We start from the raw sequence: 72,089 nt of genomic DNA on the forward strand, positions 1-72,089 counted from the left end.
GCTTATAAAAATAACGCTTATTTCGTACATGTCATTTTTTCATTACGTTTTGGTTGGCACTGGGTAGAAATTTTGATGCCTCCTTTTGATTACAAAACTTAGTAAGGCGCCGTGCTACGGCCTTACCTAGTTTTCCAAGGTCGGTCAACCTGTGAAGTTGGTTAGAAAGCGCAAAAGTTGATGACCTAGTTAGCATTTCTACATGTTAGAATTTCGATCAAACTATAGTCTTAAACTTAGTGAGAATTAGAAAGAAAGTTTGACTTACCAGATTAGAAAGACAAGCAATTTGATTTTGATCAAAGAAATTATATAAATGAATCGTCAAGAAATGATGCTGAGAATCAATATTCGGTTCAAATTGGTGAATCTAGATAACTATTATTAGAGTTAGATTAATTGATGTAAAATCTTCCCACCACGTATTAAATGATGATGATATCTCCGGAAGTGTGAATGAATTCTTAGAAAAGTGCAAATGCATTCCATTTATGGTTCCCTTTGCGACTGATTTGCAGAAGCAAACCATATTGGGTATCCCTTGCGACCCCCACTATAAATCACGGTGCTAAGATGTTTTGTATCTTGACTTTTTCACACTGATAATGGGTATATATACAGCTGATTTTTGAGTCCTTTTTCATCCCCAAATTCAAATCACCATCTTGATCTTATAATCAGATCTCTCCTGTAAATCTCTAAATTCTACTGTAAAATATCATTTTGTTATTCTCTCATTTTTGAGAAATTAATTCTTTTACTTAGTTAAAAACGCTTTTTATTCCGCTTGCGAAAGTCCATAACCCAACAGGTTATGGGCCCAGCAATTTTTTAAGTCATAAAATTAATTTCCAAAACAAAACTAATTTGTTGTTGACAGTCATAATCCTTTTCTGCTTAGTACCTTTTCTTTTCACAATTGTTTTGCCTGCTCAAACTTCAATGGATCAACAGACAGTGAAGCTGCTGACCTACACAGGAAAGGCACAGGACTTTCCAATCTGGAGCACAAGATTTGTGGCGATGATGCAGACGAAGGGACTCTACAAATCACTACTGGGGACAGAGGAGCAACCCAATGAGCCTGCGCCACTGGCCAATGGGGCAACCAATGATGAGAAGAAGAACCACAAGGTGCTGAAGGATGCATATGAGAAAGAAGTTGCAGACATCAAGGAGAAACGGAACAATGTGTGGTGCCATCTGGCACTGACTCTAGATGCAACAACCCTCATGCTGATGAGACATGACTGTGTGGGAGATGATGGCATTGGAGATGGAGCAAAGGCTTGGAAGCTTTTGCAAGAGAGATTTCAGAGTGTGGAGACGCCGACAGTGGTGACTTTAGTGGCACAGCTTGCTCGACTGCAGCTCGAGGATTCTGAGGATTTGGACAGCTTCTTCATCAGAGGACAGGAGTTGCTCACAAGGCTACAAGAAGCAGGGGAAGCAGTCTCAGAGACCCTCTTCAACGCCTTGGTCCTCAATGGTCTGCCAATGAGGTATGAAAGTTTTGTAATACAGGAAAGCTTCAACCCGGCAACGAACTTCACAGAGTTGAGAAAAAGGCTGCAGAACTTTCATGAGAGCACGGTGCAGAGACACAAGGGACAAAGTGGTTCAGTGGCACTGGCAGTGAAGCGTGACTTCAAGAAGGGACCCAAGAAAGGAAACTGCTTTGTGTGTGGGATCCCTGGACACTTTGCCAAGGACTGCAGGAAGAAGGAGACAGCACAATGCAGCAAGTGTGGTGAGAAGGGTCACCTAGACAGGGCATGCAAGAGACAAAGAGATGGAGGCAAACATGAGTCAGTGGCAATGGGTCCAACATTGGCTACACCAGACGAGGAATGCTGGGCAGCTCTGACCCAGTGGAAGACAGCAGGCATGCTAGTGGACAGTGGTTGTACAGATCACATAGTGACGAACATCGAAGCGTTCCTGGATTTTGTGCCCACTCAATCAGTGGTCAGAAATCCCAACGGAGAGGCTTCCAGAGTGGTGGGCAGAGGCTGTGTGAGGATCAGCATACCCTCAAACAAAGGGGAATTCCAATGCCAACTCAAAAACGTTTTGTGTGTGCCGGACTATTCTTCAAACCTCCTATCAGTCTCAAGATGCACGGAGTGTGGACATAGCTTCACTTTCGAGAAAAAAAAAGCTGCATGAAACTCCAGAAGGGAACTCGGGTAAAACTAACACAAGAAAATAATTTGTTTTACTTACCCTGCAGCGTTCTAGAATTCAAGATGAGTTCCAACAGCGTGAAACTTGACAGTGCAAGGAAGTGGCACAGACGATTGGGTCATTTGAATCAAGCGGATGTGGTCAGGAATGCACCAGAGACAGTGGGGGAACTCGATGATGTATGCAATGTGTGTGCATTGGCCAAGATCACAAAGACTCCAGTACCAAGAGTGGCAGAGACCCAAGCAGAAGAGAAGCTGGAGAGGGTGTTCACAGACGTGATGGGACCTTTCAGAGTAGAGTTACTGTCAGGGTTCCGGTTCTGCATTGTGTTTGCAGACCAGTACACGAAGTTTGTGTTTGTGGACTTGCTTAAGGCAAAGAGTGAAGCACTGGCCAGCCTGAAGAAATTTGTTCTCAGTGTGGGGACGCCCAAGAAGCTGAGGCAAGACAATGCGAAGGAGTTTCTCTCAGAGCAGTTCGAGACGTACTGCTTAGATGCAGGCATTCTACAGGAGAAGACCATACCAGAGACGCCACAACAGAATGGGTTAGCTGAGAGGTGCAACAGGACACTGCTGGAGATGGCAAGATGTTTGCTCATTGACTCAGGACTTCCAAAGATGATGTGGGGAGCAGCAATTCTTCACGCAGCAAGGATCAGAAACTTGGTTGTGAGACGAGGAGAAGAAAAATGCCCAGCAGAGCTGATGAGAGGTATAAAACCTAAGCTTCCAATTAGTAATTTATCTATTTTTGGTTGCACATTCTTCATGAGGAAGAGGGACAGAGAAGTCAGCAAACTTGAACCCAAGGCACTGGAAGGAAAGTTTGTGGGTTACACTGAAGGAGAAAACGGATACCTGGTGTACATACCCAACACACGCAAGGTGATGGCAGTTCGAGATGTGATCATCAAGGAGTCTGAAGTGGGCTCAACCCCTGACAACAAAGAAACGGCGGACCTACTAGATGATGGGTCGGAACTGGGAATCTGGCACCCAGATGATGGTCATCAAGACGATGACAACAGAGAACGACAGGACACATCTACTGCAATAAAGGAGGAGTGGCATGACGCAGGGAGCGTGAATACTCAAGAAACAACACTGAGACAAGAGGCCTCGGATGTTGGAGAAACAGCACTAGATGAAGAATCTACTGCAACAAGAGGGAGTCACAGAGACTCAGATTCACTGGAAGACAGTGACACAGAAGACTTCTCACAGTTAGAGACAGTTGGCTTCAATGAAGATGCACTGGAACACGCGGAAAGAGCGGAGCCCAGACGAGGGACACGAACAAGGAATGTTCCGCAATTTTTTGGAGAAGTCAGGACCCATCTTGTTGTGACTGAGGGCGACTATGTGGAACCCAAAACAGTCTACGAAGCCAAGCAAGGTGACGATTGGGACCAGTGGCACCGGGCAATGAAGGACGAGGTCAAGGCACTCCAAGACAACGAGACTTGGAACCTAGTGAGACCACCCACAGACAGGGACGTCATACCGGGCAAATGGGTTTACAAAGTGAAATTGGGACCAGGTGGTCAAGTGGACAAATACAAAGCGCGCTATGTGGCGAAAGGCTTCAAACAAGTGGAAGGACTGGACTACTTTGAGACTTTTGCGCCTACCTGTAAGCCAGAGACATTCAGGATTCTACTTCAGCTATCAGCGAAGCAAGGCCATGTGATGCACCAATTTGATGTCAAGACTGCTTTCCTGCACTCACCAATCGAGGAAGAAGTGTATCTGGAACAGCCACAGGAGTTTGTAAAACGCGGATCAGATGGGGAGAAGTTAGTATGTCGACTAAATAAATCAATTTATGGTTTGAAACAGGCTGCTAACAACTGGTACAAAGAGCTGGCAAACATCCTACTGAGACAGGGGTTCACCAGAAGCAGGAACGATCACTGCTTGTTCGCAAGATCAGAAGCAGAGGATCACACCTTCATCTTGGTCTGGGTTGACGACATCATAGTAGCATCAAGAAGTATGACAGTGGTCTCTGATGTCAAGAAGGCACTAGAAGCAACCTTTCACATGGAAGACAGAGGGAGACTACACTGGTTTCTGGGTCTAAGAATCAGACGAGAAGAGGGCAAAGTCACAGTCGACCAAGAACGCTACATAGAAACAATGCTTGAGCGGTTTCAAATGGATCAATGCAAACCCTCAAGAACTCCAGTTGATTTGAATTTGAAACTTCAGACAGCACAGAACGGAGACGAAGAAGTGGACCAGAGGATCTACAGAAGCTTGGTTGGATCACTTCTGTATCTGGCCAAACAGACGAGGCCAGACATCATGTTCACAGTCAACATTCTGTCCAGACACATGAATGCACCTACCAATCAACACTGGATGTGCGGAAAACGACTTCTGCGATATCTTCAAGGTTCAAAAGGTTTAAAACTTACTTACACAAAAGAGGCTAGTTATGATTTAGTGGGGGAAAGTGATGCAGACTGGTCTGGAGACGTGAACGACAGAAAATCAACAACGGGCTATTACTTCAAGCTCAACGGACGTGGCGCAGCACTCAGCTGGGGTGTCAAGAAGCAGGCCACAGTTGCTCTTTCTTCATCAGAAGCAGAATATCAGGGCATGGCAGCAGCAGTTCAGGAAGCACTCTACCTGAAACAACTTCTAGAGGATTTTGGCATCCAACAGAAACGTCCAATAGCAATTGGAGAAGACAACCAAAGTTGTATCAGACTCTGCCAAAACCCAGTCATGCACAAAAGGAGCAAGCACATCGAAACAAAGTTTCACTTCATCCGGGACAAAACGGAGGATGGGACTATTTCAATTCATTACGTTCCTACAGACAAAATGGCAGCGGACATCTTCACAAAGTCCTTACCCGTTTCGAAAGTGGAAACATTCAGAGCAGTTTTGATGGGAACAGACTCTACGCAATCAGCTCAAGTCTGAGTGGGGGTGTTAGAATTTCGATCAAACTATAGTCTTAAACTTAGTGAGAATTAGAAAGAAAGTTTGACTTACCAGATTAGAAAGACAAGCAATTTGATTTTGATCAAAGAAATTATATAAATGAATCGTCAAGAAATGTTGCTGAGAATCAATATTCGGTTCAAATTGGTGAATCTAGATAACTATTATTAGAGTTAGATTAATTGATGTAAAATCTTCCCACCACGTATTAAATGATGATGATATCTCCGGAAGTGTGAATGAATTCTTAGAAAAGTGCAAATGCATTCCATTTACGGTTCCCTTTGCGACTGATTTGCAGAAGCAAAAAATATTGGGTATCCCTTGCGACCCCCACTATAAATCACGGTGCTAAGATTAGTTTTGTATCTTGACTTTTTCACACTGATAATGGGTATATATACAGCTGATTTTTGAGTCCTTTTTCATCCCCAAATTCAAATCACCATCTTGATCTTATAATCAGGTCTCTCCTGTAAATCTCTAAATTCTACTGTAAAATATCATTTTGTTATTCTCTCATTTTTGAGAAATTAATTCTTTTACTTAGTTAAAAACGCTTTTTATTCCGCTTGCGAAAGTCCATAACCCAACACTACACAAATTGAGATTTTTATTCAGATCTCAGCAATCTTGAATGCGGTTGGCTGTTCTGATATTTTCCTGTTTCACCTCATTTTGATGGATATATACGTTACGGAAGAAAACTTAAGTGGAAAGACAGTTTAATTGAAACTTATTCCAACCAAATTATTTTTGGAACAGGTAAAATAATTTTCATCAGTTTAGGGAATGAAATCAAAGCAAAACTCAATCAAATGTTAAAGCAGTGTCTAATTCAGCAATTTAAACTGGCTCCACTTAAAAAAATCAATTGACGCAATAATTTCAAACATAAATTTCTATTATCATGAAATTTCATATGGAAGTCAATTTTAATTTTGTCATTTTCATTTTATTAAAGTTTCTATCAGCCAAATTATTATGTTAATTGGATAAGATTTTGCAAACCAGAATGTGAACGCACTCGTACATCTTATAAAGTTGTAGCTTTCAGTACTTTGACTTTTTCTGTTCAGCTAGTTTAAACTGCTGTTTAATTTTTGCTATTGTGGAAAAATTTTATCTACCTCACATTGGAAAAATTGGATATTTTTGAATGATTCCCCCCTAAAGATTTGTTGCTTTTGATATTACAGCAATTTATAACCAAAAGTATAGCATGATTTGTTCTACTGGGGGGCTTCAAATGGCGTATAAACTTCGTACCCATACACTTGAACCTCACAAAATGACAGAGTTCCAATTTCGTTTTCAAGGACTATATTAGATGGGAATCTATCACACTGAACAGAGATCCACTGGCCTGGATCCGTCACTTTAGCAACCTGGCAACCTTCCACGTAGATTTCTTCTCCAATCACTGTAACAAAAACATTGATACTATTCAACTAAAAAATAGTAATATCCCCCCACACTTCAGAACGTTGATTTTGTGAGCACGAATGCCCCTTTTGGTGTCTGTGGCCACTTTTTTGCATCTGAAACGTTGCTGTGCCCAGGTAGAGGTCCCAGACGGAAGTGACCTCTGATCAGGTCTAATTCGAACGCACACGGTGTGTTTCTAGACTAAAATTACAGGTTCTGGAAATCGTTCCTGGAGAATGACCTGATTTGAGTCTGATCAGAGGTCATGGATCTTTTCAACAATTGCCCCCCCCCCCTTTGCAAAAGGGGGGCCTATTCTTGAATAGAATTTAAGCGAGCGATTTATTAACCAATCAGAGACGACTAAACTCCGTGTATGCTCATACTGTGTTAAACTGGATAGAATAAAGTGCGCCATGCTAGGGCAATTAGCCGAATTGGAATACAAAGCGATAAGAATTTCCGACTGGCGGGTCGGTGGGCGCGCTTCGCGCGCGTCGTGGCTTCGCCGCGATAACCGACCCGCGATTTCCGGATTACATCCCACAGCGCGTGAGAGGCATGGCCGTGAACAGCGGTCCTCAATTGTACTTAAACTGATATTCGGCTATCTAAACTGTAGGCCAACTGATATTGTGGTAAAGTATAGCACAAAAGGGGTGGCGATTCTCTACTAGGTACCAAAAGGGGGGCAATTGTTGAAAAGATCCTACTTTACTATAACTAATACTATAAAGTTATTTTTAAGAAACGTCTAAATCTGCAGTTACATTTCCTACTTTTTAAGGAGACCGGCAATTTGTTAGACATTGGACGCTTCTTCCTGACGGTTCCGATGTAAGGCAACCAAATTAGTGTCTCCAAATTAGTGTATGGTCAGAACAGATATGTTTTCTTGACTCTCAGCAGAGCTATCATCTATTTACTCATTACAAACAAATAAGAAAAAAACGCATGCTCAAATTGACGTCTGATCAGAATTTCGTGCACTCAATATGATCTCTGAACAGACCGTCTCAGAGTTAAGTTAGTCGTAATGAGACTGTCCAGACTAAAGTGCCCTCTGATCATATCAACTGAGACCGAAATGACCTCGGATCTTTTCAACAATTGCCCCCCCTTTGGTGCCTAGTAGAGAATCGCCACCCCTTTTGTGCTATACATTACCACAATATTAGTTGGCCTACAGTTTAGATAGCCGAATATCAGTTTAAGTGCAATTGAGGACCGCTGTTCACGGCCATGCCTCTCACGCGCTGTGGGATGTAATCCGGAAATCGCGGGTCGGTTATCGCGGCGAAGCCGCGACGCGCGTGAAGCGCGCCCACCGACCCGCCAGTCGGAAATTCTTATCGCTTTGTATTCCAATTCGGCTAATTGCCCTAGCATGGCGCACTTTATTCTATCCAGTTTAACACAGTATGAGCATACACGTAGTTTAGTCGTCTCTGATTGGTTAATAAATCGCTCGCTTAAATTCTATTCAAGAATAGGCCCCCCTTTTGCAAAGGGGGGGGGCAATTGTTGAAAAGATCCGTAAAGTACTAGCATGAGTCCACCAACAGAGCCAGCTACCATTAGCAATGGCTTGCAAAGGTTTAAATTTATTAATCACATCGTGTGAATCACATCCCTTACTTTTTGTCTATCACGCCTTTCTTTCTTATCATTGCATTGAATCTTCTTCACTTCGTTGCATTGTATAATTGAATCTTGAGGCAGTTGCAAGTATAAATGGGCGTATTTGTCTCTTATTGCAACTTAAACCTGGATTTAAAGCTTAAGCCAACAATTAGGTCTGTTGTTCGCTCAGAAGTACATCGCATTCAACTGTTAGTCCTGATAATAAAAAAAATAGTCCCATATGCTTCATTCTCGGTCGATTCTTTGCAAGGAAAATTGTAACCGGAAATTGTTGTCACAGTGGCTATTTCAACTTTTGTTGATGAATTTCTTCTACTGCATTAAAGATGAAACTGAACGAAGTAAAATTTTTATGCTCTATTCATCGACCTTACCTGTTACCCGTGCCATAACTCCAGAGTAGAACATGACTGAAGCATAATAGATCAAGGAGATGCAGTGTAGACTGGATCAGGAACGGGTTAGGGCAAGAAAACCTCTCAGGTATGGATCTGAGTCTGATCACCACTTTTTAGGGTTGACAGAGTATCGGCAGAGTATAACTCCAACTCTACTCTGGAACTTTTTTCGACAAAATTTTTCCAGGAAAACAGGTCTGCAAGAGCTGGACTCCTCTGGGACCGCTCTTGACTGAGAGGCGCTAGAAAATGCGTAATTTGGTAATTTGCGGTGCCCCTGATCAATCAAAGCGAGCAATCACTAGTTTAACAAAATTTGTCAACTTAGCTAGCAGGGGTCAGCTTCCCGAATTCGTTGCTCCTATACTATGTAGTGCAACAATAACTGCATTGAAAAAATTGAAAGGTGGGGTCCGTCCTATCGCTGTTGGGTAAGTCATTCGACGTCTTTTTGCTAGATGCATAGCTCGTGAAGCGAATTCAGATGCTGCTGATCTTTTTAACACAAAACAATTGGGTGTAGCAGTCAAGGGTGGTGCTGAGGGTATAGTACATGCAACAAGAGTTTCCTTTGAAAAACTGCAAAGGTCAAAAGATTCCGGAATATTGCAGATTGATTTCAAAAATGCCTTCAATTCGGTAAAAAGAAGCAAGGTTTTGGAAGCAGTCGCAAAATTCTTACCTAGTGTTGCCCCTTTTGCGACTTTTTGCTACTCACAACACAGTCATTTGCATTTTAACAACACATACTTATGTAGCCAATCGGGAGTCCAACAAGGGGATCCTTTGGGGCCGCTTTTGTTTTCACTAGCTCTGTGGCCAATCATTAAAGAAATTGAAACAAAATTACCAAATCTAGTACAGCATAACTGGTATTTGGATGATGGCATCCTTGCTGGTACCCACCAACAACTTTGCACAGCATTGAATTTGTTGACAAATTTGGGTGAAGGATGCGGCTTAGAGCTCAGAATAGAAAAATGTGAGCTTTGGTCACCCGTTGATCTGAACGCTATAGATAACAGAGTAAAAAGAAATAGCAAAGAAGGACTTGAGATCTTGGGCGCTGCCATCGGCAATCCCAGTTTTGTTGCTGCATCTTTGAGAAAAAGAGTCAACAAAATAGAAAAACTGCTCGATAACTTGGCGTACCTAGACGACCCACATTGTGCGCTTGGAATTCTTCGAAGCTGTCTTGGTGCCCCAAAGATGGTATATTCCCTGCGATGTAACACTCCATCTGACGAATCCTCTGTTATTTTGCAGGATTTTGACAAGCTTCAGAGAACAACATTTGAGAATATGTTAGGCACCCTTATAAGTGACAACGCTTGGAAGCAGGCTTGTCTACCAATAAGCAAAACTGGTGTTGGAATTAGACAAGCAATTGACCAATTGAAAGCGGCGTTTGTTGGGTCAGTATCGCAGGCAGACGCTTTAGTGGAACAAATAACCGGTGAGAAAATTACAGACAATCAAATTTTCAAAGAAACAGTGGAAGAACTGAAGAATCTAGAAATTAGCCAATATACGCAACACAAGATTCAGGAGGCACTTGACGATGCTGCTTTTTCTGACCTTCTTGGTAATCAGACTTCAAACCGGGAGAAAGCTCGTTTGCTTTCACTAACGTTGCCTCAATCTGGTGCCTGGCTTTCCGCACCTCCAATCCCTAGTCTGGGCCTTCACCTTCAGCCAAATGAATTCAGAGCCGCATTGAAGTATCGTATTGGTGTTCCGTTATACATTGAGGAACGAAAGTGCCCTTACTGTCAAAACGGCAGACTGGACAAGCTGGGTGATCACGCTTTAAGCTGTCATGGTCGGGGGGATTTGATATCGCGGCACGATAGAGTGAGGGATAGAATATTTGCTGCTTGCTCGACCGCAAACTTATCACCCGTCTGCGAACAGAAAAATTTGATTCCAGATAATAACTCAAGGCCAGGAGACATATACTTGCCCAGCTGGTCAGCGGGACAACCATCTGCGTTAGACGTAACCATAACTTCCCCACTGCAGCCCAGTCTAATTTCAGATGCGGCGAGGAGGTGTGGTTTTGCTCTGACAAATGCTGAAGATAGCAAATATGAACAATATGCCCAAAAATGTGCCGAAATAGGTATCCAGTTTGTACCACTCGCGTTTGAATCTTTCGGGGGCTTCTCAGATTTGGTCCGAAAAACTTTCAAACGTATAGCCTTGCTTGCCGATAACCGAAACTTTCAACCAGCTGGTTTATCAGTTGCCTACAATCGATTATCGCAAGGAGTCTCAGTGACTTTAATGAGAGGTTCAGCCACAATGCTGATCGCCAGAGATCCCCTGTTATGAGACTCTTTCCTGCGACAACACCTTCAGCCCCACAATAGTTATTTCACAGTATTGACTCACCCAATTTTAGTTGCCCAGTTATTGCTGTGCGCGAACTTGTTTGTCACCCAATGAGTGGGGACAATGCTCACTTCTTCTGTTCAACCCGATTGTGTGGGTTGATTTTGAAGAAATTTTGAAGACCCGATTGTGAGGGTTTCTGGGAACAAATAAAAGGCAAATACTCAATTGCGTGGGCGCCATGGAGATTTGTGGGCACAAGGTTGATTGCAAGAAAACTTTCTGAGAATTGACTGAACTTAGAAATGATTTAAACCATGATTTCCCCAACCAAGCACACCTTAAATTTATGATTATTTTGAAAAAAAAAAAATTGGTAATAACGTGGGTTGCAATATTTTAAATAATTTTTGGTTCTAATTTTTGGTAACAATTAGGTTGTTATATTTTTAGAATAAGAAGGAAGAGCTATACTATACTAGGAAGAGCTATCCTAAAAAGAGAACTTAAAACAATAGTAAAAAAATTCCCTTGAACAATAAAATCTATTTGAAGAAAAAATCAGTCGATTTTACTCCCCGCGTAGAGACGACAAGGATGCTTGTTAAGGTGCGTTCGCACATGATGTTGCGACCCGAGCTCATCTACACTTTTGACTTAATTGTCAACCAAATGAGGAGATAATGAAATAAATGTTTGAGTTTAAAAGAACGTTTAAAAAACCTAACTAATTATTGAATTACATAATGCCATGCCTCATTACAGCACTGACGAGATCTGTCATTGAAAAAACTACGAGAAAAAAAACAAACAACAAAAGAAGCAAAAACAAAAATTTCACGGCAAAAACTAAGTATCTAAATTTGAACGCAGCTGGAAACATCGCGAAAATTCAATCGTATAAAAACTAAACTGCACAAATGTACATTGTCCATACTATATAGCATATGGCAGTTTTCCTTAATGAGACAAGGTAACAAAGTTGACAAAAGGAAATAATAAAGCGAAATTGAAAAATCAATCAACTTTTTTTAAACCAAATAATTTCTAAAATCTTAAAAATCATCAGCTTTTAACAAAATAATGCTTAATAAATTTCTTAAACCTTCATTATTACGCCAGTAGGACCTATCATTGATTAGATTAAGCCATAGGAACGTAATACAGAAGCAGAAAACTAAAAAAATTAAACAATTTGCGAAAACACAAATTATTGAAGTCATTAAAATCATTAGCTGTTATCTGAATACTATGTATTCTTCCTGACATTTTCAATCATGATGATGCAACTCAAAATTTACTTAAAGCTAAATTAAATGCATTTGGGCCACATTTGAAAATCCGTGGGATCCGCTATTACAAGAACGTGCTAACAGAAGAGAAAAAGAATCACAAGTACACCAGTAAAACTTTTATTTAAACGCTTATTGTCCACAAACAAATCGGTTACAACATGATATTACTGGACATTTAATTTTTTGGATTACAAGTATTTCAATGAGACCTCTCAATGAAGAGAATAAGCTACAAGTTGACGAAAAAAACGACAAAAACTGAAAATTTTAAAAAATCATTGAATATGTATAATGTCATAAACTTTGAGACTATTCGCAAAAAATGACTGCCTCGGGTAACATCAATTCTTGAATAATCAATTACAAGCTTTTGAGATCCGTCAGCATTTTACGCCTAAAGATTAAAAAAGGCAAAAACCGCTAATTCAAAAAAAATGAGCTACAAAAGTGTCGAAGCCATTAAAAAATAACTTTTCGTTTGTGATTTTTCTATCATCCATTAAGTTTTTAAAAGTATGAGATTTTTTTTTCAATTTGATGTCAAAATATCAAAAAATATGATTAAATACCCTAAAAACACGAAATTTGTGAGAAAACCTGTAATATCAACGCCATTGAACTGAATTGCTTTCAGCGAAAGGCAGTAAAAGCCCTCGATGGGGGCATAAGTGTTCCCTCAATAAAACGACAAAGATGTTTGTCATTGACACGTCATCGATACCGTAAGACATTACAAGAGGTCATTGACTAAGAAAACAACAAAAATTACAGGCAAAAACCAAAAATTCAGTTTAAAAGTGCGAGAAGAAGGTGTCAAAGCCATTTAAACCATAAGCTTTTCTTTAAAAACTATATCTATGATCCACTGAACGTTTATTCTAAGCCAATTGGAACTAACACTAATAGGATAACGCGATGAGATTTCAGAAAAACCAAAATAAATCCAAAAACTGTCCAAATGTTCAAAAAGTTTATGAAAAATTGCGAATCGATTTTATTAAACTAAGAGTTAGAAAATAAAGCCGCAAATTAGATTATTTTGGTTGAAGTAGGAAAAAAGGAGTTCTGGTAATTACTGAGACGTTCGTACAGTTCACGAAGATAAGTTTACGATTGGTTAATGTTCAAAATTTTTCGAAAAATTAATTTTGAAGTTTTAACGGACACTACAAGTCAACAAATACGCTCAGTCGTGACTCGATAGAAGAAAAAAGATGTTTTTCATGCATGGGGAATCAATGAAATATCACAATAAGTCTTATGACTATGAGAAAAAAAACAAATTCAGAAACCAATAATTCATTAGAAACGTGCGAGAAGAAAGTGTCGCCGCCATTTATACCATATACTTTTATCTCAAAATTTTATCTAAGCTCCACTTAACGTCATCACAAAACCAATGAGAACGACCAATATTAGGGTAATGTGATAAGATATCAACAGGAACCAAATATACAAAAGTTTCCAAAAAATTTATTTTTTTTTGAAATCTTGTGGCATCGAAGCCATAAAATCAGGAGTTACAAAAAAACAGTAGCCAAAATATATTAGAGTGCTCTAGAGAAAAAAAATTTTCTGAGAAAACAGCTAGTATCAACGCCATTAAACTCAATTGCCTTAAGCGAAAGGCAATAAAAGCGCTCAATGGGAGCATAAGAGTTCTGCTTCAATGAGACGATATTCGGCATTGGATATTTGGCATTGACATTTCATCGATACGATAAGACATTACAATAAGTTGTTGAATAAGAAAACAAGAACAAATTCAGGCGAACACCAAAAAATCAGTAGAGAAGTGCAAGAAGAAAGTGTCGAAACCATTTAAACCATCAGTTTTTCTTTGAAAACTTTATTTGTGATCGATTGAACGTCCTTTCTAAGTGAATTGGAAGTAACACTAATAGGATAATGTGATGAGATTTCAAAGGAACTAAAAACAAATCCAAAAACTTTCTAAAACTCCAAAAAATTATGAAAACTCGCGCATCGAACTTATCAAACCAATAGTTAGAAGATAAAGCCGCAAATTAGAATATTTTTGTGAAATTGAAAAAAAGAAGTTCCGGCAATTACTGAGACGTTAGTTCAAATCAAAAATTTTTTTGAAAAATTGTTCTTGAAGTCTTAACAGCCTCTAAATTCAGTAGTTTTCAACAGAAGTCATTAGAACCGCTCAGTCATGACTTGATAGAAGGACAAGGATGTTTGTCATGCATGGGTAATCAAGAAGATATCACAATAGGTCTTATGACTATGAGAACAAAAACATATACAGAAACCAAAACTTCATTAGAAGAGTGGGAGAAAAAAGAGTGGCAGCCATTTATACCATATCCTTTTACCTGAAAATTTTGTCTATGCTCCACTTAACGGTTCTTTAAAACCAATGGCAGCCATCAATATTCGGATAATGTGATAAGACTTAAACAGGAACCAAAAATACAAAAATATTCAAAATTTTAAATTTTTTTTGAAATCTTGTGGCACCGAAGCCATAGAACCAGGAGTTAGAAAAAAAATTTAAACAAAATAAATTAGATTGCTGCAGAAAAAAGAAAGGATGTCTGGTCATTACTGAAAATTTCATACAAATCATGAAAAGAAGTTTAAAATTGGTCAATGTTCAAAAAATTTTTTTTATAAAATTTTTAAAGTCATAACAGACATTAAGTTCAATAGATTTCAATAGAAAACAATAAATACGCTCAGGCATGACTCCATAGAAAATAAAAAAACGTTTGTCCTGCTTGGGTAATCAGATATCACAATAAGTCCTCCGACTACGAAAACAACAACAAATAAAGGCAAAAACAAGAAAATTAGTAGAAAAGTGCGAGAAGAAAGTGTCGAAGCCGTTTAAACCTTAAACTTTTCTCTGAAAAATTTATCTATGATCCATTGAACGTCTTTCGTAAACCAATGGGAGCTATCCATAGGAATAATTTGATAAAATTTCAAAAGCATTCAAAAATACGAAAAAATCCAAAAATTTCAAAATTGTTTTTGAAATTTTGTGGCATCGAAGTCATAAAACCAATCGTTAGAAAATAAGACCGCTAAACAGATCACTTTTGGTAGCATTAGAAAGGATGGAGATCCTGTCAGTACTGAGGCTGAATTACAGTTTACAAAATTAAATTTATGATCGGTTAAATTTCGAGCTATCCAAACAAAGCACTGAATAGCTTCACTAAAGCTCATTACGAAAACCATTGCATTTTTAGTCAACAATTCTGTGCCATAGGGCTCCAAAAAGTCAGTAAAATCTCATAAAATAAATCAAAATTTCATTGAAAGTACAAAATCTCAGAGTCAAAGCCATAAAAACATGAGCAATTCCTTGAAAACGTGCACTTTGTTTTTAGTCGTCATTTTACTGTAAATCAGGTTTATCATTAACCATACATCGATATGAAATGTGACCAGTCTCTAGGTGACCTAAAAAGTTTGAAGTTTTCTAAAAATAAAGCTCTCAAATAGAATTCGAGTTTTTTTAGTAAACTTCCCTATGAGACCAGATCTAGTCTTTTTTATCACCTTTCGTGTATTAAAAATACAAAACTGATTCCTTTTGTGGCGTGAAACTTAATTTTGAATGAAAAATTTATAAAGAAAAGATCATAATTTGAAGAAAAAATACACTAAAAGTGAACAAAATCATACCAAATATCACGTGTACACACAAAACATCAATCTTCGATAACTCTTCGAAAAATACGAAATTCAAAAAAATCTTTTTAATTTCAATTTCTGCGCTGGACGAGTTTTTTAATGATACCACTCACATTTCTCTACGATGAATATATCGATCGGCCAAAATTGACTGAACAAAAAACCCATTTGAGTATATAGATCCTTCCCCCACAATTGGGGTCGGAACAATGAATTGAATAAAAAAGTAAACAATTGCTGTGCAACTGCAAAAAGTAAATTTTTGGAATTTTTCTTTCTTTTATCTAAAATTTGAATTCAACAAAATGAACGCTCATTTGTATCAAACGATAATTTGACCAATCTGCATTTTAATTCTTCTGAAGTTTCAAGCCTCTGCGTGAATGAAAAAAATGTATCATAACGGAGACGACTGAACAACACTTAATTCACGCGGTTATTTACAACAGTTATTTCAGTTAAACTATCTTGTCTGATTGATTACGTACAACTATGCCGACGTAATACTATGCCGACGTTTAAGAATGCCGAAAGTGAAACTAATTTCAAGTGCCGAAATCAAAAAGATCTGAAGTAAATTTAAAGAACTCTCAGGGTACGCTGATCACATGTTCGGTTGTGATAGATTCATATCAAGTCCCACGGGCCGCTGAGGCATGGCAATTGCCCGCAATTACTTTTGTTTACTTAATGTTTGTCTTTCTGCAGTTTTCTTTTTCTAATAAACAATAAGTTTTATAAGAATGCCGAAATTGGTTCTCGGTTGTGATTGGCCGATAATTTTTTGCGTCATCTCCGTAAAATGACGTGATTGGTTAAGAAATTTATCAAGATAAAAATTGAATAAATTTTCGGCACTCTTATAATCGGCATAGTATTACGTCGGCGTAGTTGAAAGTCACCTGTCTGATTGTATGCTTGACAGAACTGACATCAAAGCAATTCGGCACTTATGCTGACCAAAGTACTTCCAAAGAGGACCTCTAAAGAGTTTTTGTTCAGAGCGGTTCTAGAATACTGCCACCCTGGAGTCAACTTTGTCAACAATTAGTGCAATAAAGACGAATAGCCTACGCTTGAGCATCTACGGTCAAGCCTTGATTCATTTTTTTTCTCTGAAATTACTTCGCTCAAGGAGTGATTTATCTGGAGGTTCGGCAGCTGTATTTTTAAGAAAAACAAATTTTGTATCGAAAATACCAGGAGCGAAACTTGCCCAAGTGTCATCAAAAGAGAGTATTTTTCACGGCAGAAAACAGGACAACAGATGCCAGAGTTGCATTTATAGTTAGCGTATTGATAGTTACACAGTGAACCATTCAAACTCGAAAGTAGAATTTCACTAACAATATTACTTGAACCGTATGAAAACGGAGCATACAATAAGCTTACAATAGATCTTCTCTGGTCCAGCAGTGATAGGGCTTTTTACACTGAAACTCACTTTAGTGTCATTAAACGAAGGTGATTTTTTTCACTATGGAAAACAGGACAACGGCTGTTGACACTGCACTTACTGAGCATATTAAACAGAATTGGCCAACAATATCATTACATGAATACGGAACGAAGTCCTCTCTATCCATTTATGATTTCCTGTTTACACTAAACTGCTGTATGCTATTGTTCGAACGTAATCACACACAAAAAATAACAATGCCAATGTCACTAATTTAGTTTTGCCAATTATGCACAAACTAAATTTCAACATTAATATTGAACTATGTTCATCTGTAACAAACAGCAAGGAAAAATTGTGTAAAAAGTGTAATTTTTCCGAGCTTCCTGATGAACGGTGTCTCTTGGCTTCTCTCTTGTGGAAAAAGAGGACTATTGACCCCAAAATAGGTGCGTTGCGGTGCTGCTGCTCTTTATGGAAACCACATGCTGCAGCTAATTACGATGGATCGGTTGAACATATCCGCAACACTTCCTTTTTCTTTTTGAAGCCGACCATGAACAATTGGAGAGATTTTCTGTGTTTGATTTGGGGGCACAATCAATCACAGAAAATGCTGTCTCAAATATAATGTCTTATTGTTCAACAGTCGAAAAATGCTAAACTGAATTTGCTCTGTATAGAAGATGATTTGGACTTTCAAGCATTGAATCACTACTAGCTGACAGAAAAGATTGTTTACCTTGTTGCCTTGTTGACTATCCGCAGAATGAATAACTCAGCGCCGATAGCTCTTTCGAAAAAACAAGATTCCATTAACTATATTTGAGTGAGGATTTTAATAAATTTAATTGTCAGGTTTCAATGGTCAGCCAATTGAAAATCGCGCTCCTAAAAAATTGGCGACTTCGAAAATGTATCATGTTTGGTAATACAAACACAGTGACCAACGTGGACTTTATAATCTGATCAATTGTCTGTGTGAGTATGAGCGCTTAATTAACCATAGCTTCAGGTTGACCATAGCCTGACCAATGTTGGCTGCAATGATAGTAGTATCGTATATACACAGGAAGATCGGGGGGGGGGAGATCCTTTGGAGATCCGTTCAGCAGAGGGGGATCCCTGATCCCTTAGGGGAGATCTTTTACGCTAAGAAAGTGGTAATTGCGCTATATGTATTTGTCTGGTGGCTTATTGTTGGTATTGCGCTATTGGAAAGCCATTCCAGTTTCAACTTTTCTTGCGTATTTGTGGCAAAACCTAGCAAAGTAGATTTGAATTAAAGCTGAATTTATACGTTACAACATATAGAATAGAATTGTTATAGAAACTGTTATAGATAAGAGAATTAAACACGTACAAAAGCGTCAAATTGCATACAAAATAGCGCATTGTTTTGTTAATTAAGAGTCTGATTCTATCGCTTCATAATCAATAAATGGGTTATACACTGGACGTTCTTCTTCTATCTCATTTTCATCGGCAATTTCATCAGAATCAATATCAGACTCTGTGATTGCGGCGGTTCTTACGAAGCCGGGGTCAGGGATTTCAGCGTTGTCAGTATTCGTTTCAACTGTGGTTTCAATTTCCCTCTGGTTTTCAATTTCGTACAACTCTCCAGACGACCAGGAACTCAACGATTCATTATCGAAATTGTCGTCTTCGTCGAAGAAACGATCGTGGACAATATTTATGTGACCAAACGGCAGCGTATCGATCCCATTTTCAAGAATGTATCGTTTATCGTCGAAAGCGTTGAGCGACACTTTATTAATGGTTACTGTATGGAGTTGGTGGCTGCTAGAAGCTATTCTATGGTTTTGCGTGCGGATCAAACGACCAGAGGAGAGCGTTTCTTTGAATCTGTCATGCGTCAGTTGTCGTTGTGCTAATTTTGTGACGCCTTTAGCTGATTTCTTTTCCCCGCCATCTAAATTAAAATATTGAACATTAGGAACAGTCCCAACTAACAAGCTGTATATTGATACGTGTGAGTGCGATGAAAACTAACTTACCAATTGCAATTACTGAGTAGAGTTTCGGCTTGAGAGCACAAAATTCTTGAATAGGCACGCTGGCAAACTCGTCCTTAAACTTCAGGACGACATATTCGTTCACTTTGGAGAAGAGCGGGTGCTGTGGTGGATAATTAGAGAAGTCGAAATGATGCAAAATATGAATTTTTTGGCGTATATCTTCATAAACGTCTATTGTATTGATTCGATATAGCAGTGAATCAGTATCCGAGTAGAGAACTTTGCAATCAAAATTTGGCCTCATCACTGTATAATGGAATTGGAACATGTGTAATTTCGCCAGATCAAGTACACATGCCCCTACAATAGTGGGTTTGTTCCAATAAATCCGTTTTTTTGCAGTTTTCATCGCAGCCATGCTCTCTCCAAAGATTTTGAACGATTTAAAATGAAAGTTTTGCGTTCTTTGTAGCACACTTTGAGCATTTCGAACAATAACGACTTGATCACGGTTCCTTTTCGACTCGCACGTTTTTCCGAACGCTGAATTATTCATGCCCTTATAGAACTTTTTGCCAAAAGCAGTACTGGCAGCAATCCGGAGACTGGTATTTAGCTCCATGTAGGGTCGCATCCAGTTCGCTTGCTCAAACTTTAATGCCCGATGAAGTTTTGTAATTTTGAGCCCCATTGAATTGTAGAATTGGGCAAGCCGATAATGTAGCGTGTAGCGGTTTTTAGGCAACAGCGTTTGGACGAGTTTTGGCCCAGATGACTTTTCAGGTAAGTGCATCTGTACTTTCAAATTTTTCTGGTAACCGCTCAGCCAAGAATGTTTGATTTTCAATTTGGATGGCGCCAGAGGGTAATCTTTATGAGCTTCATGAAATTCGGGTGGATAATCAATATCAACTTCAATTATGTATCCATGCTGTGCCGTTGACGAAATTTTGAGTACTTCCTCGAGCGTGATGTGTGCATCTAGCGCAAAATCCTTCAAGGGCAAATGATCGTTCTGCATTACGCCGCCGTAGAGGTTATTTGCGTCTAGCATCAACGCATATGTAGACGGCTTAGAAGCATCATAGGTCGGCAGATGGCAGTTGTTTGCTTGAAAGAGTCGTTGCTCATAGATTGAAGACACTCCTCCGCGCATCATGTTCTCTACAAGTTCAAGTTGTTCTCTCTCGGTTAGCAAATGCAGGTCGGGTTTGCACACCTTGAGGAACGCATCTCCTGATAAATTTGATGCTCCATAGTACTGTGCGCAATCTAAACCGTACGTGTCATAGCAGATATCTCTGAAAGCCTCAAAGACGCACGCCAAGAGCAAAGTGTCACTGGTTAGATAAAGGTCGTGATAGTCGCCGATGTTTTGACAACCAAATTTTGAAAACACTGTTTGAGCATGATTGTAGTCGGTTTCGCTGATAGTGACTTCACCGCCATGCAATGTATTTTTCCATTCCGATAATGGAGGCAACACTTTTTCTTCAAACACTTGTTCTGATGTGATGTAGGAATAACAGTAAAAACCTTTTTGGCAGAGAAGTTGAAAATCGCTATTGGAGTAAGATTCATACTTAGAGCGTAGAATGTCAAAGCGATTGTCAGGCAGATCAGCTACCAAGGACTCGAGTGATTGGGGCATGAAGTTAAACGAGTCAATTAACCCTATGTATTCGAAGATGGGTACTTGTTGTCCGGCCTCCGACTCAAAATTTTTTATGAACACTCCAACAGAGAGTGATATATAGTTTTCGTCCGTAGAAGGTATAACTTCAAACTTCGTTTCTGGCTCACACTCTGCTAGTGCAAGACATATATGATGAATATCAAACTTTTTGATATTATGACCAATCATTGGCGTAAAGTTAGATGTTCTGCGACGAGTGTTACAGAGTTGATGCGCCCACCCTAGAAAATGACCATCGTAGTGACAATGGTCAAGAACAAGCTCAGCCTCATCGTTTATTTCGTTTTCACAGATCCAACATCTTGTGTTATTTTCACGCGCTGGAACAGGTCCTCGGTAGGGTCCGTAGAAAGCTCGTTTTCGGTTGTAGATGTCCCGCGCCAGTACGTGCAAAGATTTTACAAATTCGTTCATACAGTTGTCACCTCTTTTGAGTTCAAAGTAGACAGGAGTTGCTTTACCGTGTTCTATGGCTGCTATTGCATAACCACAAGGTTCATGTTTTTCAATTGCAACTGTGTAGGAAGTAGAGGGTGAGGGTTTTGCTGTAGCGATTGGAACAAGATAAGATTCTGTGTCAAAGTATAGAACGATAGGAAGAAACCAGCGTGCTTTCCAGTTTCTGAACTGTAGGGAAGTGTTGCTTTCTTTTGGCATAACAATTTCTGCTGCTGCATGTTCACTGCATGTTTTAACATGGTTTTGATAAGTATCTCTGTTTGTACACAAATGAAAACAATTTCGACAAATACGCTGCGCTGCACGGTGCGCTATACCTTTGAAGTATGCGACAAATCGTTCCAGATTCAAGATGAGAACGTAGTGATGGGCATTCTCATCGTGGAGGAGAAGAAGGTCCATTGTGAAGGATTTGTTTGACTTTTTGGAAACGTAGATCATCACCAAAAGTGTTCCCTCGATTCTGTAAACAAAGCAGATTCATGAAGACCAATACAGTTTTAACATTTTGATTCGTTGAGCGGGATTATTTGAATTTTATTGATATTATTAAAGAAACACTTACCCGAAAACATTGACGCGAACGTCGTTGGCGTCCTCAAAGTATGGGATCCTGTTTATGGGCATGGGCATCTGATAGTCTCCAACCGGCTGTCGTTCCGCATTCTTGTACGTATCTGGATTCGTCTTTTCAGTTCCCGATCGACCTTCTGTCAGTAAATTGATTCGATTTTTGATGTGATACGCGGCAACAAAACAATACACGAAGCAGTTGTGATCAAAATGGTTTCGTATGTTGAGCAATGAACGGCATCCGTTCAGGAAACCAGGTAGAGCTATATATGACGAGGCATGCACGGGGGCAAAGGCGGCTATCTTGATTTCCAGTCTGTTTACATTGCGTAGAATCCATCCACTGCCTTGTGACGAAAACATGAAGAGAATATTCAACATCTTACTCAACATCTTGAAAAAATCTTCGTTTGAGAGTCCATCCAAGTACACTGTAGTCATTTCAGAGCTAGCAAAGATTTCGATAGCTTGTTCTTCGTTGTCGTTTTCGTTTCTTTCTTTGTACAGATCCAGAGACACAACAAACTGAATTTTTTTGGCTGCAGTCGAAACTTCGCTGTTTATAAGGTCCGTTATGATGTCTCTATTGTTCAGCATGAACTCCATGAGATCTTGGTCGTCCTCCGTTCCATCAATAGTGAAAACTTGAAGTGCTCCTTGAAAGGCGGATTCTGTTGGTCTTCTGCTTGTTTCACTAGTTCTCGAGGGCAGTCCATGTTGATCTCTTATGTGTGTGGCAAAGCGATCAGCAGAATCAAAGCCAATGTAGCAGTAGAGACAACATTGTACTAACGGATTATGTCGGTTTCCGAAATGTCGTTCGAGAGTTCGTAGATCTCTTGTAGTGAAATCACAGTGTTCACAGCGGTACACTGGCACTCCAACTTCATCTGGATGCAAGTTCCTTCGGTGACGATTGCGGTTGGTGCGAAATGTGAATTTGGCGTTACAAAATTTGCACGAGAAACTCATTGTTGAATCAATTTGAAGATAAAATGGTTTTGAGTTCGAGCTAAACCAAACCTTCAACTCTCTAAAAATAACCAACGTTCTGATTGGTTGAATTTTGAAACATGTTCAAAACGAAATTTCTAGGGACAAGTTTCTTTCCAATCAGTTAACTAAAGGATTACACAAGAGTGAATAATATCATTGCCCAATGTTCACAGCCCCATTAATTAAATTAGGAGATGGATGAAGTTTTAGAAACAACATTTTTTTTTATCCCGTAAGAGGGCGTCTAGCATTTTATGCAAATTTAGTCCTGCTTTATGCAAATTCCATCATTCGCCAGTGAGGGCGTAGATCATGTTTTATGCAAATCCATTTGCATATATGATTGGTATTCTGGCCAAAGAGGGCTACAATCATGTCTTATGCAAAGTTGAATTAAAATGCAAATACCAATGTTTTGCCGTAATAGTGGGAGACTTATGCGTATTTTCTATGCAATATATGCGTAATGACTATGCAATGACGTGTTTTAGCGAGCCTTATATGGTTAAATGGCTTTATTGGTGTTCTAGCGCAACTGAATATCTCTTTTTAGGCATAAAAAAATTTATTATCGCAGTTTTTTTTAACCGAAAACCTTGAAAAAAAAAATTTTTTTGAAAATAGATTTGAATTTTAGTACAACAAGTCCCATCAATGATTACTGGAGGTTGTAGCAGAATCAGTTGAGGGTTGAAAGATTTTAAAAAACTAAGAAAAAATGTTTTTAAAAGTTGGAAAAAAAATTGATTTTTTTTGTTTTTTTTCGCAATTTTTAATGGATCTCATACTTGGCGAGCAGCTTGCTTCATCATGCTTATGATCAAAGTTTCACAGCGTGAGATTTTATGAAGACCGGTTTTTACAGAAGTTTGAAAAAACCTCGGGAACACGATTTTTCAAAACATCTGGCAGCCACATGTTTTTAATTGAAAACAGGTGTTTGCGAAAACCGTGTTCCCGGGGTTTTTTGGCCATGATCATCATAACCTTTTATTTCTGTTGCAAAGTCGTAAGAAAAACTCATTTTGAGTATTTTTCAGCAAAACAACCACATCATCAATATTTTTCAATTTTTCGGAAAAATTGACCTTTTTTTCAGAAAAAAAGTGTTTTTTCTCTAAAACTTTTTATGAGGAATTTCTAAAGTAACACCTTCAAATTGTAGTAAAAAACATAGAGATAACATTGAAACAATGAAAAATTGCATATTTTCGAGTTATTTGAAAGAAAAAAATTTTTTCAAAATTTATAGTTTTCACAAAATTTTTGCTTTTTTACAAATAACTGAAAAAATATGAAAAAATTTATGGGGACCAAAAATTTAGAGTGTGTTGTTTTACATCGTATGAGATACTTCTCAGTAGTTTCCTCATCAGTCTTCCACTTGTAGGGTGATAAGTTAAAGACAAAAATATATGACTAAACATAGATTTTGTTCTCTGTGACCCATAAAATTGTGCTCCTCCAAAATTTTTGTTAAGAGTTCTATTGTAGAACACTTTGCGCTCAGCAAAATGTCTCCTTACAAAATTATCCAACTTTTTCGTTTTCATTGTTTTTTTTTCGTTTTTCTTCAAAAACTTTCCAATTTTTCGAGCAATTTGTTTGAAAAATGGTTTGAAAATGGGCAAAGACTCCACCTCTCAATAGAGTTGTTCAAGTCCTATTTTGTAGACGATATTGTGCTCTATAAAACCATGTTTATACATGTTTCTTCATATGGCGAATTTAGTCACTTTTACAGGTTTTCGAAAAAAAAATTTCAGTTTGTCTTTAGTCCTTCGAATTTTTTTTCTATTTTCAAAAACCAAACTACTAATACTAAATTTTTATTTTATACACGAAAAATATTTAATCTCCTTTACAAAATCGAAGCAAATAAATCAAAGAAATTGACTCAACATTTTTATAAAACACAATTTTTGATTACTCCAATAAGCAATTCTTCACACAATCAAACTGAGAGTTTAGGTTTCCTTTCAGAAATTCTAATCAAAGAGTTTTTCACAAGGTCCAGTGGACCTTCTTTTTCTTGGCGCGAGAGTGACTTTTGGCGTCTCGGAGTTGTCGGGTGTTGTTGTTGTTGTTGCAACCAAGCTTGCACCGGTCTCTAAAATTGTTGTTGGTGTCGTCGAGCCAGATGGTGTTCTGAAGTCGGTCGCAGACAAATTCTGCATCAATTGACTTGCAGTTGGTAGTGAGCCAAAATTCCATGCAAGTTTCTCCTCTGTAACGGGTGAAAACAGAGACGGTGAGCTCTCCGGAGACACAGTGGCACTAGGATCAGAAGTTGGCGTTGAAACACATCCTGGTGTTGGTGGTGGTGACTCGGGAGAATGTGGAAGGCCCCACAAATCGGCTAGGACATTGCAGGCCCGAACTACTCCTAGCTGGTTTTCGAAAAAGGGCACGCAGTCACAATCGTATTTGTATAGAATAGTTCGAGTTTCTTTTGGCAGCGTCACAATGTCATACGGGTAAAGAGGATGTGTTAACGACAAAGGTGGAACGAACCCGCCTGAAGTGATAAAGGTTCCACCGCAATCTTCACTCTCCTTTTTGTCCGGCAAGGTTGCAACGAAGTTAAGGAAGATTTTAGGTATCATAAAGTGTTCAAGGGTTGTCCAATTCTCCTCTTTCTCGTTTGTCCTTTTTTGTTGGATAAAAACCACAAAGTTTTCGTAAAAGGTTTGGTACACAATTGTTCGCTCCCAGACATTGTTTTGGTCGCTTAGGATATGGAAAGACATTTTCTGCGTTTGAAGAATTTTGAAGAGATAATAATGTTTTAAAGAATTTTGGAGTGCTTTGAAGAGAAGATAAGCAAATTGAATGTTTTTGATAATTGAACAAGAAAAAGTTGTGAAGGTATTTTAAGCGCAAGGATACTTGTTCACAAAATTTGACTTCTACTCAGACAGTGGACTTTCAACAAAGTTAAAGAGTTGCTGTTTCGGAACCGAAATGAAATAAAATGTAGCGGGGAATTTACCCCTATGTAGTTTATGCGAGTTAACAATGTGAGTCCAGTGGCAGTTCTCTTATCTGCCCCCGGCACAACCAAAGGCCAACTATTTTGGCCCGGAATTTTGATTGAAAACATATGTGCTTTACTACTTTGTTTATAACAGAATTAGGCACACGCCTTAAAACTGCACATGTATTTACAAAATTTTAGTTGAACGCCAGGTGTTTTTCATTAATTTGGACCAAGTTGGATAAGTAGACCACACACGTATAACCCACGCATGCCGCGCGCCTGAGTTTGGGAGCACGTTGCTTGTAATTGAAACCACTCTGGTTCCTTGTTACGAGGGAATTACCACACCTAACACGTATTATTCCCCTCTTATCAGTTAGTTTCTTTGAAACTCATGGTGTTAGGGACTTTTACCAGTGTGTATTTGTGTATGTGTGTGGGTTATCAAGGCAATGCCAAGAAATACCTCTTGTTGATCTAAATATAACTCCGCGATAAATAAATTATATGGGAAATACATGGGCCTCTGAAGACATGTGATATATGTAAATCACTTGAAACACCCTTAACAGTACCGTTTTGGAATGAATAGTTAACATTTGAATAATTTAACCTTTCGCTAACAGTTGACTACGTTCTACAACAAAAACTTCCAAGCTAATTCGGTACAAATGCCTTTCACTGCAAGCAAAGACAAAGAGTACGGTGATTGCTATTTCGATATATCCAAAACAGAAAAGAGGTTGATAAGAGCTACTCTCAAAACCTATGAAAACACCGGGACGTATGTCTTTTTGAAACTTTTTAAGAGAAAAGACAATGAATACGAATTTGAACAGAGAATATCCCTTACAACAGAGGAATTTGACAAACTTATGAAAAAAAGTGGCAGGATACGAAACTCGGTGCCAGAGTCAGAAGGGAAAAAAGATACCTCGGTTACTAAAAAACCGGTGGCTAAAAAACCTAAACTAGCAGAAAAAGATTCTGGATACGAATCAGCGTCCTCATCCTCGGCTGCTTCCGCAGATTAATCAAAATGGTTGAAGCAATGTTTGAACGATCGCCGGGTTTCTTCAAACAATTTCAGAAGGTGTTCAAATTTTCAGTTTGCGATGAAAAACCGGAGTTGAATGGTGTAAAAAATTATGCTGTGTGTGTTCATTTTGAAAACCCCTTTTGCACTTTGAAAACTAATCATTACCATGTTTTGGTGGATACATCAGACGTGACAAAGTCTTCAGACAAATCAAAAATTAAAAAAAGCTATACAGTGCTTTGTCTCTACACAACATTTAAGATTTTGTTTGCCAATTCAAATACCCTAGAGCTGAAAGGAGAAATTTTTCAAAAGCTTGTTTTGGCCGTTGAATACAACAAAAATTTGAGCATAGATTCCCACTCAATTCAGAAACTGTTGCCAAACTTCTCTAACGTAGCTGCTAATCAAAAGGTCAACAACAACAGCAACGTGACGTTGAATGAAGACAATCGACGACGACTACAGCAAGGAAGCAGCGTACAGTTTCAGCTCCATCAAAAGTCATTGCAAAATTGTATTACAAAGTCCAATAACCAACAAACTCAAACTGATAGCTTTGCAAGTGAATCTCTAAAGAGATTTCAAAATATCTTGTCTGGGCCACACTCAGGTGCTTTCTGCCAAATAATGGACATTTTTTTGAGCGGATATGGTAATTTGCTTGTTGATACTGATGTTTTGTTTGTACGCATAGTGTATGAAGAGAAAATAAAATTTTGAAAAAAAAACTTTATTCAACTAAGCAGAGTTTTAGTAGAGTTAGTTAGAGCATCATATGAAGCGCAAATCGAATCAAATCAACATCACTCATTTTTACAATTTCTTTGTTGTTATAAATGTAATGAGCAACATAAATACAAAATAAGCCACACAATAAAGAGTTTTGTGTTTGTATAGGTTGATTTCTAAGCAATTCATACACGTTTTGAATATCAAGAGCAGCAGAGGCCAGTCTGTTGTACAAACATTTGTATGATGTTAATTTCTGTCCAAGCGGATCAGCGAAAATGTAATTGCCATTCTTCCTACACAAAAGTGTCCAATGTGTTCCAATAGAATCAGAGCTGGATACATTCACAATAATGAATCTGTTCTGTGACAATTTCAAGGGAAAATTATCAGCTGCAAAGACACCACAAAATTTGTACTTTAGAAGTTTACATGCTTGAATCAGGCTGTTGATTTCGTCTTCATCCATTAGTTTGTCAGAATATGATTTTTAGAAACTTTCCGAGCCGAATCGATGAAAATAGTGCTAGCTTTCTCACCAATAATGAAAATTTCTATATTACTTGGCAAGGCAACTGAAAACTTGAGTTCTATTGAAATTGAACAATTGGTGAGTTCAGGGTGAATAAAATCATGCGACGCCTGCTGAGTGCTTGTGAGATCAAACACCATAATAAAATGGCTCGGGTACTCAGACAATTTAATTCCATGACCATTGTCAATATAGGCTAAGTCTGACATTGTGTTGAAATATAAGCGTTTGTCATCAGTTGTATTTATTGGACTGTCAGCAACAGGAAGTCCATTTCGGTAAATACAAAGCTGCTCCAGATTGAATTTACGAAAGTGGAAAGGATTGAGTTGTTTGCTTCCTAAAAACGCTTCATTTGTGTTAAGGCATATAGCTAGACGTCGAATTGGCTCCCTGCTGAAAACATCTTCTTGTTTCCAGCTTTGCAAGCCAGTAGAAGCAAGAAACGTTTTAGTTATGGTCTCCAAATACGGATAGGACGCTGGACTTGATAGTAAAGTTTTTTCAATTGCAGAAACCACGTCATCGTTCAACGTCATTTTTCTTACATACAAATTAGCTTCTATAATTTTTACTTTGTAGGATTTTGCAGCATCGTCGGAAATTGTGACAAAATCATCTATTGATCGTCGAAAAGAAATTCGCAGCGTCACACCACTCAAAAGATGTCGATCGCAAGTAAAGAAATCTACAGCTACTTTTCCATAAAAAGTACATTCGGCAGATTGTCTAACCAAAGTTTTTCGTCTGTTAACTTCAGCTGCCAGAATTGCTCCGGGGTTCTCTTCGTAGGAATAACCTTGACATGCCAACCAAGTTGCTTTAGCGTCTTTGTTATGAGAAAATTCAGTTTCAATGAAACTTTTGTGAGCAAAATTTCCATTTGCATTCGAAATTTTTAATCCGTTGGCAGATACTGTACAGTCAGAAAAGAGCGAATGTAAAACATTATTGCAGAAGTAAGGGGCGTCTGTTTTGGTGACGTCTGCTGCAGCTCCAGCGTCATATTTCAAATCGGCTTCAGAACCTTGAACTATCTTGCATTTGATTTCCAGGAAAATTTTTTGTAGGTCAATAAAATTATTTCTGTCTCCAGCCACCTCAAATTCGAGCATGGGTCCGTTAGGGCTGTACACTGGCCCTACTTTTTGACAAAAACTACCATCAAAAGTTACAAGAAGCGCTGGTTTTTCAAACAAATCCAGGGAACTATGCGTTGCCTCTGTTGGTAACATATTACCGATCATCTTTAACTCTAGCGAAGAAATCCGACCGACTTCTTTTTGGCTGTTTATTTTTTGAAATGACTGTCTTTCTCACATTAGTACTTTTTCTAGCTTCTGAGCCAGATCGTTTAGACCGTCTCCGATTCATTCGGTTTTGTCGTCTCATTCGCAATGCTAATGAGCCTCCTGTTTGCTTTTTAACTGTGCTCGAAATAGTGTTTTTCAACGCCTGCTTTGCGGATTTTTTTTGCTGACAACATCCACTAACTCTGGCACACTTTGTAATAGAAGTTCTTTTCCGACACGTTTTGCTGCGGGTAGAATGAATTTTCGTGCAAGCGGTAAGGCGATTCAACCTATGCCACTTGCTAAAGCTCCAAAGCCACTTCCTCTTTGTCTATAGTGTCCAGAAAAATAAGGCAACGAAGATGCTTGATTGGTATAGTACGATTCCATTGTTTTAATCACCAAATTTTTTGAACTGTAACGTCAATATTACTTTACCGGTTCCTGAAAAGGGGACTAATTGACCTGTTTCGGTACGTAACTCTATGGAAATTGATTGAATCGTATTTGAAAGTAGTTTTTTATAGTCCAAATTTGAAAAAACTATTCTATGTGTTGGTTCAAGTTCACACACGCTACCGTTTTTCAGACGTTGTTTTGAATCAATGACACGTAATAAAGGCGCCTTAGCATCACCAACATATTGATACTCGATAATGTTTGTGTATATGAATATTAAGTGCTTTCCCGCGCACAGATCAGCAGGGAATTCTCCATAAAAAGCTTTTGTCTCATCGCTCTTCATTAATTTATTTGATGTAGCTGTATTCATTTTGTACCCAATATGTACACCATGTTTATCTGGAATTCCTGTAAAACCCACAATACTGGGTATTTCTTCACTAGGAAAAGTGATTCCCTCATTTTTACCAAAAAGTATTTCGTATTTTCCAGTACTCTTGATTTCGCGAAACGAAAAATTAGGTAGTCCAACTGTTCGCTTGATAGTAAATAAAAGTTGAGCAACAGTTTCAAAGTTTCCAGTCATGATAGAGATTTTTTCTCCACTGTAAGGTCGAGAAATGACATTGGCATCAGATGAGATTCTTTGTGACTCCTCGTAACCCTTAAGACTATATGCTATCAAATCCCCATTCACCACATGCTGAATTTTGGTGGGAAAAATAATTTCGCTTAGAGCTACCCTCCAGTCGCCAGATAGTTGAATTTCATCGTTGAAAAAATTTCTGAACGAAGCTAGTGTGTTTTGATCAAAGATCTCCATCGAAGCGCTAGAAATAACATGTACCGTAAACTCGTCTTCGAATCGTTTACTTCCCATTTTTTAGAGGAGACTCTCGTACTAGTTGAAGTTCGGGTTGATAGAATTTATCCTGGATAACTTCTTTATCCGCATCAATAAGAGAATACGTGGGAGGATGCAATGTCGGGATAGATGCGATTTCAAATATCTCGTCAGTAAATGACTGTTTGTAGCCCTTCCCGAAAGTCTGCTCTTTTTTCACTATGCGCACAAAATCACCAATATAGAATTTGGGTTTTTGAGAATTTGTTGTATTTGCAGTCAAGGACACAAGCCTTGGAACGTCTTTCTTCGTGACTTTGTTCGGAGCGAGCTTTATCGTTCGATTTACTCTAGAATTGATTGTTTTAACAAACGCATCCAATTTGTCCAGATATGAATAAGTCCACTTTTCTTCTAAATATCTGTAGATTATATTTTTCAAAGAGCGTATATTTCTTTCCGCAAAAGCAGACTTTTTCTCACTGAATGTACTGTATAAATGAATTCCGCGTTCAGTGCATAGGGCTTTGAAGGCACCTAGGAACTCTGTACCATCATCAACCCAAACTTTCTCAGGTTGTTTATGCTTGATCATCTTTTTGAAGACCTGTGCTGTCTCTGTGGCATATTTTGTTTTCAGTGGCTCAACCCTGAGATATCTTGACAAACAGTCAACAGCCACAAGCAGATATTTTACACCACCGTTGTATTTTGCAAGTTTATCAACATATGCTAGATCTACGGACCAGATCTCATTTATGTCGTTAACAACAACTTTAAGCCTTGGAAACCTGAGGCGACGTGATCGGTATTTGTTAAAAGATGGTTTCGTTTCCAGATACATTTTAATTTTCTTCGTTGATAATTTACTCAAATTTTGCAATCTCTTTGCGCTTCCAAATGACGCAGGACCGTTTAAATAGAGCTTGTCAAGTTTTCGCACATCGTCAATAGATATCCCAGTCTTTTCTACGCGCCTCTTCCGCTGTCTTCTCTTTACTTTCATCAACTCTTGGCTTTGCATGTTTCTTCGTTGGTTCAGATCGTCTTCCTTCCTGCTCTTTTTTGTTTTTTGCTTTAGTTGTTTGGATACAGTTTCCTTTTCATCTTCACTGTAAAACTGATCTACAACTTTTTTTGCGTGAGTATTATAAACCAAGTCAGCTGATATATCAAGTTCACTCAAGATTTTGGTATACTTTGACAAGTCAATTTTTTTTTGGGTTGTTGTAAATTGTACAAAAAGCTTGTTACATCTACTCCTTGAGGCTCATCGTTAATGTGCAGAATGTTGGTCTCTTCACTAATAGAAACATTATTTGAATTGAACATTTTATTTAGAATAATTGCAGCTCTTTTTGTTTTGTTTTCATCCACTAGTTTCAGTTCTAGCATTATTGAGTCGAATGCTGAATCCCTCCTTTTTTCACTATTGGCTCTATTTCACTGTCATCGCTAAAAAACGATTCGCTTCTTACATCGTCTGCATCACTTGTCACATCACCGCTACTGTTTGTTCTCTTGATCGACCAATCAGTGTTAGTGTCCGCATCTTGTACTTTTTTCTCATTATTTCGTTCAAAATTGGGATTAGTCCTCTGTAGGAGTGCTAACTGAGTTGCTTTTTGCTGATACATTGGATTATCAAATATTTCTTCCTTGGTTGGGTTTTTTGAAATGAACATTCTTTTAGGGATCAAAACAAACTCTTCTGCATGCATTATTCTGCCTTCAAGTAAATATAGCACGACAATCCCAACGCTCGAATGAGTTCTGGTTTTTTGGCTAAAACGTTTCGCTTTTTCTCCAAACTTGTTTTCTTTGATAATATTTGTTGAAATGATTTCTCCTGATTTTTAAGTAACTGCCTGTTCACTGGAACGTTGCCATTGATCACATTGAGCAAACACTCACAGAGAAAGTTTATAAAGCTATTTGGTGCTTGTTTGAGGAACTTTCTGAAATTGCTCTCGGGCAGCTCGAGCATTTGCTTTAGCATACATAACTCTTTCTCTCTCATCTGTCAAAGTAGTGATAACCACTTTGGAGGACGGTAGATAAAAAATTGTTGGACCTGGTTGTACAATATTTGAACAATAACGCAAGGAGTCTGATGTTTTTGGATCTAAGTCAATGAGTAAGTGTCCAAAGGGTTGTTTTGTTGCAAGTTCATAGCTTTCCTTCAAAAAATTTGTATTGTTCAACTGTTTTCCGACATAGGTGATCTGCTGTATGTCTCTAGGTGATTTGAACAAAATGATATGGGTTGTGTTCAGATCAATCGTTCGCGACCATTTACTCTGTTAAAATAAGTTATGCTTAACATAAATCACACTAATATTTCTATGGCGTCCCGCAGTTGCAAGTTTTGAAAATTCTTTGTCATTGAAAATTTCTTCACACGAATCGTCAAACACAAGCAGACAATTTTCCAGCTGAGAAATGAATTCGAATCCAGAAAACTTAGTGAAAAAAATGTTCAGTTTACGCTCTATTGTGCTGAACTTTGGCTGCTCGTTTTGATAGAAAAAGTAAATAGAACTAAAGGTTGGATAGAAGGTGTTTCTCAATAACATTTGGAATATAAGTTCTGTTTTTCCAGAACACGACGGACCACAAACAGCCATAAAAAGCCTATCGCTAGTGGATATTATTTTGTTCATAGCTTTGGATTTGGAAGAGCGTAGCCAACTGTGCACGAAAGCAATGAAAACCAAAATGTTGATTCCTCACAATCAAGTTGGGAAAACACAAGCTTGGTTAAAGACACTACAATAAGAAAAAGTATTATCAAAATTTGAGTAAAATAGACGACTTCGGAACGTGGTAGCCGAGAATTAAAAAACTTCCACGAACGCCTCTCATGATTTTCCTCATCAAAAACTAAAGCATTCAAACCCCCTACATTAGCGGAGTCTATCTGGTCTTCCTTAACACTCATTTGAAAATAAGTTATTTGCAAAAATGAATTTACACTCTGTTTTTTAGTTTAAATTGCATTTTTGTTAGTCTCTCTTTCAATCCAGAAGAATTCATAAGTAGTATATCTAGAGTCTTTGTCGTCTTTTTTGTAAGTCACTTTATAGTTTGCCTGCATTCCGTAACCACTTCCATAGTAGACAATAGACTCTACGTTGCCTTCACTGACCAACATTTTAATTTCATCAGGGAGATTGTCATCGTCCAGAGGTACTTGAACTGGTGCTGGCCACTTGGGCGTAGGTAAAGGGGTTAGTTTCAGTTTTCTCATTTTCTGTTGTAACGACATGATACATTTGAAAATATTCAAGTAATGAAAGATATTTCTTCAGCGTCTCAATTTCTTTAGTGTTGCAGAGAATCTGTTGTTTTTGCAGAATATTCTGTCCCCGTGATTCTATTTTCTCTTCTTTTAAAAAAGTCAATGTCAAATGATTATCATTCGTTATGTAACTGCATACTGTCAAACTTGGAGATAAATTCACTTGAAGAACTGACGGAGCTGCCTTCTCCACTCGACGGCTCATTGGATGGCAGAGAGATCCAATAGAAATACAGCTGTGCTTTCCTTTTAGCACAATGTTTCCTCTTTTGCTTTTCCGGTAGGTAGAAAGAGTGGAGAGCACAAGTAATATTATCAATTGGCGATTTAATATCTTCAACTTTCGGACATAGAAGAGTTTCCAAATCTATTACCTCTTTCTGCAAGAGAGTTTGGAGTGATTCTGTTTTCTCTTTCCCTTTGGCATAAAATTTCCCTAACGGAAACCGAAGTTTAATGGCGAAAAAAATTTGTGATAGAAACCAATAAGGATAAGTACCGCTGTTCCAAGACAAACCATGTAAAAATTTAGTAACCCACTTATGAGATCTCCTGTCACTAGCGGAAAGTGAGTTGTAGGAAACTGGCGGAAGAAAAAGAATTGTGTCCGAATAATTATTTGAACAAAGCGATAACTCTTTTATTATAAAACCAGTTTTCTTGTAACGAAAACCTTCAACATCCAATATCACTATTTCTTGTTTCAGCATTCCAACAAAGTGAACAAATTGTTTTTGAACGTCTTCACAAACAAACAAAAAGCCAATCCCGTGATGTGACCCAAATACTCGTTCGTAATTGGACAAGGTAACACATAGGAGTATCCAGGGCCTTTACGACTGTACTCTGCTATAAAACCCGATGCATCGTGGAGTATTGCATGAAGTCGAAGTATTTTGAACGATTTGAAGTAGTTGTCCAGCGACGAATTATCAATTCCAATTAGACCTCCATACGGTCTCAGCTTCAATGTTGCCTCCAAATCAATATCAGGATCAAGGTATTGGCAAGCAGCCAGAAAATACAGAAATCTTTCACCGTATTTTGGATAATTGTTCTTTATCTCCAGGTAAATTTCATGAATATTTTTTAGATCAATGGTTGCTATCGTTTTGGCCATCCTTTTCAACAAATATTATTCTGGCAAAATGAATTTTAATCGTACCTCATAGGATTGACCACTCCCAACCAAAGTATATTCACACAAATACATGTAGCGAAAATACCGCTAATATGAAGGATCTTCCCTCACACTCGCGAAGTATATATACCAACAATAAGCCACCAAACAAATACATGTAGCGCAATTACCACTTTCTTAACATAAAAGATCTCCCCTAAGGTGTTAGTGATCCCCCTCTGCCGAAAGGATCTCGAAGGATCTCCCCTAAGGGATCAGTGATCCCCCTCTGCCGAACGGATCTCCAAAGGATCTCCCCCCCCCCCGATCTTCCTGTATATATACGATACTACTAATGATGGTACCACGTGAAAGTTTCAGACGCAAAAAAGTGGCCATAGTCACCAAAAAAGAGCAATGCTGCTGATAAAAAGAACAATCTGGGGAATAATAAGAAAAAGGGCAGCTGAGAAAAGGCTGCAGTAGCCTAATGCTGTTCCGCAGCGATTACGCTGGAATCAAAATTATTAATTATTATCACTGAATGTTACCTACCTACAAATTCAAGAGCCTGTCTCGATTAAATGTACCAAAAAGATTGGAAAGCAGGAATTGGTAAACAATATCAGTACATGAACACAGGACAAAGTCAAACCAATTCCTTCGTTGTGTTTGTGTTTTTGTTCAGTTAACTACTGCAGAATTTGATTGGAACGTGATGGTCTCGAGAAAACTCAAACTCAAATCGTGCATAAAAATTACTAAAACACCTTTGAAATCTCTGATATTGTTGTCGAACTTGGTTTATATAAAGGCAAGAAAATGACATAGTGGTCGTTCAAATTAAGCTTAACACTGACTTATCTGAACGGAAATGTTTAACATTCTCCTCTGATATTTCAAAATTTGATATAAAACGATATTTCTGATTTTCGTCATCTGAGGAACTTAAACTGAAATAAAGAAAAACATTGTTGCACATTTCGTGTTACTGTTATTGAGAACAACTGTGAACTAGAATTAAATTTTTAAAGTGAATCTCTTGAAACTCAGAATTGAAAAGTTTTTGGTGTTCCAGCATTTTCGGCACCCAATTCATTCAGTCATATTTTTAGTCATTAATTGAGGTCTGAGCGTCCAAACTTTTTGCATTTTAGATTCTCAGTTTATGTATCTTACAATAGTCATGCGAACCCGAATTAATTGTTTCAACTTGGAGTTTCTCTGATAATTAAAACAAAACAAGTTCATTGATAAGCAGATGTTGTCAAATAGTTTTTTGAACTGATCGACTATCCGGCAAATGTGTCATGTAATCACTATAATGTAAGAAATGGTGGTTCAAAATTTTACAATAACTAACTGCAAAACATCAATTTTGGAGTCATTTGAAACAGCTGAAACAAACGGGCAAATTTTAGCTTCCTTGTCATAAATTGGAGAGCACTCCCTACTTTCCTACCTCTGACCTGTACCAGTCAACGTATTCTGAGGTCATATATTAAAAAAATTTGCAGGAGTCAACGTATTAAAAGGTCATATAGTCAAAACTATATAGTCAAAACTAACCAGAGATACAGACCATTTTGTTCGAATTCGAATTGGAAAAATACAACCCACGATAAGCAAATTTTAGTTCTTGATTGTCTCAAAATTAGCTGATTTCCTCTTACAGTCATTTCTAGTTCAATAATTCTCCCAGGATGAGTTCCACCGCGATCTAAGACGGGTTTTGGTCAGACTCACTTGGGTCGCGAGAAGGGGTGGGAGATCAGACAGAACGTATAAATTTGTTAAACAGGGTGATAGAAGTAATGAAACTGCAATACACTCATACCCTTCGGCAACCATAAGTGATGTTAATAACATTATGGACTCTTATTCGGCTGGAACAAAACCTGAAAGCCTTGTTTTGCATTTGGGACACAATGCAATTGACCAAGGTACTGATGGAAAAGGGCAGCTGAGCAAATGGGTGACTTGTTCAGTAAGTTTTTGATTAAATTCAAGCCCCATAAGATCGCTATATGCCAAATTCCACAAGTTAAAAATGGATTATACGGACGGGACTCGAACAACAAAGAAATTGATGCTTATAACCAAGAAATCAACAGCGTTGCTGACCAAATTAGAGGCGAATTCCAGTGGTCCAATGTATACGTCCTCAATTATGGTCTTGAAGCAAACGATATCAGACAAGATGGTTAGCACCCAAACATGTAGGGAATTCAAAAAATAGTTACAACTTTGAGGAAACATATAAAAAATATTGGCTACAACTGTTCATCAAACGATATATCGTTGAGACAAATGCGTCCTAAACAGCAAAATGCAAATTATTTGGCATTCAATAGGGGATGGAATAAATTCAGAAGTCCCAATGAGTTCTGATACATTTGGGTGACTTATTTCTTTTTTCTTTAATCGAAACGTTGACTGCTTCTTTTGAGGAAAACATCAGTTTTGTTTTTGATTTTTATAATAGCTTTGTTTGTAAAGTGGGGAAAGTTGCCTTTTTCAAATATCACTCAAATCATACTGAAACACCAAAATTTAATTTTTGTCAGATTTATTTTAATAATTTGTTTTCACTAGGGTTCGGTTTCATCAATATTACGTATTTATTATCCGTCATATCAATTATTCTGCCAAAAAGTGGAGATATTGAAACAAATCCTGGCCCAGCTCAAATAGAAAAATTGAAAACAATAGACCGGTACTACAAAGAAAAGAACAGAACAGACGATGATCTCAAGTTCTGGTACATGAATTGTAGAAGCCTAAAAAATAAATACGAAAAGTTATCAAATTTTTGACAACTCTCGACGAGTTGTCTTTCCTAGCTGTTTTCGAAACATAGATTAAAGAGAACATTAATATTCTACTTTCTTTTCTATGCAGTAGTCATCAATTTATTCACAAGCTGAGATCATCATGAACTGAATTGGAAAGAGGGGGAAGTGTAGGCATAAGGATTCGCAATCAGTTTTCAATCAAATTACGAAAAGACTTGAACACCATTAACCGGTTTTTTTTAATTACTATGGATAGAAGAAACTGAACCTCTGAAACAAGAACTGCTCATAAATGTCGCGTATTGATCAAACGTAAACCTTTAAAAATTCTTCCTTGAGGAAATGACATCATAAATTTCAAACGTTTATTCCAGCAGTGATAATCTAATCCTGTTTGGAGATTACAACAAAAATAAACTTAAAGAAACTGGCAAACAATTACTAAGCAACTTCATTGCAGATAACGGTCATCAGTACGTGAACACAAAAAAAACATGGACAAGTGGAGAAAAATTGTCTTTAATCGACCACGTCTTTATTTCTAAAAATCAATTATTTGAAACAGATATAATAAAGTCAATACTTGAAAATGATCATTTCACTATTGTATATCAATCATCATTGATATTAGAATGGAAGCAGCAAAAGACTGAATATTTAAAGCGAGATAAAAGGACATACAAAAGAATTAAGTATAACGGTGATATTGCATTGCAAGACTGGTCACTAATGTACAAAAACATTGGAGCAAAAAAAATTTCTCATAAATTTATTGAAATTTTCCAAAACGTATTAAATATTCGCGCACCTTTGAAAAAATAGAAATGAAAACAAAAAAGGAGCACAAAAAATGGCTATCAAAAGAACTGCGTAGTCTCATTAATGAAAAGCATCGTGTATTCAATGAATGGAAAAAAGATCCTAATCAAGAGCTCTTTAACAGTTACAAAGTACTTAGAAACAATGTTAATAGAAAATTACGTAAAGCATCTAACTATTATACAAAACAAATTTTCGAGAATCTCCCAACTTCAAAAGAACAATAGAAATTTATCGAGAACAAAATTAACTCAAATAAACAGACAGAAAAAACTCCAAAGCTGATAGAGGGCCATAACGTAATACAGAATGAAAAAAACATTGCTAACTGTTTAAATAATTGTTTTGCCCATCTTGGACTTTACAAGGGCGAAATGACTGCTCCTAAGTTGCCTTCTTTTAATTTCAAGGGAAATGAATTCAATTTCAAGCCGGTAAGCAGAAGAGAACTATACAAAGTTATTGGCAAACTACCAACACAGAAATCAGCTGGACCAGGGTATATAACATCCTGGGTACTGAAAGATTGTAAGTTGTCCATTGGAACACATTTACAGTTTGCTATTAATGAGTGTATATACGCAAACACATTCCCTGAAATTTTAAAAGAAGCCTATATCACTCCCATCTATTATAAAGGCGACAGGCATAACCCTGAAAACTATCGACCAATTTTGGTCAATCCAACATTAGCAAAAATTTTTGAAAGACTTTTCTCGGAGCAAATGTCGGAACATTTAGATATGAATAAAATAATTAACCAAAATCAATTAGGTTTCCAAAAAAGTCGTGTGTTAATACAATAATTGCACTGACAGAGAAAATAAATCATTATGTTGAAGAAACATATATAGTCTCAACAATCTTTTTGGATTTAGCGAAAGCTTTTAACTCAATATCTTTGGACATTTTCATTCAAAAAATTGAAAAAAATGGTTTTGGAGAAAACGCAAGAGTCTTATTGAATTCGTTTCTAAATAACTGGAAACAGTGTCTTAGAAATGGAATAGTTGAATCTGACTGGACAATTATTAATTATGGCGTTCCACAAGATACTGTACTAGGACCACTAGTATTCATAATTTATGTAAATGACTTCGGTGAGGAAATAGGGAAATTTTCGAATGTTTTACAATTTAAAGATGACACAGCAATTTTATGTCATGAAAAAAATGAACAGTGTTTAAAAGCAAAGGCTAAAAAGATATTGATGGAAAGTGAACAATATATGGAATTACGAATTAAAGGAAGATATGCAAAATAGACACGAACGAGTTCCAATGGACAAAAAATTGAAGGCTTTAAAAGTTTATTTTTTGAAATAATTCACGAGAACTAGAAACTGAACCTTAGTTTTTTATGTTATTATGTTTACTTATTCAAGGGAAAGATGTAGTATGTTTGATTTGTAATATTACAACATGTAACTTTAACCTCGGGGTTATTCGAATTTACGTGTTTGAGATTTAAAAAAAAATTCAACTCAATGCTCTGGAAAACATTTAGCTAGCGTCTTCTGGCCAATAGCAATTTTGGTCTGTTCGGTCAGGCTAGTACCCTTATTTTAGTCTATTCGATCTGGTAAATATCCATATTTTGGTCTGTTCAATCTGGTTAACTACCCTATCCAGGGCCCAGATTTCCAGCCAAAAGAAGAACCAACGCTCTGCAAATGCATGCGGCCTTGACTCTTTTTCAAATTAACTGCCGATCATTAGTAACCAACACCTATATCTCGATGACTAGTCTTTTCATTAAATTAACTTCTAAGGTTGACAAGGTTTCCGTTCAAAAAAGTGAATGTGATGAATTATAGTTTTTATTTAAAGATCTTTTAGATCTTTAACTGCGCCTGGCCATAGGTCTGTACAAACGTCTGGGCAAAGTCTGTTCTTTCTGGCCAATGTTGGTTAAATTCTCTTCGTTCTGGCAAATTATTATTTTTGGGTATTGTTGGTCCGGAGTACCCATGTCTGCAGCATAATCTGGTCTAGCCAATACATGTCTGGGGTCTCAGACCTCATCCTGAGTATCTAAATTAGGAGCCTCTCTCTCTCTCTCCTACGGACATTAATTTTTTTTACCTGATGGTTCGTCTGGAATGAGAATGTCCACACGCTCGACATATGAAAAAATGTTGTGCAATTTGACACCCACTCTCGCTCCAGGTCCAGACGAGAAGTAGCAATTCTTCTTCACGGGGACACCATCTAACGCAAACTGGATCTCTTTATTCTCTTTATCGTAATCATTGTAAGTTGCGAGTTTCTTGGGGCGTCTGATATGAGGATCTGAAAAAGCACATTTAACGAATTGGTTGCTTTTCGTTATTGAGTATGTGCTAACGACGGGGAATACTCCTTGTCGCTTGGGAGAATAGAATGATCTGTTATCGAAGTTTTCACTTTCTCTAAAGGGTATTTATACATTTTTGGACGTTTATACATTTATCATTTATACATTTTTGTACATGATTGGTGCCAGTGATTTTGAGGTTGTTCACACAGGCTTCTCAATTAAAAATTTTGTGTGTGTGTGTGTGTGTGTGTGTGTGTATGTGTGTGTGTATGCGTATGTATGTGTTGGAGGAGGGGGGGGGGGGCAGGGGGGTCCACAAAATGAGACAATTCATCAAGATCTCAGCTCTTCTTAAACAAAATCAAATGAACCATTAGGTCAAACTATACTAACCAAGGAACATCAAATCAGATACATTTTTCTCAATGTTGTTCATTTCTTTTTTCAAATCGCCAATCTCAACTCGTCTCTCTTCCTCCGAGACAATCAGTTGGTTAATTTCCGAATTGATTTCATCCAAAATATTCTGTTGTTCAATTTCATATGTGTCCAATGAGATTTGAACCGACGCAAGCATAGCCAGTCTCTCCTTAGCTCTGTGAATTTCATAGCTCAAAGTCACATACATTCCTTGATACTCCTCAATAAATTGCGCATTCTCCGACATCAGATTATCTAAACATACCGAACTCCACGTTTGCATCATGAAATAGCAACTTGGTGAGCAAAGGGTTCACATTAGGTGTTTTGAGCCATTTTCAGGGAAATTTTTATCAGCCGGAATAATGACAAAAAATCTCAACCCGTAAAGGTGATAACACTCTTTCGATAACGTTTATTCTATAAGCTAACCACGATAAAGACAACTTCTTTCTACGATACATCAAGGCAAAAGCACATCTAAATGGCCCGGCAAATCTAGCTATATTTGCTAGCAGGTATTTTGTCTGAGCTCAGATTGGTCACCGATACGTTTTCGAAACATAAAAATATTAAGCCTAAAAAGAGCGCAATCGATTTAGTATATTAGTAGGCTTAACGAAAATTATGTTACACGAACTTTTTCTGAGCTTTCTATGCATATTAGATGTTAAATGGTTAAGAAATTACGTAATAAACTCTCTCGCTGGATAGCGCATAGATTCGTCGCTTAGTTTTCTCGCTGCTCTTTTATTTACTCAGTAACATCCTCCGGCCCGGGAGAAAATGTTGGGAGGATTGGTACAAGCTTAACGAGTGGGCGGACGAGCGACCCGGATGACCTGCGTAAGACGGCGGAGCGGGCGACGCTGTCGGAGCCGTACCGAAGTTCCTCAATCCGAGCGGTTGGATAGTAACCCCTATGGTTGCTTTCTTCAAAGATCCAAACTAAATCACCGACCTTGAGGTGCTGCTCGGCAGGCGTCTGCCACTTAGATCTACGGTTCAACGCAGGTACATACTCCTTGAGCCAACGTGCCCAAATTGCATTGGCGTATGACTGTGCACGGGCGTATCGCTTACGATGATCGAACTCGTCGACGCCAACGATAGACGGAATTCTGGTTGCTTGGTTACCGAGTAGAAAATGATTAGGTGTTATTGCGCCTAGGTCAGACGGGTCGGCGCTTACGGGCGTTAAGGGACGTGAGTTTAGTGCGTATTCGACCAGACAAAAAGTAGTGTTCAAAACCTCATCTGTGAGGCGACGCGTACCGAGGATAGTGTACAGTACTCTTTTAAAACTACGAACTAATTTCTCCCAGATGCCACCTTGGTGTGGCGCACTGGGTGGATTGAACCTCCACTTAATGCCCTTATTGGCAAGTTCGGCAGCGATGTTAAGCGTATTCCATTTTGCCACACATTCACGGAGCTCTTTCTCCGCTCCAATGAAGTTCGTACCATTATCCGACCAAATCATAGCAGGAGTACCCCGACGGGAGACGAACCGCTCCACTACCATTACACAGGAACTAGTGTCCATGGACGGGACAACTTCAACATGGACAGCACGAGTAGTGAGACAAGTGAAAAGAAATCCCCACCTCTTCTCGGTAGTCCGACGAACTGTGACGTAGAATGGGCCGAAGTAATCAACCCCGGTGTTGGTAAAGGGAGGAGACTGGTATGCGAGTCTCTCCTTTGGGAGGTCTGCCATGATAGGTTGAATAGTTGCTGCACGGAACTTTCTACACAAGACGCAGTTTGATTTGATGGAACGCAGTGTGGAACGTAGTTTTAGGATGGCATAACGTTCATGTACCTTTGACCTCAAGTAATCGATGCCCTGATGATGGTTCTTCAAATGAGTATGCCGCAGAAACAGTTTAACAAAATTATGACGCGCATCCAGCACGATAGGATGCTTAGTGTCAACGTCAATTTCCACTAGCCGTCGGAGTCGACCAGAGGAACGGATGAGACCATGAGGTCCAATAAACGGAGTAAACTGAGCAATGCGGCTGCTCTTCTTAACTGATTTGTTGTCGAGAAGGTCCTTTCTTTCAGTATTAAAGGACTCTCCTTGAACCAAGTACTGGAGATGACGCTCGGCTTCGTCAAGCTCAACGGGGTCGGCTATGCTGCCGTCTACGGTACGGTAACTTTCATGAGATGGTAAAAGATGGAGCACATATGCGGTGACACGAAGTAATTTTTGATAAGAACTGAACTTATCAAACGGGATCGGATTAAAGCTTTGTTCCTTTGGGGAATTGGTTACAGATGCGGCTAAAGATGAGATGGAGTCATCATCTTGTTCCTTGGTTACAACGCCGAGCTTGATGTTATCAACGACGTCGGTATTTGGTACAAAAGGGAATTGCTTAGTTCTCAAGAAGTCAGGGCCCCTCACCCAGCTACTTGATTGCAAAACTTCAGCGGACATACCACGCGTGCCAGCATCTGCCGGGTGGCGAAGTGGTTCCATTGGTCAACACTGGTGTTCTCCAGGATTTCACTAACCCGATTTGCAATGAAGATGGGGTGTTTGTTTGTTGAGTTTATCCACTGCAAGACGATTGTACTATCTGTCCACATAAAGACTTTGTCCACGGTAACCGTTAATGCTCGACAGATTTCCTTTTTTAAACGGGCAGCGAGGAGAGCGGCTTGTAATTCCAACTTAGGAACTGTCATTACCTTCATAGGTGCAACACGGGCCTTGCCCAAGACAAACGCCAGCTCTGTTATAATCTCCCCGGAGGTGCAAGTTACTTGAGCCCTAAGAAATCCTACTGCACTGAATACGTCTTGCGAGCTATCACCAAACATGTGGAGTTCAAGATGTTGGAATGGTCCTGAAAAGTAACTTCTCGGTATAGTGATCTCAGCTAACCGCGGCAGTTCAACACACCAGGCGAGGAATCTGTCAACTGTGTCTTTTGGTAACTCGTCATCCCAACTTTGTCCATTGACATGCCAAATGTTTTTCAAGATTAACCGAGCACCAACAGTGAACGGTGCGACAAGACCAATTGGGTCGTAGCCCTTTGACACAAGACTTAAGACCAAGCGCTGTGTTAAGCTTTTCGTGATGGTGCTGTTAGTACCCCTGCTCACAACCAGAGTATCGTTGTTGTGATCCCACTTAAGCCCAAGCACGTGCATTGATTCCTCCGTTGGTGAAACGATGACCTTCGGTTCAGTGGATTGAGCAGACCCATCAATTTGGTCAGCCAGATCTGGTACATTGCTTACAAACTCAGTAAACTTGAACCCACCTAGATGGAGAAGATGCACCAATTCCTTCGACCTAATGAGGGCTCTCTCGGGGGATTCCACTGAGTCCAAGTAATCGTCCATGTAGAAGTTCTCAAGGACGGCTTTCGCAGCTTCTGGGTACTCCTTAGCATTATCGCGTGCTGTGCGCTGAAGTGCGTAGTTGGCGCAGGTGGGCGAATCTTTTGCCCTAAAGATGTGGCGCATAATGGTGTACCACAACATTTGATGTGGGGTCGTCCCGCCACAAAAAGCGCAATGATGGTTGATCACATGGCAACACTCCAACTTGAAGGAACATTCCCTCGATGTCGGCGGATACGGCAAATGGGTGTTGTCTGAACCGTAGGAGTACATAGATTAGGTTTTGCAGTAAGTCAGGTCCGGTGAGTAATGACTTATTAAGAGATGCGCCATGGAATTTAGCTGCTCCGTTTAATACCCTACGGACCTTGCCCGGCTTGTTCGGGTTAACAACCGGATGGTGTGGTAGGTACCACTCTCGTTCCGAGCGACTTTCCACCTTATGAGCATCTTTGACCCTTACTACGTAGCCTTTGTCTAAGTCCTCTTCGATGGTACTCGAGTACTTTTCCCTTAATGTCTCATCTTTCGTGAGCCGCTTTTCCAAAGACTTTAATTGAACAACCGCTGAGAAATAATTGTTGGGCAGTTCGATGTTATCTTCAGCCCATAGCATTCCTACATCGTACCTTTTTCCATTATGCACGGTGGTGTTTTCAAGAATTTCATGCGCACGGGCTTCCGAGGCGGATCGTGGGTCTACTTGCTTAAGTGCGCCGTACGACTCCATGTCGTACCAAGATTTTACCTGACTAGCGAGTTCAAAATCCTGCTCCATATTAGCTTTGAAACAAGTCGAGACTAAACCTGAAGACGACGGTAGAGGGCCGCTTAGAACCCAACCTATGGGCAAGCGAACAGCGAAGGGCGAGGACTTCTTGTCGGCAGCGAAGTACTCTAACGGGCGGATGGCATGATACACATCCAGTCCAAGTATCATCTCGATGTTTCCATAGCAATATGTAACTGGGTCTAGGACTGCTAGGTGCGGGTATGTTTCCTGAAGTGCTTTAATGTTGATGACATCGGCGCCTAGATTTAAATCTTCCTTTACGTAAAGGCTTATTTTAAATGGTTCAAAAGCTTGGTTGTCGCGTGGTGTTACAATTAGTTCCACTAACTTAGTGTCTACAACCTGCTCGGTATTTATACCCTTGACTGTTAATTTCAATGCTGTACCGTGCAAACCAAGTCTATTTGCAAAATCATTGGACACCCAAGAGTTACTGCAAGCGGTATCGCACAAAACTAGAGCCGTGGTATCTTTACCGGAGGAGCTCTTCAACTGTAATTCAGTCACCTGAAGGAGGCCTTTCACATTACTCACAGATGACAAAGTAGTGGTCTTACTCGATGATTGGACACCAGGAAGTTTACTTTGATTTGCGCCAGCATTAGAATTACTGTTGTTGTTGATTGGAGGGGATTTTGATGGATAAACCCTCTCAGCTCCATGGAGAAGAGTATTATGGGAGCTGTTGCAACCGTCCTTCCTGCATTTCCTGGGGTTTGGGCATTGCCTGAACATATGCTTTTCTCTCAAACATGAGAAACACAGTTTTGCTTCAGCCACTACCTTTGCTCGCTGAGTGGGAGACTTTTCTTTAAATATCCTACACTCCCAGATGCGGTGGATACCTTTACACACAATGCAGCGAGGGGTTGCAGGCGTTGCCGATGTTGAGGCTGGTCTCTGAGTGCCCTTAGTTTGTGTAATAGCAGCAAAAGTTCTTGAGGCAACTTTGGTCTTTACTACTGAGTTGGTGTTATCCTCAGTTCTTGCTTTCGACGAAGTTTGTTTCATTAAATCATGTGCCCCGGCCTTCTCCTTCAACCAATCGTTGAGGTCAAGGAGTGTTGGCTTAACCCAATGTTTCTTCACTGTGAAGAGTGACAAAGACTCTTTCAGATTGGGCGGCAATTTTTGCACAGCCGTGTTAAGAAGTGAGGCGCTCCCAAGGTCTGCGTCATATGAAACTGATTTAAAAACCCCAACAAGACTTGAAATTATTGCAGAATAGTTTATGATGTTATCACTATTGTGCATCTTTAGTGTTGGAAAAGAGCTGAGTTTTTCTAAGTGTGCACTGACTACTGCCTGTGGTTGGCCAAATTTACGTTCGAGTGTCTTAAGTGCTTCCTTGTACATTACACCGCAGTATGCGAACTCAGCGATGGCGGTTTTAACTTTTCCAGTTACAAGAGTTTTTGAGTATGTTAACTTGACGTCATCAGTCAAGGACTGTGTGTCTATGGCGCTTTTAAATTGTCCGAACCATTCGTGCCACTGCAGTGGATCACCATTGTACTGTGACAATTTCCACTCGGGCAATGGAACGTTCTTCTTACAAGTAATTGCCTCCGCCAACTGCTTTATCAAATCCGCAGAGTCCAAAGAAGGAGCCGAAGGTGTGGGATGCGGCGGGCCACCCCAACACAACGGGTTCGGAACGGTAGCTCCATAAGTTGGCGGAATGATCGGAGTGACAAAGGTGGGGGCGGTACCTGTGGAAAAACTAAATGGATTCGCTTGCATGAAGTCTGATGTTACGTAATTTTGAGCGCCTGCTGCTGCTTGTACTTGAGAGGAGCGGAGCGAAGTAGTGATATGAGGGTTGATTAACGGGGCAGGTTGTGCGGTGTATAAGTTTGCAGATGTACGTACAAGTGGTACTGCATTAGATGGAACTGCTGCCGGAAAACGCCAGACATTTGGATCCGGAGGAGCAGGAGGTGGGTACAAAGTTTTGGGGCTGAAAACTCTTTTGTGGAGGTGGTGGGTGAATTAATTGAGGTACGAAATTATTTGCGGAGGAAATGAATGGCGCAGGCGGAGAATGGGGTAACCGATTGACATTATTCGCCACGGGGTTAGTGGCGTGTAGTGGGAGTGCTTGTGGCGGTGAAGGAGGAAAGCGGAATGCTGGTGGGATTAACGGGAAATGCGGTGGTGCGGGGTTTAGAACGGGGGATGAGGGGGCTGGTACATTTATGTGTGCTTGTTGCGGATTAAGTGCTAGCGGAGCATTAGCGAGTGTATTTAAAGGTGGTGAACGCGGAGGGCTGACTTAATTCAACTGTCCCGGCATGCTCGACCTGCGCGGGAATTGATGATCTAACTGTAAACCATCGAAGTGCATTGTTGCTTGAGACAGTTGTCGGGCTGTGTTTGGGGCGTTTAGTTGAGTTTGCATACCAAAATTTACTGGGGGTGATGGAGGCGTATATTGAGGCTGTTCCTGCTCTTGCTTGATGTTGTTTGCAACATGTGCATCATTGGTTACATTGGTTCTGCTACTTGGTTCTTGCGGCTCATGGACAGGGAGGTTGATGTTGGCCTCAATTTGACCATGTGTATTGAAATTGAAGTGTGAGTTTGGAAGTTGAGTTGAAGAAGGTCGTTGGACAATTGCTTGGTTGGATTGGGCGATGGGACCAGAAAAGTGCAAACTCGGTTCATTTGCAACATCTGCCATGTTCCCAGCCGGTGACGAATTAACCCAATCTTGAACAAGTTTCTTGCTTTTGACTGAACTTCTTTCCGTAAAGAGCCCACTCATTTTGCCCGTACCGGACCCATCTGCTGATGATTTTGTCATCAACTCAATTTCCTCAAGGGCTGCAGCAGCTACTTCATTGCGATGATCCTCCTCAAGCTGCTCAATTTCCAATTCCCGCAATTTTGTTTGTTTTTCAATTTCAAGACGCTGTCTAGCAATGCGAAGCTTTGCCTCATGTTGTTTCTCAAAATCCTCCCTTTTAAGTCTTGATAATTCTAAGTCGCGTTGACGCTGACTTGATCTTTTTGAGGAAGTCATATGTGAACCTGATCTTGATTGGTGAGAGGTATACAGCTCTGCTGTCTCTTTGTCCGTGACCGAATTGGTATACCCTCGAGCAGCAGCAATGAACTCATCAGTTTTCTTTGTTATAGTTCTGTCTAACCATTTTTCAAGGTTCTTACAGGCAGCATCTGGATCTTCAGTCCTTTGTGCCAGATCAAAGAGCTCTTCGTTCTTATCAACTACTCTAGTAAAAGCATCTTTGCACTTCACAATCAGACGTTCGATCTTAACTTTCCTGTCTTGCTTATCAACCTCTAATTTTGCCCTCGCACTATAAAGTTTGTTAAATTTGTCCTGCAAATTTGTCATGATCTTAAGAAAAACAGGAACCACAAGTTTAATCTGGTACTAATATAAAGTACACACACACATGCAACAACACTACACAAATGGGTCATACCGAACCCTAGTGTGACGGTTTGCCCAGCAAACCGCCAAAGAGCAAAGATGTTCGTCGAGTACAATAGTACACGTCGAAAGAAAGAAAGAACGGTGCGCATGAAGCGCGAAACGGGACAGAACGGGAGACGGAACGGACGGGAAAAGACGCCGAACGAATAACGCACGGCGCAACGGGAAACTGTACGGACAAACGGGAGCGTCGGGCGAAAAGCGCGCGACAAAGCGAAAAATGGCACGGGCGGGGCGGAAACGTTGGGCGGATGGCGCGCGACGAAACGGGAAAACGGCACGGGCGGGGCGGAAACGTCGGGCGGATGGCGCGCGACGAAACGGGAAAACGGTACGGAGGAGAAGGGAACGTCGAGCGGGTAGCGCGCGACGGGACGGGAAGCCGGGATAGCACGGGAGGGAGACGGTAAAGCACAAGCGAGGAGGCGGGAAGATCGATGCTAACAGACCACAGCAACAAACTCAACAAAACAAGCTAGCCGTAACTCCAGAATAAACTTAAGTCACACCCTAGAAAGAAGGAGAGGAGCTACTGCCAGGTAAACTAGCACAAAACATTATGGGGGCTTTATCAACGGCATCAAAACATCAAACATGAAACAATCTACGGCAACGGAGTAGTATAACCAAAGTCGAAAAGGTCAGGAACTTTACTAGCCGTAACTCCAGAACAAACTTAAGTCACACCCTAGCAAACCACCCTACCCAGACAACAAAAGTGCATACTACAAAAATTAATAAGGCTACAACAAATTGCTAGCAAACCAGTGTGGTGAAAGTCACGAAACAAACCAGCCGTAACTCCAGAATGAACTTAAGTCACACCCTAGCAAGGAATGAGACTACACACAACAAACCAGCATACTAGCAGAGAGAAATTTTACTACAGCAGAAACTCAACATACTACATCATACAACAGATAAACGGGGGATAGAAGGAAACAAAGTGACCCGGAAACAAAAGGACGGAAGCGGAAAATGAAACCAGATAACCTGCGGAAAACGGACGGTAGTGAAAAACTCGAACAATGGGGAGAGCGAAACGTTTAATAAAGCGCTATCGGAGAGAACCAACCACAAACTAACCCGTAACTCGTGAGTTAACTAAGTCACACCGCCAGTCAGCGGGTAGACTCCCTCAACAGCGCAAGACTAAGTGACATTCAGGTTATCAAAGGCTTGTGTGAGTTCCGCCTCCTCGAACGCATGACGGGTGCGAAGCGTTTTACGACGGCGCTTTGAAAGTTTCTTCGGTCGGGAGCGTGTTATCAGGGAGCGGAGGTTGTTCTTTTGAGCTAAGACTATAGTGAGTGTTTTCAGCTCAAGTGCAGGCCTTTGGTGTAATGCTCTGTACTCTTTAAGTAAACTAAGACCTTTCTGTTTACGTTTAGACACAATGTCTTTCACTAAATGGATGGTAACTAGAGTACTACGCTTGAGCTGATTGTAAATATCAGGAGTTCCCTCTCTGGGGCAATACACCATAGCTTCAATGCGCTCCTGATACTTTTCAAGCACTTCAATAAGCTGCGAAGGTGTTAAAGGCTTATTGTTGTTGCTTCGATGACGTGAAAGCGAATTGTTCACTACATCATGCCATATAACTAGGCGCTTCTTATTATGAAAGAAATGACTCAACTGGAACTGCGCTGTTTTTCAGACTTTCAAAGCGTTAGGGTTGAATCTTAAACCCGGTAATGCGTAAACGTTACGTTTGTAACGATTTTTTTGTTACTTGAGGCGCAGTTTTTATGGCCTGATGAAGTGAACTTGCAGCTAATATGAAAACCATATAATGTTTTTACATCATAATTGATTTGAGCTTTGCTCAAACACCGAACCTTGATGTTAAATGCAAAGATGTTAATTTTTTTCACAACTTTCCAAGAATGAGCGCTTTTTGTTAAAAAAAAATCAGTTACCTGATATTTTTTTTACGAAGTTTGAAGAATTTGACCAAACTTGTTTTTACAACGTTTTAATCGATCTAAATACTATATAAGTATGCTAGAATGATCGGATAGATTTTTTCCTAATTTTTTCAAATCTGGTCAATTTTTTCAAACTTTTTTCTTGCTTCGCGTGATTTTATTTCGTATAAGACTTTACCTGTTCCAATAACTAGTATTTAGCCCGATTTGGTCAATTCCAAAATTTTGACCAAATTTTGACCAAATTTTGACCAAATTTTGACGAAAGTTTGTAGTTGGATCAGTCTTACAGTTTTTTTGGAGTATTTTTTGTGCCCTGGTCGTGGGTAGAATGTCTGCATCTTGCATCTCTTTCATCTTTGAGTCTGCATCTTGCAGGGCAGATTTCATGCGAAGTTGTGCCTCGATGAAACGGATGAAGAGGACATTTTCTGTTCCCTCTGTGCACTGCAATTTTTTCCACTTCCAACCGAAACTTCCATCCATGTTATAGTTAGTCTCTTCTATAACAAAAGTAACACTCAAATCGCAAAAGGGCGCTTCAGCGATAGTTGTACCGTGATCTTGTTACGATAAAGGCTCCACACAAAACGCCGTTATATAATACAGAGTTGCAAAACGCTGGTTCTATGTCGAAACTTCAATAAAGCCCAAAATGATCCAAATTTTATCGCCTGCAAAACGAGGAATTGTTCTGGGCGAGATGGAGAAATGCGAGGTTTTACTCTGTAACGCTGAGGTATTCGATATGCTTAACTTGTGAATGACAAAAAGCTGCTTCTGATCCTATTGACTAGACCTGATTTGATCTCAAAAGCAACAAAAGGGTAACAAAAGACAGTTCAAAACATGTCAAGAGAGACCAAATTGTACAATAAACTCGAAGAGATGGGGGATAAAAGATTCGATGACTAGGCTGTTGCTCCTGTTGCTCCCTGTTGCTGTTACAAGGAACACAATTTGTACACTTGACTTGGTGCTACATAATAAGCATCATTCTATTCAATCAGTTTATCACAATATATGCCCTCGTTTTACGGCACCGAAAATAAAGGTGATAACACTCTTTCGATAACGTTTATTCTATAAGCTAACCAAGATAAAGACAACTTCTTTCTACGATACATCAAGGCAAAAGCACATCTAAATGGCCCGGCAAATCTAGCTTTATTTGCTAGCAGGCATTTTGTCTGAGCTCAGATTGGTCACCGATACGTTTTCGAAACATAAAAGTATTAAGCCTAAAAAGAGCGCAATCGATTTAGTATATTAGTGGGCTTAACGAAAATTATGTTACACGAACTTTTTCTGAGCTTTCTATGCATATTAAGACTTTACCTGTTCCAATAACTAGTATTTAGCCCGATTTGGTCAATTCCAAAATTTTGACCAAAAATTTTCAAATTCGATGTTTTTCAACAAAAAAAAGTGTATGGGGTGGGTTATCGGTGACCGGTGAACTCAATAAAATTCGTTGTATGGGATAGAAAATGGGTTCTGGGGGGCCATATTTGCCGGTTGTATTAATTTACTGCATCAACATTTGGTGAAAGTTTGTAGTTGGATCAGTCTTACAGTTTTTTTTGGAGTATTTTTTGTGCCCTGGTCGTGGGTAGAATGTCTGCATCTTGCATCTCTTTCATTTTTGAGTCTGCATCTTTCAGGGCAGATTTCATGCGAAGTTGTGCCTCGGTGAAATGGATGAAGAGGACATTTTCTGTTCCTTCTGGGCACTGCAATTTTTTCCACTTCCATCCGAAAGACACGACATGTTATAGTTAGTCTCTTCTATCACAAAAGTAACCCTCAAATCACAAAAGGGCGCTTCAGCGATAGTTGTACCGTGATCTTGTTACGATAAAGGCTCCACACAAAACGCCGTTATATAATACAGAGTTGCAAAACGCTGGTTCTATGTCGAAACTTCAATAAAGCCCAAAATGATCCAAATTTTATCGCCTGCAAAACGAGGAATTGTTCTTGGCGAGATAGAAAAATGCGAGATTTTACTCTTTAAAGCTGAGGTATTCGATATGCTTAACTTGTGAATGATAAAAAGCTGCTTCTGATCCTATTGACTAGACCTGATTTGATCTCAAAAGCAACAAAAGGGTAACAAAAGACAGTTCAAAACATGTCAAGAGAGACCAAAATCTACAATAAACTCGAAGAGATGGCGGATAAAAGATTCGATGACTGGGCTGTTGCTCCTGTTGCTCCCTGTTGCTGTTACAAGGAACACAATTTGTACACTTGACTTGGTGCTACATAATAAGCAACATTCTATTCAATAAGTTTATCACAATAAATGCCCTCGTTTTACGCCACCAAAATTAAAGGCGATAACACTCTTTCGATAACGTTTATTCTATAAGCTAACCACGATAAAGACAACTTCTTTCTACGATACATCAAGGCAAAAGCACATCTAAATGGCCCGGCAAATCTAGCTATATTTGCTAGCAGGTATTTTGTCTGAGCTCAGATTGGTCACCGATACGTTTTCGAAACAAAAAAATATTAAGCCTAAAAAGAGCGCAATCGATTTAGTATATTAGTAGGCTTAACGAAAATTATGTTACACGAACTTTTTCTGAGCTTTCTATGCATATTAAGACTTTACCTGTTCCAATAACTAGTATTTAGCCCGATTTGGTCAATTCCAAAATTTTGACCAAAAATTTTCAAATTCGATGTTTTTCAACAAAAAAAAGTGTATGGGGTGGGTTATCGGTGACCGGTGAACTCAATAAAATTTGTTGTATGGGATAGAAAATGGGTTCTGGGGGGCTAGATTTGCCGGTTGTATTAATTTACTGCATCAACATTTGGTGAAAGTTTGTAGTTGGATCAGTCTTACAGTTTTTTTGGAGTATTTTTTGTGCCCTGGTCGTGGGTAGAATGTCTGCATCTTGCATCTCTTTCATATTTGAGTCTGCATCTTGCAGGGCAGATTTCATGCGAAGTTGTGCCTCGGTGAAATGGATGAAGAGGACATTTTCTGTTCCTTCTGGGCACTGCAATTTTTTCCACTTCCATCCGAAAGACACGACATGTTATAGTTAGTCTCTTCTATCACAAAAGTAACACTCAAATCACAAAAGGGCGCTTCAGCGATAGTTGTACCGTGATCTTGTTACGATAAAGTCCCCACACAAAACGCCGTTATATAATACAGAGTTGCAAAACGCTGGTTCTATGTCGAAACTTCAATAAAGCCCAAAATGATCCAAATTTTATCGCCTGCAAAACGAGGAATTGTTCTGGGCGAGATGGAGAAATGCGAGGTTTTACTCTGTAAAGCTGAGGTATTCGATATGCTTAACTTGTGAATGATAAAAAGCTGCTTCTGATCCTATTGACTAGACCTGATTTGATCTCAAAAGCAACAAAAGGTAACAAAAGACAGTTCAAAACATGTCAAGAGAGACCAAATTCTACAATAAACTCGAAGAGATGGCGGATAAAAGACTCGATGACTGGGCTGTTGCTCCTGTTGCTCCCTGTTGCTGTTACAAGGAACACAATTTGTACACTTGACTTGGTGCTACATAATAAGCATCATTCTATTCAATAAGTTTATCACAATAAATGCCCTCGTTTTACGCCACCAAAATTAAAGGTGATAACACTCTTTCGATAACGTTTATTCTATAAGCTAACCACGATAAAGACAACTTCTTTCTACGATACATCAAGGCAAAAGCACATCTAAATGGCCCGGCCAAATCTAGCTATATTTGCTAGCAGGTATTTTGTCTGAGCTCAGATTGGTCACCGATACGTTTTCGAAACATAAAAATATTAAGCCTAAAAAGAGCGCAATCGATTTAGTATATTAGTAGGCTTAACGAAAATTATGTTGCACGAACTTTTTCTGAGCTTTCTATGCATATTAGATGTTAAATGGTTAAGAAATTACGTAATAAACTCTCTCGCTGGATAGCGCATAGATTCTTCGCTTAGTTTTCTCGCTGCTCTTTTATTTACTCAGTAACAACCCGAAAGTTACCAAACTGACAGAATGATATTAATTTCAGATTGCGCGAAATGTGTGGCTTTTCTCATCAAAAATGCCGTATTATTCAGAATGTGAAAATTGCTGTCGTGTAACCAATCAGAAACCGAAGTTCGAATCAGTCCAAAAATTAGTTGGATCGGTCAAATCAATAAAACTGTGGAAATAACAAAATTCTCGGTACCCTTTTGAAGGTGTCAAAGAGCCATGTTGCCCCCGACTATTGCCCCCTTGAAGGGCTACAAGACAATTTACCCAATGCCATTATACCCAATTCACATTGATATTTTCATTCCATAATCCGAGTACTAATTAGCAGAAAATAGCTCTTACCCGTATGATTTAACAAGCGAATATAATCCCATGTTCGGTTGTGATAGTTTCATATCAATGTCCCGCGGGCCGCTGAGGCATGGCCATGGCCATTAAATATGTTAAAACACAGGGTAATGGCGACTGCTAATTTGTTGTCGGATTATTGAACGAAAATATCAAAGTACATTGGGTATAATGGCATTGGGTAAATTGTCCTGACACCATTTTGAAGATAGTTTTAGCACTCTTTGATCGGTTGATTGGAATCAGACAAAAATTTGTTTCCGACCAAACAATAGACATTACTGTCTGATCGTTTGACCCCTGAACCAGTTAAGACGCACTGTATGGCCTTTTAGTGCTTAGATAATAAACATTTTATTGCCTTACATGTGATACAAAAAAGTCAAGTATCTTTGAAGTTATTGAAGATTTAGTGTTGTGTCCTTTGACGATAAGAGACATGCTTGATGACCGCCGCCATCATCAACACCAGATATCATCAAAATACTTGTCTATCTTGCATAACACTTATTACTTCAATGCAATTATTGTCTAAGATTTAAAACGCTATGACATATAGCTAAATGTTAACTTTAACTTTTTACTGAACACTTCGATTTAGATCCAAACTTAATATAAATTAACATATCATCTTTCCTAACAGAAAAAATAGCACTGGACCTGGTATAGGACGATATCGGGAGTCAAGTTGATAGACAAAGCTAACCGTTTGTTTGTAGCCTCTTTTGAGATCCTGTTGATTTTTCGGACAATTAATTGCCCGGACGGAGGTAACATTTATTTTCAGCGCTAAATCATAGTAACTTTTATTCTGTATTTTACTCTGTCAAGTATCATGATCATGTCAAAAATTGGAATGATCAGAGTAAAAATTCAGGACAACTTATTTATTCTGAATTTGTTCTGAAATGTATGCCAAAATCATACTGTGCCATGACTGCTCAGAACAAAAATCAGTATGAAAAAATAGTTCTCAGAAAAAAGATTAGCATGCAAATACTCTGAATTTACAATGTGAACAACAAATAAATAATGAAGATTGAAAATTTCAGTCAAATTGCATAGTTTTTTGTCAGTCCAATAAGTCGAAAGAAGATTGTGTTGAGCTGCAGCCCCTCCGACCCGTGATCTATTATGTATCACCCCCCCCCCCCCCCGGGTGTTTCAACTCCCCCCTGGTTCAACCCCGCGCGTTGTTTCAACCTCCCCCCCCCCACCCCCACCTTTCACCCCAATACCAATACTCGGGGGTTTGTTTGATTAGGGCTCAATCTCATTCAGAATCTTCTTTCTCCTGCTTGGCTTGTTTCCCGCAAGGCCGGAAGAGAAAGAACACTTCAAGGACGTGGTGCCTCCGTGAACCGACGATGTGGCACACCCGCTCCACATCTGGGAAAAAGAGCAACACTTCAACGACGTGGTGCTCCCGTGAACCGACGATGTGGCACACCCGCTCCTCATTTGTGAAGAAAGATTCAATGAGTTGAACTACTTTTCCATTTCCCGAATTGTGGACAACACCGCCGTGTCCATATTTCACTGGGAGTTGGGTGTTGGGCAGGCGAAAAGGATTCGTGGAGGAGGGTCTTGGAGGAACAACAGATTACAATATAAATAATTAGGTTGGTCTATCATATTAGTGTAATCCTATATTGGAAACCAGAACCAGAATTGATGCAACAACTGAACTGACACATTTTGATTAAAGGGGGTGATCTGTTATTCTGCCAAACCCCCCAGCCCCCCCCCCTCCACCACCCCCCACCACCACTACCCCCAACGCCACGCATCCTTGGGTTCTTCAAGATGTAGTGTTGTAGTTGTTGATGCCAAAGCTGAGTAACGTGTCCTTACGGCTGGGAGGACCCCAACTTCCATGCAATTTTTTCATGGTCGATTTTTTTTTGGTGAAATCAAAAATTTTAAAATTTCATGAATTTGGTCTGATCATGGTAAAAATCAAGTTTAATCTGTCAAGTACAAAATCATGATTAAAAAGTTTTTCTGAATTTGTCCTGCTCCTAAAAACTGCAAATTGGACTGCAAATGTACTGATTCAGAACTGATTTTGTGAGTTAATATGGGAATGTAAAGATTCAGCGCCGAATTGTCCTGGGACTAGGGTCCGGGTGACTACTTTAACGGTTTTCTTCAGAAAAGCGAAGACTTGAATTTTGACCAAGCAAATATTGGCCAAGACGTGAACTTAGACTTGCCCAGCGCATAAAGCAAACAAAATGGATACTATATTGGTTCACATGTTTTTAAGGGAAAAAAATGATGTGAAAAACGTTATCGTCTCATTCTGATTCTGTTTTATCATATTTCATCTTATTTGCGTATTTGATTTAATTGCATTTTTCAAAATTTAATTTTTTAATTGCGCAACTCAAAATAAGTTGTGCCATTACTTTATAAATTCAGAGAATTAAATAAACAAATCAGAGCCGAGCCATTGAATATTTTATAAATTTGAGCGGCCAACGAATCGAGTAAATTGATTAAGTGATGCCCACCGCAATTCGTCCCCTTTCAAGTATCAAATTCTAACCGATAACGTCCTGCGGGGGGGGGGGGGGGGGGTCCAGAAAATGCCTTTCTATTGAACCGTTTTGAAAACGCCAAACAAGAAAAACATCACTGTTGTGGGAGAAATAGCATATTCACGTGAAGATATATAAGCTTTTTAAAAAAATGTGCTTTTGATGAAGTCTTAACGGTATTCAGTTTTTTTGTGTTACTGAAACCAAATATATTGTCGTATTTCCCCACATTTAGAAATTCAGAATCAACTTTTTCTGAAGTAAGGGAAGCTGCTATGATATTTCAAAAACTCCGTTGAAACTAAACTCAAGTCACTACCTTTCACTTCAATTCTTTTGTCGAAGACCAGTCAATGAGAGCAAACTTGTAGAAGTTAAATTTATTAAAGTTTTGAGTTCTTCTATAGTGCTATAGTGAATAATGCCATGTTTATTTTTCAATTTTCAAGACATAAAACTTCATTTTATAACATTCAAATCAAATCAGTATTAGGTACGGAAATTAGCAGTAATATAAAAGCTAGTGCCCCTACCAATTAAAATGAATAACCCCAAAAAAAGTAAGTTAACACTTATAAAAAAGAGTCTTATAGAGTGAAATATTGCAACAAAATAAGCAGTATGCAAATTACATACTATTAACAAAAAAGTACAATTAAGTATACTACAAAAAAGTATTATAATTGTTCGACTCACTTTAGAGGGGGGAGGGGGAGGAACTATACACTCAAATGGGTTTTTTGTTCAGCCAATTTTGAAAGATCGATATAATCATCGCACAGAGTTGTGAGTGGTATCTTTAGAAAGCCCGTCCAGCGTAGAATATAAAAGAATAAAAGAAGGCTTTTGATTTTTGCTTTTTACAGGGAGTAATTGAGTTTAAGATATTGTGGATAGGAGACGATATTCCTTTGTTTTTATTCACATTTCCCGTATTTTTGAGCAAATTTTCGAAAATTTCACTAAAAAATATGTTACAATTGTTTACGGTAGTAGGATTGATTTTATCTTTATTTATAGAGAATCGTCGCCGAATTATTCGATCCCAGTTTTTTGGCTAGAATTGATGATAAAGTTTTCAAAATTCAGATTTTTTTTGGCAAAAATGATATTTAGCCTACTTTCTATAATTTTGCTGGAGGTAAACACATTAAAACTGCGGTCATATTCTTCGTAAGCTCAAAAGGAGAGTTAGTTGACTCCCACTGGCTTTTGGCTTTAGGAGTCTTCTGGAGTTATATTTTTTCCAGTTTTTCGCAAATTTAAGCTCAATAATTATACAAAATGCATTATATAATTTTGAAATGATAAAAACATTGCTTATAAATGGATATGTTTCACACCCATTTGAACAATTGAATGATTCCTTGGATGGCTGATCTTGATCGTATCATGGATTCTTACGTTAAAAAAATAATTTAGATTATAATGTGGCGCGACCTTTTTTTCAAAGTATTTCCGCATTTCATGTAAATCACTCGCAATAATTTGAAATCAGGGCTCAGTTATTGACAGAAATTATTTACCAAAAAGTGGGGGGGGGGGGCAACAAAGATATTATGGTTTCAGAGTTAAGCTCATGGTTTTTATGGCTCTGACCAATTGTTTTCGCAAACTCAATGGGCTTCTTCTTTTTTGCTTTCATTTGTAATACATTTAGTGTCCTCATCCATAGATCCAATTGGCTTTTTAAAGACGTATAAATACTTAGTCAATGGTTTCATTTGTTATCTTAGGTCTCTTATGACTTTCAATATTTTTGTTTTAAGAAAATATCGGTGATTTTTTGGACTTTGTCACTATTTTATCGTATTTCTGTCAATTTCTGGCGTAGTCTCAGCGAAAACAGGCAGAGTAACTTATTGTCTATAACGGTTATAAAAATAACTAATGTTTTCTTGCTGGTATTATACTTTACTTCACAATCCCTTTTTCTCAAAATTCCACAGGTTGACCCAATATGATTTAAAATCTATTTGTAGCAGCGATGGCTAGCTAAGTATAATCAAATTATAAACTCAGCATATAAAAAAACGTGTAATTGAGCACAATTTTCAGTTTTCAGGTTTTTAAACAGTCTTTTAAACAAGTTTGATCTGATCATGTTCAAACGTAAATTGACTATCCCAACGTATTAGAATGAGAACAACAGTGTCAAATAGAATCAGAACACCACAAACTAACGCTGCAACTTTCGAAACAGTGTCCACAATTGACGATAGCCGATTTCCATTTTCTTCGGATGGTTGGGAAGATGTTGTCTGTTTCATGTCTATTGTCCTCTGCTCTAAATTGAGAAAGCCAGCATTTTTTAAAGTTAACTTTTGTTCCCGAGCCGAGGTTTATACCCAAAAATAACGCGGAAAAGAGTGTAAAGAGTGTAAAAATAACCCCCCCCCCTATTTCTCCGCTTAAATAAGGGTGGAAGAGTGGAATTAAAAGAGTGGAATTTCAAAAAAATAAGAGTGGAAAATGAGTGTAAAAATAATTATTTCCACTGTTAAAAATTACACTTTAATTTTTTACACTCTTATTATTTCACTCTTGAATTTATTTTTACACTCTTCCACTCTTTCAATCTTTCAATTACATTCTTCCACTCTTGATTAAGCAGAGAAATGGGGGGGGGGATTTTTCTTAAACAAGGTGCACCTCTATCATTGGTTCTTGTTAATAGAACAGATCAGTGCTGAGGGTCAACTGAAAAGCAAAAAAATTAAACATTTTTTGTTTTGGCTGTTTCTCAAAATGTTGCAAATGTTTTTTCGAAAGGCACTTTCTGTCACAGATGATAACTCTAATAGTCTACACCTCGACCTATCAAAAGACCATGTTCGACCATAAAAAGGTATGAATAGAACATGCTTGGACCCAAAAGAGCTATGAAAACAATTTCGCTAGATTTTACTAAGTACTTGGATATTTAATGGAAGCAAAATTTTAAGCTGGACTTTTGCTCGACCATAATTTAGGTATATATTCCTATTCAATTTTCTCTTACTTTGGATACTTTCACTATATGTCATGTTTTTCCCTTATAAGCAACTTCTGAATTTAAAAAACATTGTCTGAAAAATTTGTAAACCTGCAAGGTTTAGTTGTCTGCTTCCTAACTTTTACCCGCCAAAGTGATTATAAAAAAAAGTCTGCTGAATAAAAAACTGAGTTTTTTGGTTTCCAAGATATAAAAATCAACAAGGAGGCTCGGTAAGGTGCGTTAGCACATAAGGTTACGACCCCGCTCATCCACATTTTTGGCATAAATGTCTACCAAATGAGGAACAGTATTTTTCAAAAAGAAATGTGTATGAACAAACAGATCGCCTGCAACGCAAATCACTCAGTGGAGTAAAAATTGCCGCTTTAGATTGATGAAATCATTCATTATGAAAAAAACAATTCAGGACGAACAACAAAATCAAACAACAAACATTAACTACATCCAAAACTTGGTGTCCATTTTTAAAAAAAAAATCTTATTAACAAGTCAATACAGCGTCAGATAAAACTGAAACTAATTAAAATAACCTGTTATTCACTAGAAAACATATGGGATCAAAACATAATAATGATCGGTATTAATTAGACAAAAAAACAGCATAAAAACATTCTAAAAACAACTAAACGTACAATCACAACGGTCGCACAAAAATATGAGTTTCGTTTTTTAATCAGGCGGAAAAAGTTGTAAAAAGGAACATTATTTAGCTGTTTTGTTCGTCGGGTGGGCGAGTTTTCTTCATAATTTAAAAGTACAGTGAATTTAGAGAAAAAAAAATTTTGTCAATTTTTGATGAAACTAGCCGAAACTAACTCGAATTAAGCCTAAGATTTTTTGAGCTGTTACTTCCACGAATAACCATATTTGAAAGCAACCCAAATATAATAATGATAAATCATGGCCCGTGTTTCAAATATTAAATTCGAAGAAAAAACTTGAAAGATTAGAAATCTTGCAGAAATCAAACTAAGGTTTACAAAAAGTTAGGCGAGAAATGTGAGCTCCGATTTTCTGTCACGATCTATGTACCAGAACGGGAAACACAAACGTGAGCGTATACTGGTATTTTTTAAAACTAAAAAACTCTTGATAATGAAACAAAACAAAACAGACAGAACATCCCAAACTTTCAAGTATTTTTCCAAAAAAAAAAGGAATTGGTATAAGAACGAAAAGATAGCCTCTAATGCAAATAACTCAGTTGAGCAAAAAAAACGCCGCTTTAGATTGATGAGATCGTTCATTATTAAGAAAACAATTCCAGACGAACAACAAAATCAAACAACAATAACAACAAACATTAACTACATCCAAAACGTTGTGTCCATTTTCTTTAGAAAAAATTTATTAACAATTCAAAATAGCGTCAGATAAAACTGAAACTAATTAAATTAACTTTAATTCAGTAGAAAAGATATGGGATCAATCCATAATAAGGATCGGTCACAATTAGACAAAAAAAAGAAAAAAACAGCAAAAAATTTGGCTTATTTTTTAAAAACAATTGGTTTCTAAGTAGTGAAACCATTAGATAGCAATTGAAAACATCCAACATGTTTATGTTCACATACACTTCTGTTGCAGGGCATCAAGACCTGTCTTTAATCAATTTTTTATGCGGTTACAAAAATAGGTAAAAAACTTCTGTATTTTCCGAAAACATTTATTTTAAAATCATGAAAGCGATCAGCAACAAATAGAAATACTTAAATAGGTCTGTTCGTTCGTGCAAAAGAAGCAATTGAGACCTGTAAGTTTTCCGAAAACGTCTCAAGTCTACAAAACGAACGGCAAATATAGACAACAAACAAATTAGTTTACTTTTTTTGCGAAAAACCCGTGTCGCAGCGAGCAAAATCATAACGATTTCTTTAAAGAAATTGAAAAGTCTTTATACTTTTATCCTGCAGTGAAAACTGCTGTGTCATTCGTGACCTGTAAGTAACAAGACTTAGTGACAAACTGAGAAAAAAGAACATGAATGCGAAGTTAAAATGTTTTTTTTTTTAAAACAATTGTTATCAAAACCATCAGCTAACTACTCAAATCAGAATATTGGCTCATTCATTCCTCCAAAAACGCCAATAAGAGTTATCATTAACCAGGAAATTTCATACGTCTAAAAAGACGATGTAAAATCTATAGTTAAAGACAAATATGAAAAGTTCAGTTACACTCTTCGCGAAAGGGGTGTCGAAACCATTAAAACCAAAATCTATGCCTTTAAAGCCTTTTTTAAGTTCAATGGTGCCTTATTTTGAAAACTAATAGTGTAAAATGTGAACTGTCAAACAGATGATATTGTGACAAAACGAGAAAGAATCGTGAAAAAGGGCCATTGCCTAGGAATCGAAAACAAATTGTGAAAACTAGTTTAATCAACGCCAGAAAACCATACCTTAATGCTTAAAACCACAAAAGAGATCGAGTTTTAATTGAAAATGAATAGGAGGAAGAAGAAGCAATCTGTTTTTGCTGACACTAAGCTACAAGTTGTCAAATTAAATGAAAAATAGTGGCAAAAGTTTCAAAAAGCCTTTATTTACTTAAAAATCCAACAAGTTTAAAAGTCAAAACAACCACAATTATTCCGGTAAATATACTCGGTACATTAATTGAGAAAAACTTAGGAAGTCAATTAGACCTATCAACAATTAGCTTCAATTCGAATTGTTCTGTTCTTTAATTAGCATTAAAAAAATCGAGTTTTTTTCATTAGGAACACTCAATTTTTTCGAATGTTTTAGGTCTAGATAATTGGTTAGATGAAAGATCATTAATAAATGCTGTTTTTTGATAATCATAGAGAAAAGTTAGCAAAAATGACAAAATTTTAATTACGGACTACTCTCAATGGAAGTGAAAGTAGGAATATTTTTTTTGTAGTTTAAAACAATGTGTTAGTTGTTTTTGTTTGTGTACTTCCGGCAAATTTAATCAAATTGGACCAAAGAAGCTAATTTCGAGCAATTTTTGATGAAAAAGTTCTAGTTTTTGGAATACTTAGCCACAATTTTAGCCAAAAGAAAGAAATCAAAATAGTCAACAAGACTTATTGTCTCCATAATTAAAATTAAGAGTGTTATTGTTAACAATTTTTACATATTTACATATTTTAACAAAATTGACGAACTTTTAGGCAAAAATTCCGGAAAATATGAATTAAAAAAACGCAAATTAGTCTAATATTAACAAAAATTTAAACCACAATAACCAAGAGACTCGGATAGAACCAATTGGCAAGCCTCCATTATACTGAAAAGCAAAACCAACAACATTGTTGTCATAAAGATTTACAAATCTCAGCAAAATTGACAAAAATTTAGTCAAAAAATCCGTAAAAAGTGAATAAAAACAACGGATTTCCGTCTACTAGTCACAAAAAATGAAACGTCAATAACTCTCTGTAAGAAACAAAAATAAAAAAACCTTCTCAATTACATATTATACGCTGAACGGGCTGATTAATGAAACCACTGACAACTCTCTACGATGAATATATCGATCGCTGAAAATTGTCTGAACAAAAAAACGCATTTGAGCATATATTTCCTCCCCCCACAAGAGTGAGCGGAACAGTAATTTACCTTTGTTTTTCAGTTTTCTTGTTTGTGTCCCGACTTTTTTTTTTTAAAAAAGAAACACTGTAATTCTCCTTATAGCTGTAAATATTTCAGTCATAGTAAAATGTACAGAGATAGGCAGTGTAGAATATTAATAATTATAATCAAAGAACACTAATAGTTAATAAAAACTAAAAAATCGACCAAAGAGAGAAATTGCTTGTAATGGCGGGGAGGAACGACAGTAACGTAATTTCAATACAATACAGATAAAAATTTAATTGAACTTTAAATGTTTCCAAGTCACTTAATTATGTTGGTTTTTTTTGGGTCCTTCTTGTATTCATTAAGAAGAAATTGCCTATATTTCTTCTTTGCAAGACTGTATGACATTAACAATTAATTTTTTGGAAAGGAATTGTGCTGCAGAATACTTCTCTTAATATTTCCGTTTTCTAGCAAATTGCATTTTGAAATTGTCTGGGTAAAAATTTCTTTAGTTCGCTCGTGTATATAAAAACTCGCTGTTTCTAATTGCAAATCTGAGCCTAAAAACGCAGGCTTCTTTTTATTCATGGTGCTATGACCGTAAGTGGCAGCCTTGCAATCAAAAAGCAGCTAAAAAAACAGTATACCAAAATTGATTTTAAGATCTGAGGATGAGTCGAATTTTGTCTGTGAAAACAAGCTTTGATGATCCAATTCAACTGCTTTTATAGTGTTTATTATGAGATTTTGAATGATTGTTGCGACTACTACAGAGGAATATCAAACATGACTGAGAAGAAAAGAGTTCCAAATGATTTTTTAAACAGTGGGAAAAATGTTCCTGAGTGAATATATGCATTTAATGCCCTGGGCCATTTTTGACAATAGATATTTGAGATGGTTTGGGTTTTCCAAGAGCCAGAAGCGCTTTAAGACATTCAAACTTAGTAACAAACCTAAAGGAAAAGATGTTTTTTGCCTCACCATGGGCAGGTCTACAGTATAATTCCTACTTTCAAAAAATATTTCTAATTTACCAAATTTTTCAAATTTTTCAAGAAAGTTGGCTATTTTAAATTTTTCTGTAATAATTTCATGAAAGAGTCTTTAAAGAGTATACTCTAGTTGTCATTTTCACAGAGTTTCTTACTTCAATGATCAATTCCCTTTTCGAGCGCTCTGAGGTCGAGCTTTCAATTAAATGATAATAAAATTTCTCAAAATAATTTTCATAGCCAGCGCTCAATTCGGCTTTCAATTTAAAAAACTCGAGGAAAGATTTTAAATTGAGGTTTTGTTCTCTAAGCAGATTTTAGATACGTGTGCTTTTTGATAGAATCGATTGGCAAGGGAAAACCGCGATTTGTTTTTTCTTATAAAATTTGTTTTGATTGGCGCACCAAGGAGTAATTGCTGTTCAAGCTTTTGCTCAAATGAGCGTAGCATTTCACTTTGAACTGCAGAACTGTAACATTTTTCCCAATTTAATTGATTGATAGATTGTTTAAAGTCTTTTGGGCAGTAATTCGTTTTATATTATTTTTTTTTATTACTAACTTTGTTCTTGCTAAGTTTTGTGGCAAAACTAATTAATTGAGTAAAATGATCTGTTTGTATTGGTGAGGCAAAAATTTTACTATAAAGAAAATGGTGACAAATTTCACTATATAAGTTAGTTCAATTCATCCTTAATTCTAGTTGCTTGATGCTTATTAGTCACAATTAGATCATACGGTTGAATGATCATACGATCATACGGTTTCTAAATTCTGTGTTTCTTTGTATTTCAAATAGTTGATATTTTAGTCTCCCATCATAATTATTTTTTTATCAGGAATTGCTCTATCAGTAGATCTAGAAGACTGCTCTATAATTCTTGGTAAAGAAGGTTTTTTGGATTATAGGAATTTTTTTAGGTAAGTTTTTTAATCTTTGTTCAAGTTATTTCGACCCACCACAGAGTATAAAAAAGAGTACGTTTGAAAGCTAGTTCAACGTGTAGTTTTAGGTTAGGTTTCCTAGGAACAATTAACATTACACCTCCCCCCCCCCCCCCCCCCCCCCCCGTTGAACTCGTTGAACTCACCCGATCATTGCGAAAAACAAGACAGTTAGTTTTGTTCGGGTTTATCAAATCATTGTCAATCTTTGTATCTAGACGTGATTCAGATAGACCATAGATGCAATTAGCGCCAATATCATTCAATAGGCTTTTTGACTGAAGTTTTTTTCTTGTTATGCTCCGTACGTTTAAATGAAGAAATTTTAAATTGTCTGAATAAGTTTGGCAATCAAGGAATATTTCTTTCAATGATTTAATTGGCGCAGGGTTGGTTTCAATATCTCCGGACCTCAAAAGAAATAGCCGGATACTAATAATGTAAACCAAATAAATAAGTAAAATAAGACAAAAAAATCCTAGTGATATTAAAGCCTGCTTCTTGCTCCTGGACTTGGACTCTGACAAAATTTGAGTAGGAATTGTCGCTGAGTTAAATGACGTGGGAAAAGAGGTAGTCACTTGAGAATTCAACAACAATACTCCTGAAAAATTAAACATGTTTTAGGGAACTTAGGGAACCAATTTGTTCCTTAAGTTTTAGGGAATCAATTTTTTTCGGGAACCAATGTGCTTTGTTCTCCGATGGAAAGGTAGTCAAATGTCAGCAACCCCCACAATTGTTCGAATGGGTCACGATATTACTGGGGACTGTAAATTTTAAAAGTGTAAATGAGGAGTACGAAGGTCATGAATAAAGTCATAATTGTCATTTTGTTAAGATTCTATACTGTGTTTCATTAGAACAGGGGTCAGGGGTCATCAGCCGGTATTTGATACGGGTAAAATGTTGCACAACTAGACTTTATTACCTGACGTCGTCATTGACTGGAGCTGAAATCTTTTCTTCCAGATCGAAGGGAAAATAAAAAAGAAAATAGTCTTTTAAGAAAAAAAACATCGAAATTTGCATGTTAATTCAAAAATTGTCGTTATGTTTTTGAAAAGAATTTGGTTCGATCTGTGAAGAGACCTTTACTTTAGCTCTGACTCAAAATAATCTGGCAGATGAAAAGAGTTTGTCTAAAATTTAACCATAGTCCTCGATGGATTAGTTAAGATCAGTATTTACTCTCGTTTACTGTATAAGTCTTTTCATGAAGTCTAGAACCCAATTATGTAATAAATCACCTGAATAATTGCGCAAAATTAGACGCTATCACGTTTTATATGTAAATGAAATAGAGAATACATCGTTATTGCCTGAAGGCTCTTGTTTTTTTTTCATTCCTAGAAATGTAGAATACTTACAGTTTACTATTAATACAACAGTATGTATATTGTTTAATAACTATTTAATGTGCGATTGAGTTTTCCTATCAGAGTTTCCCCAAAATCTAAGCACTGACGGGTCCCAGAATCATCATTGAAAACTAAAACACTTTCATACATAGCAAGAAGTACTGAATTGGAGAACACTCATGTTGTGCTCCTTTCTTATGTTTTAGTTAAAAATAAATAACAACAAAACGCGCACTAATACATTTGCACAATAGGCGCCCATGTAATGTTGTTTCTGTTTTCACGGAGGAAGTATTGTGTGCTCAAAAAATTTCAATAAAAGAAAATAAAAAGTGAAGCAACATTTTTAAGAGCCAAACCAGGTCTCTTACTAACTTCGGCACCATAAATATCAAAGAGCAAAAATGAAATAAATTATGCTGAAAAATTAGGTGGCAATGTAGCGTACAGAGGAAGTAAGAAAATTACTTGCTTAACATGATAAATGCTTAACATTTTGATAGAAACTGAAAAATAGGGAAACACCTTGACATTAAGAGCCATTAATCCTGATAAAAAACATCTTTTTACAAATCAATGATGAGCTATATGCATTTTTTAGAAGCTAATTTTTTTTTAAAAAAAGGTAGAAAAGTTGTAACCCATGCAAATTAATTGAGGATTTATGTCTTCTATATAGTTTGTTCCCACAAATTGGCTTACTATTGCGTACTTTTCTGATCAAAGTAATTTTAGTTCAAAAACACTTCTAGCAGTGCCAGTTTTCTGCGTCAAAACCGCAGTGTCGAGATCTTTGAGCCAAGCGACTTCTGCTTCTGAGAAATTGTGTGATTATAAATCGCTTCTGCGATGCTAGAATAAGATACAGAAAGCAGGAATTGGTTTTGGTTAAGGGAGTTAAAAGACGTTGCGCTGAAACATGATTTAAGTTCGAGAGTAATACCAAAAAATATTAGGATGTTCGTGAAAATCAAAACTGAACCTTACTTTGTTAACTTCTGACAGAACAATGTCCTTGATGAAGCATTGCGGAAGGATTGATGACTTTAATGAAGCACTGTTGCTTTTGTCTATAATCGGAATCAGCGTTATCAGGTAGTCTCCAGGTTTTCTCTTACTTCGCAAAACCAAATGAATTTAAGGTTCACTTTAAGAAGCACTTCTGTATGCAGTTGTTTAGAGAAAGTAACAGGCACGTTTTGCATTGTTGAACTTTGAAATCTAGACAAGAGATCACACCAGTAACACGTTCATTTCTTCACTTCAGGCCCTCATTTTGTGCAGCTCAAAAATAATGGTTACGTGACTCTGCTTGAAATCACTGAAAACTTTTGGCGTTTATCAAGAACCGCGAAGCAGTTCGAGATAAACTGTCAGAATTTCGAAGTGACTTCTGCAGAGTCACGTAACCATTTTAAAACAAGCACTGTGCAAGTACAGTCGGAAACTTGCGGAAGTGATTTTCACCGACTACGCAATGAAAATATGAGTTGTCTTTCAATTGATGAAAAAACGAATCACTTTCGCAGACAAATGGCTCTTTTTTTCCAAAGCACTATAGGAACAAAACAATTTCTCAATTTCGTTGTTCTTTGATTTTTCTGCTTGATATAAAAAAGAGCCAAATGTCCCTGAAAAAGAATCACTATGATGATTCCATTCTTGCATAGACAACATGTGACAAGATTCTATGGTTGGAGAATTTGTGGAAACGATGGACTCATATTAAAAAAGAGAAGACCCAGATTTTTTTGGGACATCTATGGATATGATTTTCGCTAGGAGTCTTGACTTAGCCGACCATTACATTTGTCAATTCATACAAGGATTTTTATCTTTTTCTCCATCCCCGAGGAATTATTTTTCCGTTTTTGCAAGCGCCCCCCCCATCAGTACTCTCATCCTCCTGTAAACCAGAAACAGCAAAATCATCATCACATTAAAAAAAATCCAAAAATAAAATCATGTTTGGGGAAAAAATTATATGCACCAACAAGCAGTGGCAAAAGTGGAAAAACACCTCCTCAAGTAATTCGAACAGTTAAAGGGGAAGAATATCACTCAAGCACTTTCTACAATATTGCAATGACGATTCAAATATATATCAATGAACGGGTCGATAGCACAATCAAAATAATGGAGGAAAATGATTTTCATGGTTTTCGTAAACCTCTTGACAAAAAATGAAAAACGTAACATTAAGTGGCCACCGTACTACTCCAAGACAGGCAGAATTTATTACTGCACAAATGGAACAAGAATGATGGGCAAAATTGTTCTTGAATGGAGTGAACCAAAAAATTATTAGGAATTGTTTATTTCTTAGTTGGTAAGCACTTTGCTCTCAGAAGTCATCGAGAACACCATGATTTCAGCCATGGAATATGTTTTCATTTACTGGAGCTGTATTTAATAATTGTACAACTAATTTTAAATAAAGAACGCTTCTCAGATTCTTTTGGAGTCAATTTTTAAAAATTTCAACTTCTGGCTAAGTATATAGGAACTTCTGGCATTTCAACTTCTGGCACTCGCGACTTTCGGCATTGTGAAACTTGCACGCGCGTGTTTTAATTGCGATTACTGGAGAGCCAGCAAATCATGAGAATGTTCAGCCCTTCCTTTTTGGTTTTTGTAGTGATTTCTTGGTGGAATTGAGTTCTTGATTTGGTCAAACTTGCCGGACGGGGTATGGGCCCAGGATGTTTTGCTTACAGAAATAGCGTATACCAAAAAGTTTGGCCGAGGTCACTTCTCGGATTTCAACTATCAGAATTTTTTTGAAATTTTGGGATTTGGCGTACAAACAATTACTCTCCAAGCACATATGACGTTTTGACTCGAAACGAATGAAACAATCCTTTCTTTTTTGGCACTTTTAATGAAAAAGTTGGTTGCAAGTTGGTAGGTTGGTATGCGGCCTAGGTAATGCGAACGTTAGAACGTTTACAAAAACAATTGTATGTAATAGTTTATGCTGATTAGGTCGATGCAGTAATCATAATAGCTTAATTTGTTAAATAAATTGTGTGTTTTTTTCGAACCTGCGCGTTTCAGAAATGTCAGGCGAAGTGGTAAGTTTTGAGCACGTTGCATTTCGTTCACTTCAGCCTAATTTTTAGGCTCATCTCATGCGGCATGTGAGCTTTTTGAAATGAAAGCAAATATTACTTTGCTCAAGCAATCGATCAAGTCAAGCAATTGCAGCGTAGCGAAAACAGCAGCCGACTATTAGCATATAGATTCAGGTTGTTATCCATGAAACAGAAGTTTTTGTTACCTTGTTCAAATCTAAGGCATTCGTAACAGTAGTTTTTTTAGCGTCGGAAAGCAAAACGAGATGCTTGACCAAAACGAGATGCGTACTTCTGCTACTTTTAAACAACTCCGGGACTTTTCGAGGACTTGTCTTCGATAGAAGAGTCCCTACAGAAGACGATGAACACACAACTACTCACAGTTTATTACGTTTCCAAGTGCCGTGATGTAGGCATCCCAGTAACCAACCCCCCCCCCCCCCCCCCCCCGGCGCTCCATAAACCGGTGTCCTCGGGCGGTGTTTAGGCAACTGATGCAAATTGTCCTATTGTCGGTAGAGTGGGGAACAGAATCCATTAGTAATTCTCAAAGCTGACTTTTTTGAAATTTGTAACCCAGGCGGGACTTTTGGCCCTGGGAGCACTTGCGCCCCCTGGATGTGAATTTGGGCTTTTGAAATCTACCAGCTTATGACTAGGGACAACTGCTTCGCAACCACCTCTGATCCAACGTCACACTTACGACTTTCAGAGTTTGAACCGGTCAACAACCACTCACTACTGATCGGGGTTTGACCCTCATAAAATTCTCATGGTTCTCAAGGTCCTCGGCAAAAATTTGACCCCTTTTGTGAAAATTTTTAATGTCAGTTTTCTGTTGTATCAGCATTGATTTGCTCATTTGCCGACCGCTTGAATTGTTTAAAGGATTTTGTGAAGAGGCCTGCAGCCATTGCGTGAGATGTTCTGCCTACGATACGGAATGAGTTGACAAAATGTTACTTACACTTATGCTCTCCCGGACCTTGCTCACAGTGAGTTTCAGCGCTGTAGCATTGACTTTCATGCTACAGCTGTCCCCCCCCAGCATATTCTTTCCTATTCTAGCTCCCCCCCCCCCCAGCTTAGTCCCCCCCCCGCTTATT

At 38.2% G+C, this 72,089-nt stretch overlaps 1 protein-coding gene across 1 annotated transcript; it reads right to left on the reverse strand.

Annotated features, from left to right (window-relative positions):
• Positions 1-6,305: 6,305 nt before the first annotated feature.
• LOC142357419 (uncharacterized) lies at positions 6,306-42,051 on the reverse strand. Its single transcript, XM_075409058.1, has 4 exons — positions 42,033-42,051; positions 41,574-41,855; positions 40,967-41,173; positions 6,306-6,573 (listed from the first exon to the last, which is right to left on the reverse strand). Exons 2-4 carry the CDS (start codon positions 41,845-41,847, stop codon positions 6,383-6,385), a joined length of 672 nt encoding a protein of 223 aa, XP_075265173.1. The 5' UTR covers positions 41,848-41,855; positions 42,033-42,051; the 3' UTR covers positions 6,306-6,382.
• Between the last annotated feature and the right edge of the window lie 30,038 nt (positions 42,052-72,089).

The sequence above is a fragment of the Convolutriloba macropyga genome, unplaced genomic scaffold (assembly GCF_964194025.1).
Source record: "Convolutriloba macropyga unplaced genomic scaffold, txConMacr16.3 SCAFFOLD_791, whole genome shotgun sequence".
NCBI classification, from domain to species: domain Eukaryota; kingdom Metazoa; phylum Xenacoelomorpha; order Acoela; family Convolutidae; genus Convolutriloba; species Convolutriloba macropyga.

What these genes read in the sequence shown, in the direction of transcription:
- LOC142357419 (XM_075409058.1), bottom strand. Translation starts at nt 41,847, where the DNA reads ATGTCGGAGAATGCGCAATTTATTGAGGAGTATCAAGGAATGTATGTG. An exon ending in ATCTGATTTGATGTTCCTTG is followed by an intron (nt 41,174 to 41,573) that starts GTTAGTATAGTT and finishes GTGCTTTTTCAG; the next exon opens with ATCCTCATATCAGACGCCCC. An exon ending in CATTCCAGACGAACCATCAG is followed by an intron (nt 6,574 to 40,966) that starts GTAAAAAAAATT and finishes TTTTTGTTACAG; the next exon opens with TGATTGGAGAAGAAATCTAC.